Below are 72089 nucleotides of genomic sequence, written 5' to 3' on the forward strand. Positions count from 1 at the left end.
ACTTTGTTTGAGTTAACAAATGCCATGCTTATTGAATCTAGTGCACCTCTAAATTTTTGGGGTGAAGCTATTTTGACTGCTTGTTATGTGGTGAATCGTGTGCCTCATAAAATGACAAAATTAACACCATTTGAGTTGTTGAAAGCTCACAAGCTGGGATATCTAAGAGTTTGGGGTTGTCTAGCTTATGTAAGGCTAATGGATCCCAAAATTTCTAAGTTGGGTAAAAAAGTTACTACTTATGCTTTTCTTGGTTATGCTTCAAATAGTATAGCCTATAGATTTTTTAGTCTTGAAGATAATATAATAATAGAATCGGGTGATGCTACTTTTCATGAAAATAAATTTCCATTTGATTCTAAAAATAGTGGGGGTCATAGGACTGAAGAAAATATTTTATCACTACTTAGTTCTTCTACTTCTGTTTTGAAAAATAAAGAAAATGATGATTTTGAAATACGAAGAAGTAAAAGAGCTAGAGTAGAAAAAGATTTTGGTCCTGATTTTTATGTTTTTAATGTTGGAGACGACCCTCTCACTTTACAAGAAGCTTTATCTTCACATGATGCTTATTTTTGGAAAGAGGCTTAAATGATGAAATGGAATCACAAATAAAGCTTGGAAGTTAGTTGATTTACCACCGGGTTGTAAAACAATTGGGTGTAAATGGGTTCTTAGAAAAAAGTTAAAACCGGATGGTTCTGTTGATAAATATAAGGCTAGATAGTTGCTAAAGGTTTTAAACAACTAGAAGGCCTAGAATTTTTTGATACTTTCCATAAGGCTTTTAATTGCTATTGCTGCAATTTTTGATTTGCATATTCATCAAATGGATGTAAAAACTGCTTTTTTTAAATAGGGACCTAAATGAGGAAATATATATGGAACAACACGAAGGTTTTGTTGAAGCAGGCCAAGAAAGCAAAGTATGTTAACTTACTAAATCCCTATATGGCTTGAAACAAGCACCAAAGCAATGACATGAGAAATTTGATTCCTGCATGATTGAAAATGGTTTTAAAACAAACGAGTGTGATAAGTGCATCCATCATAAGTCTTGGAATAATTCACATGTTATTGTTTGCCTCTATGTTGATGATTTATTGATCTTTGGATCTAACATGAATGTTATTGGTGAAACTAAAAATATTCTTAGAAGCCATTTTGACATGAAAAATCTTGGTGAGGCAAATTTTATTCTTGGAATAAAAAATTACTAAAACATGTGATGGAATTTTCCTTGACTAGTCACATTATGTTGAGCAAATTCTGAAAAAATATAACTTTCTTGATTGCAAGCATGTTGTAACTCCTTTTGATTCAAGTGTTCACTTGTTTCCTGTTCAAAGTGAAAATGATGTGATAAATCAAATGGAATATTCTAGCTTAATTGGAAGTTTGAGATATGTGACTGACTGCACTAGGCATGATATTGCGTATGCAGTTGGAGTACTTAGCAGGTTCACAAGCAAGCCATGTACTGAACATTGGCATGCCATAACGAGAGTTATGAAATATTTAGTTGGTACAAAATCTTATGGCTTGTTTTATAAAAAAATATCCTGCTGTACTTGAAGGCTTTTCCGATGCAAACATTGGAATACTTTATCAGTGATTCATGTTCTACCACCGGGTTATACTTTTACGTTAGCAGGTGGTGCTATTTGTTGGAAATCAAAAGGCAAACTATTATTGCTAACTCTCTACGGGAGGTCAACTAATTGCTTTAGCTTGCCTAGTGAAGAAGCGAATTGGTTAAGAGATTTATTATTTCAAATTCCTTATTTTGAAAAACCAATTCCTCCTATTTTAATTCATTGTGATAGCACCGCTACAATTGGTAGAGTCCAAAACCGTTATTACAACGGTAAATCCATACCTATAAGGAGAAAACACAGTACTGTGAGATCATATTTGACTAGTGGTACCATTAACGTTGATTATGTCAAATCTTGTGATAATCTTGCAGATCCACTAACCAAAGCCTTGGCAAGAGAAAGGGGCTGGAGCACATTAAGGGGGATGGGGTTGAAGCCTATAAATTCATGAGTCGTGTATGAGAAAACCCAACCTGGGGACTAGAGATCCTATAACCAGGTTCAATGGGAAAAACGAATCGTATGATGGCTTATTGAGAAAATGCACTATTTTATTTATTCCCTCCCTATGGTGTGAGTGCATTATTCTATAACGATTTGTGCAGATTAAGTTTATAAACTCTTAATGAAATTCTGTAGCTCGTATGAGTGGGGTGTTAAGTTACAGAAGCACCCTTGACAGATTTCACCTATGTGAGTGTGGAAGTAGGCCGCTTCCTATAAGAATTGGGCTCGTTCTAAAAAGCACTCATGAAACCGGGATAGCACAAGGTCGTAATGTGCAGGCTGTGAAAGCTCATTTTAACACCTTGATTATGTGTAAGCAATAATTTTTTATTTCCCTTAAGCAGTCATAGTTCAAGTCTGAGACCACTACGACTCTGGATTAAAGATTATTGTTTTACTAAGTGGAGGTTCAATGCAGAGCACACCTTCATTATGCATAATAGTCTTCCTTCAACTGGTAAACTCCCTTGTATAATACTAAATTGAGTGGGGGGATTGATAGATCTTTTGAGCATTTTAATATTATTTTATTGATATATTAAAGTGTCTCATTCTCTTGTTTGACCATTCACGTTTGTGGCCATTAAAGCTGAAAATAGGCTCTTCAATTCTTACGTTTTGTTGGTGCCATAATATTACCATTTACACTTTCAGTTATAGTGGTAATAGTAGGCAGTAATGGTCCCTCCCTGTTGGTCTTTCATTTCCTCACACGTCTGACTATGCCATTATGCCTTGTAACTTATTTTCCCATTATCACTTTTAGTACTCCATATTCACACCACTTTATTATCCCTTTAATCCACTCTTTTCATCCAATTAATCAAGGATGAATTTTTCAACTATAAATAGTTTGTCATCCTTACTTTGTGGATATAGAGAAAAATATAGTGTGTAAAAAGTGAGTTAAAAAAGAGAGTTTATTAGTTGAAGGAAGGTGTTCTTCTTTTGGTGGAGCTTTGGACTCAACATCTTGTCCAGAGTTTGTTGAATTATATGACTGATCGGAACTGTCGTATCACGGATGGGGACAAATCAGAAAGGTTACTGGACCGGTGATTTGTAGTACTTGAATCTCCTTAAAGAGTGCGAGATATCCGCGCCTCAGCCGAAGATATTTTTATTTCTTCATTTTTATTTTTCAATTGCAATTGTAATTTCATTGTAATATCACCAACACAATACGAAAGAGTTCCTCAAGTTATAATGTGAAAGCATAATACAAGAACACTTCAACATGATATAATAACTCGCAATTGCACAAAAAAGTGTTAAGTTGATTTCTTAAAAGGTGTTTTTTCCATCATTGTAGCAGGTTGGAGCATTCTTACTTTTGTGAACGGCTTGTAACTGATTTCTGCTATTTCTGATAGAATGATAAAATGCGGAATAGCTTAGTAATTTCATGAATGTGCTTTAAATTGATTGAACAAGAGTTTTACAAATCAAGTGATAACAACTACAAGAAATTTTGAATCATTTTTAGCTTTTATTTCATGGATTCAACCCAAGAACTTCAAGTAGAGGATTTATAGGTGTCTTCGATAGAGGTAATTTCTCTACTACTTTTTCAATTATGATGGTTAAATGTGATTATGGATCATGTATTGGAGTAGAAATTATAATCTTTACATGGTACTTAAGAACCCTTGCAAATGGGTCTTGAAAATTGGACTTTTTAGTTAACGGAGACGATTAATGGTTACGGGTAGATGTGGATAGTATCGTCTAGAGTTTGAAATGAAGCGACTACATTATATATCACAAATGACGAACAAATTAAGGTTGAAAATAAATAATCAATTTTAATTGGACGAGATGTGGGCTTTTGACCGCTTTTAGCCTGGGTGCTACATAACTCAGTGAGCCCAATGGATAAAATGTGATTTGTTAATGACGTAAACATGTTTTAATATGTACTTTGACAATATTTGAACATATTGGATGTGTTGAGAACATTGGTACTTTTAAGAACTAAATGGTTTGAAAATAGCACTCGTTGAATGCTTTGTATTTAAAATTTTGTTTACCCTAAAAAAGAGAATAGTTGAATTTGTTTGTTGTTTAAAGGATCCGTGATTTGATTTGTTATAAACAGTGAACAAAAAGGCCAATAATGACTAGAGAAATCAAATGAGTAAAACAATAAGAAATTATAAAACAATAATGAAATAATTCAGCATGGGCTTTATTGATCTTGGAGAGAATCTTTTGATGTGTTTTCCTCCGGTGGAACAATTATAGGCTCTGGCCTTGCAGAATAAATGTTAGCCCGGTACAAAAGAATGACAAAGTAAGCTAATTGCAAGAGATTGAATAGTATGAATGTGTGTTAGTAATTGTTATTCGATGATCCTGTTTGGGAGGCCTTTAGGCTCCTTTTATAGTACCAATACATCAGCACTTAGGCGGTGATTAAATTCTAATAATGAGTAAAAATAAACAATAAATGTTGTTTAAATTCTAAATCGTAACGTTTGTTTTGAATCTGCACCGTCACACAACGTTAATCTTTCATTAACGACCCGAGGCAATTGCCTTGGTAAGTTTGCTCCAGGTTTATCCGGGGTCTCTCACTCCAACTAAGTGAAACGACTAAGCACCGTTTCGCCTTTAACTGCCACGTGTTCCATTCTCATTGTGCCACGTGTAGAGCTATATCTTGTCATGTATATAGATAGTCCCCCCACTTTCCGGTGGAGGAAAGTGACACTGAAGAGTGGATTTGAAACGTTACCGGATATATCCTCTCTTAATGGCGGGAAAACGAATCGTCCCGACGGTTCATTCAAAAAGGCAACCATCAAATCCGAATTCAATGCTTCTACTATGAAGCGCCGGCAACCTTGCAATCACGATGACTGCCATAAAGCTGTCGTTTATAGAAAATTGTGTCCCTTTGAATACCAAACGTTTCATCTTCCTTAGCTGAGTATAAATAAGGCAGTAGATCAAGCCAAATTCAATCAAATCTTTTTTTTCCTTAAATGAGAAAGAACTTCTCTTAATACCTTCCTTGTCTTCATCTTTTCCTTTTCTGCAAATAACCTACCATGTTTACTTCTTCATCCCCCGATCTTTCATCTCACAATGTTACTCCATCCCCTGAACGTCGTTCTGGGAAAGCCCCAATCTCACCAATAAGCTAAGAAGTTGATCGCACTTTCCTTGCCGCCGATATCCTCCCTGTTGGAATCAAGTATCATGAAGATTTTAGCACTGTCGAACACCATCAAACTGTTGAAGAAATTGATTCCTTCATAACCGCTTATACTATTCCTAAAGTTCAAGAGGACTGAAAATTCACTCCTAAAGTTGAAATTGCTGCTGTTAATTCTGAAACCAGGATGAACCATCACCTTGAGGGTTTCTCCATGGTATACACCTATCCTTTTACGATAGGTTTCTAGCTCCTAGTTCCCCAGATCATTGAAGCTTTTTGTCGCCGATACCGAGTTTGTATCGGTCAAGTTGCTCCTCAAATTTGGCGCCTGGTCTACTGCATTCAACTTCTGGCTGACCAGGCCGGAGTTGCATTCTCCTCGATCACTTGATACACTTGTACGTTCCCTGGGTGTGCCGAGAAGGGTTAGTTCACCTATATTCTCATGGAAAATGCTGCCTGGTCAACCCGGAGGACGACTTTGATTGGGATGGCTTTATAGGTTCGTGATTATCCGGACAAGCCACCTTCATCGTACCTTGCCTGAGCCGTTTCGGGAGGTATGGAACTCTACTTGTAAGCCTTTTCATGGAATTTCCCTTTTCCCTCTTTTTTTTTTTAATCATTATTTCATGCCTCATTTCACTTACCCCTTTTCAAGCATTTTATTTTTTCCTAGCGGTTCCTGTTGAGCCGGAACTTCTGGTTAAATTTTTTGAATGGGTTGTTGCACTGTTGCGTGCTACTCCCAACATGACTCTATCTTGGAGGAGTATGACCTCCGATTGGCGGAGGAGAAAAAATCGCGGTAAGTGAAACTAGATTTCATTAATTACATAAGGCTTCACATCTCTCATTTCCTTACAGGCCTTCCTGTGAGACAGACCACTTCCCCCGAAAAGTCCCCGCTCGAGAAATTGCCTTGTCAAACATTGTTAAAGCTGATTCCTCCATTCCAAAATGTAAACCAAACAACTCATCAACTTCCCCGGATGGAATTGGTTCTAGAGTGTGAACCCGACGCCGGTTTATGGAAGCATGGAGAAAAGCACAATAGGGTGCTCACCCAGGTGGTTTTTATTAATGATGACGATGAGCAGCCATAGGTTGGTAATCCCCAGGATCCCTTGCCTGATGGTTCCAGCAAAGCATCTTTGTGAATGTGTTTCGAGGTTTTATAAGATTGGACGTGTTCATCTTGCGTATACAAGGTTTTACGTTCATGCTTAGTATATGTTGGAAGGATTAGAGGTTAAACGAATCGACGAGAATGCATTTCGGTAAAGTTGGGTTTTACGATTGGACTTACGGACCATATATGTAGTTGCCCCCCACCATATTTTGATAACAATGAGGGTGAGCCACTCTTGGCATTTGACGGTCTAATTATACGGACCGTATAACTTTCACACTCCGTATAATGAGACTGTAAATTTAAGTCGGTGGTAGCACCTTTATAGTATATAATTCGTACTTCCCTCATTTTATCTCATTTTCTTCATTCTCCAGACCCCTAACACCTCTAGAAACCATCTCCAACATATGTAATCAACCCCCAAGTGAAGTTAAGGAATCAAAGTGAAAATCAAGTGCCAAAGGTTCCCAAAGTGTTGTTGAAGATTGTTTCTCCTCTTTGTAGTAGCTTTGGAGGATACTTCAAGGTGAAGTAATCTTGGAGTTGCTGTGTTCTTGAGTCCTTGAGGTAAGAATTCATCTTATTTCCTTGATTATGAGTTTATGTGATTGTTATACTAGGTTTGGAGGGAAAGAAGTTTCGAATATTAACTTGAGTTTATGTTGAGTTGTAATTTGTTTTGTTTATGTGTTTTGAGCTAAATTCTTGTTGTATGGATAGCAGTTGATGTTGAGATTGTGTTGAGGTTTTTATACTTGGTGTATTTGGAAGAAGGAGGTGTATAGGTGTCGTATGCGAAGCCTATATCGGGTTGTTTTATTGTATATCTCTAATTATTGTTGATATAAGTTTAATAAAAGGGGGATCATATGAGGTTGTTGTGTTGATTGTTGGCTATTGGATGTGTGTGATGATTGACAAATAGGGGAAATGATGCTCAGTTCATTTTAGAATCGATTTATCGTTTCATATACGTGATATACTAGTACCATCTAAGCTTGTAAATGCTTTCGTTTGTTATAGGATTAGTGTACCAGTTTGACAGATTCGTTGTGGGATTGTGTTGGCGACTTGAGGTATGTTAAGGCCAACTTCCCTTCTTTTGGCATGATCCATATAAACGAAACGTAAACGTAACGCTACTCCATAATGACTCTATTCTTAGCAGCTAGAGATGTTCTATGTTGATTCATGTCCTAGTAATATTGTTCTTAGCAAGCTCCTCTCCTGATTTAGTGTGCTTCATAGAGTCACTTGTTGATGAAAATGCTATCTCATAACGATTTTCGGACGTGTAACGACCTTACATCATCCAATAGATTCAGGATGTGTTCGTGTGTGTGAGAGAGAGAGTGTGTGTGTGTGTGTGTGTGTATATATATATATATATATATATATATATATATATATATATATATATATATATATATATATATACCACGTAGGCATTATATACGTGCGTACTTATATGATATCTATATGGGTTATGGGAAAGGTTACGGTGTTATAAATGCACTACCACCTGATATGCTGGTTATATGATGATGATTATGCCCACAGAGGTCGATGGGATGCCCACAGAGGCTTGACAGGCGTTATATACGCATATATACAGTACTTATGCATATCATTGGCCCTCAGAGGCAGTTCAAATATACAGGTTGCATTCCTTTTATCCTATGTACTTTTATGTCTCATTTATGTTACTTTCAACCCTTACGTACTCAGAAATTTGTTCATACTGACGCCTCTTTCGCCTGGGAACGTCACGTTTCACTCCCGCAGGTTCAGGTAGACAGAGTGGCGATCCGCCTCAATAGGTTATCGTTCAGCTGATATTGGAGCACTCCACTTTTCTCAAAGTTGCGATCGTGTCTTGTTACGGTATATTTTTGTTGTACATATGGGTATGGCGGGGCCCTGTCCCGAACTTATTATGTCATATACTGCAGTAGATTCTTGTTGACAGTTATGATAGTTAGACGTTGTATGGCCCTCTCGGGCCTTTTTTTTTCATAGATGTATGTGGCTGCCTTTTCGGCTCGTACAGTTATGTCCAGCATGGTTACATACGTATGTCCTTTTGGGCTCGTCTCTTTTCAGTATATTTCTCTTATGAATTAGCAAGTTGTCTTCTGATGACCCTCATGTTCCAACTTTGTTTATAGTTATGTTATGAAAGGATGTCTAGCGATGATCGGCACGTAAGGCCCGGTGCCGGTCATGGCCCACTGGTTTGGGTCGTGACAAACTTGGTATCAGAGCAGCTCTGCCCTAGGATTGTCTTCAAGTCGTATCCAGTAGATTCTTATTTGTGGGTGTGTTTTGCACTACACTTATAAACATGAGGCTACAGGGCATTTAGGATGGTTGTCTTTTCTTCTTATGTTAGATCGTGCGCTAGAGCTATTTCATAAGAGTTCATCTTTCTAATAACGTATTCTGATTTCAGCAATGCCGGTTGTTGACACCTAATTTTTGCTCTCCAAAAATTCAAATTAACTAATCAAGCTTCTTGAATCGCAAACAGAATAAAATAATTATTCAGAAAATCAAAAATACTTTCCAAAAACAACTTTTGGTGATATTTTGTCATTTCATTGGCAAAAACACCCTAACATATATTATGTATATCTTTATGTATAAGTCTAAGTATAATTATGTCGATTTTATCAATTCGAAAATCAACTTGCGCAAAGTCAAGTGTTTTAATTAAGTACGTATATTTAATTGTCAATTTAGTGTAATATTTTACTTTGTTAGAGTTAAGAAGCTTGATTAATTTATTGAACAATTTATCCATCTCAATTTTATTTCAAATGGATTACATTTGAAATAACAAGAGTGCCATAATTTAAATACGATTTTATCCATATTTTAAATCCCTTTCCAGCCCCTATCCCTTTTTGTGTTTCAGCCCAAACACACAAATGCCCAGCCCAAAGTACCAAGTGATTCGGCCCAACTCCCAATTAAACCCCTCAAATCTTTTTCTTTCTGATTTCCCAAAGACCAAACGAACCTTAAGCAAAAACCAGCAAGCTCATAGCTGGCAAGTACCATTTTTGGTTATATTCCAATTAGTTTAAGCTTTCTCAGTTGTTGATTCACCATTTCTGGTAAAGAATTTATGGCTCTTATTGTCTTCTTCTCCAAAGAAACGGTAACATCTGTTTTTGGTTTTTCTTTTAGTTTTCTTTTGGTGCCCTTCTGCTTGCCAGTATGAATTTGAGAGATTTATCAACGAAATTCGGATTTCAAACGATTATAGATGATTTTCAAATTAAAAAAGCCGTCCCACATCAAATTTGAATATCTAAAACCCTAGACCTGGTTCTCTATAAATAGAACTCATTCTCTTCTTCACCAGAGAGAGGTTTTTCACAACCACACACGGTTTTTACACCACCAAAAAAAGTTTGAACACCCCCAAGTTCAGAACTTTTCAATTACTTGGCTCTAAACAAGAAATTTCTCTTATAAGTCTAGTTCTTGAATTATCGGAACAAGTTAAAATATTTTTGAGTTCGAGTTAGTTGTCGCATTGGTTCGAAGGTGATTCGCAACTCTCGTCGTCCTCGTCGCTGCATAGAAAAAAGGTAACTTTCCTTCTCGTCCTAGTATTTTCTTTAGTTCTGTTCATTTTCTTATTTCGATATAGATTAGCTTAGTTTTGAAGTGCTGTTAGAATTAGATAAGTAATCTTCCCTCCTCTTGTCATTTTTGTTTTATCCTGTATTTATTTCGGTATTAGATTAGTTTTCAGTTCTATTTTCGTTGATTGTTGAGGATCTTGTATAAATTCAGCATGATTAAGTTTGCTAGTTTAGTTGTTTAAGCGTACGTCGAATACTAGTGAAATGCATGAGTTTTTTTCCTTTTCTATTACATTTTTTTTGTGTGTGTTCAACTCTCTGAAAATGCCTTCCTGATTAAACCTCAACATTATAGTTGACAGTAAAATACTCAAATGATTGTCGATAAGTTTGCGTTCTAGGAAATAACTTATAACCTTGGAAGTAGAATACATAATCATGATCCTTGAATATGTGAATGGTTTCCATTTTTTCACTTCTGTCTTTCTCTTAAGTTATCTTTAATATTGTTTCCCTTTGCTTAAATCTTGGTTTGAATAAGTGTTATGCTTGAAAGTTGTTTTCCCAAATAATTAACTTTTCATGTTAATAGAGTTTTAGTTTTCTTTTAGGGGTTTTACTAAGCCATAAGTATGACCTGTGAGTTAGCTGAAAGCACATCCCATTGGTTTAGCATTTTTGTATGTAATAGTGATTATGCATAATATTGAGTTTGTTGGTCTTAGCTTAAGTGGGAAATCTGCTCTTCATGTATAATACACTAAGTCAATATCTTTTTCTTTCATTTTCATTTTTTGGTTTTCTCACCTTTTTAAGGTTCACTAGGTATAGAATGGTGAATGGTTTGTTAAGGTATAGTCAGGTCCATATTGTCTTTGAATATGTAATAAAGGGTTCTCCTTTAGTCATGATTTGTAGCTGATTTTTATATAAGATCCCAAATAAGGAGTCAGTACTATATTATGCAACCGGATTCTTTCATGTTATGTTTGTTCTTAAGAGAAACATTTGGTTCGAGGCATGATCAATATATTTCTTGAACACTTGTTTAACTTCAAAATTTGCACTGTTGTTTCTTTTCTTTCAAAATGATTCTTTATGCAAGTATGGTAACTGTTGGTTTTCATTTCAAGCCCCTTCCCCTTAAATCTGAATTGTAAATATTTTCAGATCTGGATTCAACTTAGTGTAGTGTCTTTAAGAGGTTATTGTTTTCCTTAAGTTGGTGTGTGGCTGATAGTGCTCCCATTTCACAAACAAATGAGGTTAACTAGATATCACAGTAATGAAGCATAAGTATGTTCAAATCCTTGTTTGATTTCTGGTGTCTGTTTTATCTTAAGAAAGACTCCTAAACTTTCAAACCTGCCAGGTGTTAAACAATTTCCAATATGCTTAACTCACTGAAAATGTTTGTTTTTGGTAAAATTTCAGTTTGTTTGATCCTTATTTAAGTCTAGCTTAAGGATTTAAAGGATTTCTCAACTAAATAAGTTTCTGTTGACAAGTTTGGAGTCATCAGAGGATGAATATTATTATTTAGCTTTCAACCCATCTCAAAGTACTATGTTACCAACCTTGTTAAAACCCTTTTCTTTCTTTAAAAACCTTTGGATTTGAGCCTCCTACTGAGAACCTGAAGATTCAATATCTTGTATTTTGACAACTCTAACTTGAATCTATTTATATATGCTGGTATGTGTTTAACCTTGTATGGTTCTGAAAATTAGACTCGGAGTTCTGAAATGATATTTTATAGTCTATCTAAAATCTGTTTGCTTGAGGTTGATTGCTAGAAAGGCTTTAAATTTCTAAAGGCAGTAGTTATATCTTTGAGTATTGTAAACACACGAGATTCACGATAGTAGGGTATATTCAGTATTACTTGAGCATTTGTTTAACTTAATCTCATCTTGATTTTCTTAAAAGCATTTCTACCCAAAGGTATGCACAGTAGCATAATAGAACTTTTATGTTTCTACGTGGCGAAGTTGGACATTCTCTTTTTAGCCTAAGCTTTATTGGGATTTGTATAAGAAGTACTCCAACTCATATTTTAGTTTGAAAAATCAAGCAGCTCTTAGATACCTCAACTTCTTTGAAAAGCATCTTCGAGTATAGCCTGTTTAATTTGTAATTTAATTTCTTTTCTTGAAGAAAAGACAATGCCTTAAAGTATCTTTGTCATTAACAGAAATATTGTTTAGTTCTCAATAATAGATGATACGTAAATATGCTTTCTGAAGATCAAATCCCTTCATAACCTATGAACGAAGCTAAGATGATCAAGTTTTAACACATGTGTTTAGTTGAGGTTTCAACGACTTTGAATTCAGTTGAGTTTTATGCTTAGTTATTTAATGAGTTACTCATTCTTTTTCCCCCCCTTTTTATGCATGAAATTCCTCGAGATGGTCCAATTGGACTTGTTGCAGGTTGTGCGTCCACCAAACAATATGTGAGGGACTCAGTTGTGTACTAGTTCCTCAGTGCAATGCGATAGTAAAGAAGGCACCGTTTTTACAAAGGAAAACTCTTTGCTCGAGGGATTAAAAACCACGACCTACCCCACTAGGATTCAACTCCACTACACGAGCGACTTCAGATTACAACCTATTGTAAGCTAGAAACTAACTCTCATAATCCCTCAACTCTTACAATAGTAGCAACCTAGGAACTAACTCCATAGTCTCTCAACCTTTGCAATACACCGATTGCAAACACCTCCACTTGACTAACTCTAGCCAAGGAAACTAAGGTTGACTACCTCTAGCCAAACTTAACTAATACACCTTAGACTACACACTAGCCAAAGGTACTACTTAATAGATTGAAAGGTAAACTGCTTAACAACTACTAAGAATTTGAAAGAGCTACAATAGCTTCTTATAAGAGAAGATTAGGTTTACAAGTTAAAGCACATAAAATAAAGCTTAAAACAAACTAAGAGAATAAAGCATCTTCAGTGCTGGAACAGATCCTTCAGTTTGTGATTAGCTTTGTTGAACACTTGGAGTGTCTTGTGACGGATGAACCTTTTCAGTGATTTTTAGGTTTTCCAAGTGATGCACAATATGTTGCAACATGTTGTATATATAGTGGGAATCATGTGGGATGGATACAGACCACTCATTCAATATTTGACCTAAAGCATGGGCCAGGTCAACTGTTATACTTGTGTGCAATGAGTAGCTAGGCCTTACGGTTCCTCGCTACCATGCAAGTTGCGCGACACGCTCTTGCACCGAGTCTCTTTTCTGGTTCTAAATCAGTTTGGCAATCATCAAAACAAAAAGCACTTGGATGTATCAATTTCCCCCTTTTTGATGATGACAAAATCATAGACAATGTTTCTCCTGAGAACCAGACCCCACTTGTTCCCCCTGCTAAAGCAGACCATCATTGTCAAGGCACCTGCAACATGTTAGTAACATAATACCAATTTCAACTGGAAGACAAAAAATGCCACCATATCATCACATATAAGTCTTCTAGTTCTTCCCCCTTGCCCAGCACATCTTCCCATAGTTGTGAATTTTTAGCACAATTATTCGACATGTCTTCCCCCTTAATCACCGCATGTTCAGCATAATTCTTTGACATGTCTTCCCCCTTAATCACCGCACACTTCTCATCACTTACGAGCACATACACATTCATTACTTTCTTATTTCAAAGATACTCTCATCACTAACACATCAACCAATCTTCCCTCTTTTGGCATCATCTAAAATAACTAAGGCACAGTGAGTAAGAAGGTTAGATGAATCAACACATAGCCACAGGGTAATTTGACGGTGATCAGAGCAATCGAGAGCAAGCTAGCAAGAACAAAGAGTGATCACATGACAGAAAGTAGTTCAAACAGTACAGACATATGTTAAATCAACTACTATTGTACCAACAGGAGGAGATAGGGAAGCACATCATCACATAACAGCACAAAACTAGACAACAAAGGAAAGAAAGGAAGGAGACTGGGAAGAGGTTGCTTAGGAACACGTTACTAGAAATGATTTAGATCATGAAGAATCCTGTATTCTATCAATAATTTCACCAAGATCCTGAAGCATTTAGTTCCAGAGTTCTTCCACTCTTGCTTTCAGCTGATTTTTCAAGAGAGCATTCTCAGCCTTTAGCTGTTCAATTTCGTAATTTACTACCTTTAGGGCTTCGGTCAGGACAGAGATGGTGGAACCCGTTCCTTCAGTGACAAATTCGCAATCTTCTAGATTAGCCATAGAGAGTCTGTTCTTTATTGTTCCTAAGGTTGCTTTTCCAGTTCTTACGTTGAAGTGCCCCAGTACTTTTGTCAGGAAGAAGCCATAGGGAAGACCAGGTTCATCTTCCCTAATGCAAGCTGCTTTGATCATTTGTCTGATCATCATGGTTGGTAGATTGATCGGTTCAAAGGCTGATAGATCTTCTATGAGAACCAAATATGCCGGAGTGATGATAGCACTTCCCTAGTTCTTAGTATGAGTACTTTGTCCATAAATTCAAAGACCAGTTCATAGACAGGCTGGATCTCTTTTTTGAAGAGTTTTTCGGTGCAAGTTGACTATCCATTTTTAACAATCACATTTTTGAAGGAGGTAGAAGCACTTCCAGTCACATCCCTTACCTTTTATAGTTGGTACTCCTAGAATTTTTGCCAGCATTGATTCATTCAAAACAAAATCTGTCACATTAACTGTTAGAGCCAATGTGCTATTATCAAGGTGACATAGGTTTGCATACAGTTCATCCACTTCAGTTTCTTATACGCAAGGCGCTGATAGAGTAAAAAGATAAGTCCAATTTTGAAATTCCGGCATGTCCAACAATTTTTTAATGTCAGTCTCCTTCCTCGGGCTTGTATCGATCATCATTCCAAAAAGAACTTTCTGTTTCCAAAGGGATGAGTTTGATGTTGATAGGTATGAAGTTTCAAAGACTATCAATGAATTAGTGTTGTTGACTTGAGTAGAACAACTCGGATAGAGATGTGGATTTCCCCCCAGGTTTTGCGATTACGGCCTCCAGGAGAAACAGTCACTGTATTTTGGTACAGGAGGTTTCTCATATAAGGATGATGACACAGGAACCATTTAACTTTGTTTAGAGATCAGTATGTCACACTAGGCAGTATTTAGCAGTGGGAAAGAGATGTGAAGACTTGTTCATGCGCTGTACTGTACTTCTCATGTGTGCATACCCCTTTTTCTGTCACATCCACCTTTTGACCCAGCATTTTCACACTCTGCTTTTTCATCTTGCTTATCTTGCTTCTTGGTTTCCTTGGAGTGATTGAATTTTGAACTGCAGCTTCTGATATTGAGATGTGTTCTTTCCATTAAATGACAAAGACACACATCCCGTCGTGAAGGCTTTAAGGAGAGACTTCTCAAGTTAACTCAGAAGATTAATTAACTATTTCCTTTCTTCTCTCTCTCTCTCTCTCCTCAGCCTACACAAGATGTCAGTGTTAAGATTCGGGAACCCAAACCAGCTTGGGTCCCTTATAATTATAGAAGGGATGGATCAAGTTCCTTTTTGTCCAAACAGGCAGCACATTCCCTTTCTCCTTCGGAGGTCATTTCTTTTGAGAACTAGTTTCTTTTGTACCCAAACTTACTATCCTTGCGACAAACTCTTTATTCCTCTTAACCGATTTAATTTTAACTTTGCAAGGCTCCTTGTAGTGACCTGCTCATCCACAATAGGTGCACAAGCAATTTTTAGTGGTGGAGACATTCTTGCTGTGGGGATTGTAGGGGGTCTCCTCTTTCATAAAACCACTTCCTTCTTTATCACTTCCACAAAACCACTTCCTTTTTTATCACTTCCCTTACTTTTGTACATGGAAGTGACCACATCAGAAGACTATGTCCATTTGATAACTCTATCAAGATCAAACTTGATTCTATTCAAGTCATCCTTTTACTGCTTGCTTCTCTCAATCTCAGTAATGAGACTCATTCTTGCCGTTTCGAGTTCATCTTCGAGTTCCAAGTGAGCTCTACTGGCTTCGCCCTTTCCTTTAAGATGGACCTTTGTATCCCTTTTCAATTCCCTTTACAGCATAATATTCAGCTGATTAGTCTCATCAACTTGTTCCCTCATCTCTCTAATTGACACCAACATATTGTCTCTTTCGAGTTCAGAATTACTAATTTTATGAACGAATGCACCTTTCTCAGCGATAAGGGCATGATATGCATCAATTAGCATGCCTGACAGCGACCTAAGTTTATTCTGAGAGTAGGCTTTCGGGTTCTTCTTTACCTCAAGAAGATTTACGTCTATATCTTTATTACTCTCATCACTATCATCTGAGTCTGATTTTGCCATGAGTGCAAAAATTGACTCATACTTAGAGGCTTCGTTTTCTATAAACACCATTGATGTGTTCCTTTTTTCATCTTCTTCTTCAGACTCACTTAAAGAGTCCCTCAATGCAGCAATTGCTTGTTTTATCATAGCATCGACAGCTTCCTTTCTTCTGAACTTTCTATCAGGAAACTGGTTCCTTTTTAGAGTTCTATCATAGCTGTCCTGCTTGTTTAGAGGGCACTCTTTAGAAAAGTGACCAGGTCTTCCACACCCATGGCAAGAATATTCATTTCCTTTGAGATTTTTGCTGAAGCTTCCCATCCTCTAGATTCCACCATTTTTCCGAATCAATTTATGGAATCTCCATGTGAGATATGCCAACTCTAATTCATCGTTAGTTGAGTCTTCCCTAGATGCTTTGAGAGCTAGGCTTCCCTTTTGATTTCATTCTATTCTTCCTTCTTCATAGACATCTTCATCTCATATGTCTTAAGGTTTCCGACGAGCTCATCGACAGTCAATCTGCTGAGATCTTTGGCTTCGGAGATGGTATTTACCTTGCTATCCTAGGAGTCAGGTAACACACCCAGCAACTTTCTTACCAGTTTGGTGGTTGTGATGACTTCTCCCAGAGAATGAAGCTTATTTATAATAGAGGTGAATCTAGTGCGCATATCATGAATAGATTCTCCCTCTTTCATTTTGAACATTTCATACTCTGTGGTGAGCATGTCAATCTTGGAGTTCTTCACCTGTGTTGTTCTTTCGTAGGCGCTTTGAAGAGCTTCCCGTATCTTTTAGCTTGATTGAGCATGCCGAGAGTCGATTGTATTCATCGGTCCTATTCCACACACAAGATCTTCTTGGCTTTATAACTTTTCTCCACCGCCTTCCTGTCGCATCATTGTATTCTTTCCTTGTTTTGGCGGTGATTTTTACGATCTTCACCTTATGTCCGGAATATAGGGGGTCATCATAGATGATATCCCACAGTTCTGAGTCTTCAGCCATGATGAAGTCGTGCATTCTAATCTTCCACTACCCATAGTATTTTCCATTAAATGCGGTGGCCTGGTGAAAGATTGACCTTCTTCTGTTGTCACGGCCCAATTTAGGGTCGCGCGGGCACCTACCTTTCCCTCGTCGATAGGCGAACCCTCAATCAATACACAACAATCAAGTAAAGACAATTTGAATATTCCAAAAGCTAAGTACAATTAATAGCGGAAATCAATTGCTTAATAAACTCCAAGATGGAAAATATTTACAACCATTAAATAGATAAGGACTTCTTCCAAGTTCCCACGACCTGGTCTAAACTAGTATAGGAGTGACTAATGACTTTAGATTAACACTAGATTCTAAGACTCAACCTCCGTCCTGGAATGAAATGGGAGGAGGCCTTCCAGATAGGCACCGCATATTTCCACATATGTGTTTCACCCCGTATCTTCGAAGAGCACTTATCAAATTTGAAACATAAGTACGTTGAGTTAGGGTTAAGTAAAACCACTTTGGAATATAAGGAGCAAACATTATTAAGTATATTTAATGAGTAAAGGATGTATATAAGGTATACCGAAAGGTTTTATAAGGAAATGAGTGAAAGAAATGAAGTAGTACGACTTTGGAAAAAGGATGGGCAATGTTTTGTGTGAAAATTCTGGTCCAACTTGGGGGACGAATATCTCTTAGCATATGAAGTGTTTTGAAGTGAAATAAAAGCCTAAAATGAAGTTCGTCGAGTCTAGTTTTCAACGCAATAGACCGATCATCTATAGGACATCAGAGTAGAGAATTATGGATGTTACAAGTTCAGCTGACAGAGCAGAAACGTGTGCTCTTCTGATGCTTGCTACGATAGCAACCGACTTGCCCAGAATTTGACCCTATATAAAGGGTAAAAAACCCCTTTTTTTCACCAAATTTGCCCAGAAAATTCTAGAAAATTGAATAGAGAGAGAGAGAGAGAAGATCACAAAGTAAGCAATTTTCAAGCGATGGAGTATTAATCAAAGCTCGGACAAACGCATAGATGTGATTCTAGTATGGTTTTGCGGTGAATTCAGGGTGGATATTGAAGATATCGCTGTCTTAACAAGAAAGAAGGTATGAATCTTTCTCTTTTGGTATTATTTAAGGCTTATTTACGGAGATAAAGTCGCTAAACAATTGTGTAGTAAGTTGGCTAGTTATGGAAGTTGGAGAACAGCGTGTGGGCTGTTTTATGGTACATATTAGTGTTGGAAATGATGTTATTGTCGTTGTTGTTTATGTTGTTGTTGCTGAATTATAATTTCGGGCTAGGCATATAAACAGGGAAGATGCTGCCGAAATTTCAGCAGATTATAGAAAGAGTTAGTTTGAGGGCTTAAGACAGGCCTATGAAGATGAGTCTAACAATAGTATAAATTTTCTTGAATATATATTTACGAGCCTGAGAGGCCAAGCGTTGAATAGTTAAAGTTAAGGCGACCAAAAAGGTATGTTAAGGCTTGTCCCTTTCTTTCAAAGGCATGACTCCTATATTGTGATACCATAAATGTTTCCATAATATCCTTAGTGTCAAAGTTGGAAGTCCTTGACTCAAAGGCATAGCTCCTTTTTCTAATAGTCCATACATGTTTTCTAAATGCTCGTATTTTCCAAACCAAAGGTCTATGATTATGAGAACTCTTATGATAACAACGATGAGCATGTTTTTATCATGATGGCAATGATGCCAAAGATGAGAATATTTTTCTGTGGTGACTATGGTGAGAATGATTTCATGTTTAAAGGTTTCAAGTTTACGATTTCAATGATGATGTGAGAATGTTGAGCTATTTCTTGATGTCTCAATTTTATTCATGGATGATGACTATTTTTAAAGATTCCAAAGTATATGAATTGATGCCTTATGAGATTTATGATCCTATTCTATGTTTTCTCTTGATGTTATTCTTCATTGATAGTCTCACCTTATAATAATTGTTCCTTCAAAAGCGAGACAAAGCGACCATCATTATTCCATAATATAATCGGAGGTTACCGACCTTACGTCATTCCGATAGAGTTATAACTTTCCTTGGGCTCTCATGCATGTTTTTTATATGATATATGTATATATATATATATATATATATATATATATATATATATATATATATATATATATATATATATATATCGCGTGTGTGTGTGTGTGTGTGTGTGTGTGTGTGTGTGTGGGAAAAAGGGCGAGAGCGTTATATACGCGTAACCGCTGATCGTGACTAGTGCGGTTGGTATAATATGATATGATATCATCCGAACGCGGGACATATGTGGTTAAATGGATCGGAGCTGATGCCTCGGCAATATGATACGTTCTATTTTCTGTATATATGAACAAAAAATATTGTTCAAAGAAAGCTAAGCATGCGTGGCATCCGCCCTGCGGGGTACTCACGTAAAAATAAAGAAGTCACTCTCTTTTATCTCACGATATGCTCAATATTTCCATTCTACGTTATTATTCATACTTTACATCCCTTACTATGTTACTATTCATGCCTATACATACTCGGTACAATATCCACTCATGCGGAACGTCCCTATATACGTGGACGCCAAGAACCCAACTAAGAATATCTCATGCCCCGCCAAGATCGAGTCATCACATAGGACGATCACAACCGCCCGACAGCAGAAGTAATCCCCTCGGTAACCAAATACAAGCGGTCTTAATAGGTTAATCAAACTAACCATCATTTATGCGGAGTTTCGGGAACATTTTTTCGGAATCTCTATTCGATTACATACATATTTGGGTATATAATCATACTCGAAAGGGTCATATGTCTTTCAAAGCCATCATTTCCTCGGACTTTGTACCCATGCAGGTATCATATGTTATCGAATCATTATTACAAACTCAAAAGATAAGTAGTCGTGATGTTATCTGTCACCTTTTAAAATCGTCGGCATTTATTTTGTTGTACAATGAAAAACATAGTCATATATGTGAGCATATCGGCCAAAGCTACTTACAATAAGCTTAGGAACTTCTTTTAAAACCAATGGTTATGTTTAAACCAATCATACAAAGTATAAACCATAGCTTGTCCACATAAGGATTCAAAAGCAAATACGGTCTTTTTTTCTTATGTTGATTGTCATAGGGAGACGAAGACAACTCGATTCAACGCAAAGCTTGTGTATGGGTTCCCCAAGGATAGTCGGTGAGTAGTAAATGCAAGCGTAGGCGAGATAGGCATTTAATTCCAAATCCAAGATTAATCGGGCGGCACTTGATGACGGCCAAATTCATCAACAACAACACCAACAACCAAACTTTGGGTCGTGACAACATATGCTTCGATAATTCAACCACATTCATAATATTCAATATACTACACCCCAAAGAGGGGTGTGTAGTCAAAAACCATGCAAGAATATTCGAGCACAACCACGCGTCTCGAAGTAAGTATATCATAGGCATGATCAATTCTTTCTTCCAAATAAATTACATAATAATCCAAGGCAAAAGAATACAAAAATTACATAAAATTCACATTAACTTCCAAATCACAACCAACAAACAAGTTTTAAACTTGCATTTTTCATCTAAAATCTACCACACCAATGTATATCGACGATTTGTTCATTTTTAAGCATTAACACCATACACATATCAAAGATGATTTTCTTAATAATTCACTAACATTAATCTATTACAAGGATCTCGGCCAACTACACAACTTCATTAAATCATCCATTTCATACTACAACACAAAAGTAGTCAACTCATCATTAAGACACCCGTTATCGCTACATCACATAGAGACCAAACATATAACTAATTTTTGGTTTTCGGTAGAGTGTTGTCGTTGTTCTTCAACTTCTTGATTTTTTTTTACATATAACACGAGATACCATCTTTTGCTTTCTCCAACAATGTTCAATCGACTCACAGAATTAAAATCGACATTCAAGTGCTACAAGGCCAAAAATTGCATGATTTTCAACTTCCAATAAAGTATCTAATCCATACCAACAAATTCATGAACAACTTAAAAACGTCCAAGGTCAAAATCACTTTGTATCCTTTCCATAGAATCCAATCATCACAAGTAAACACCAAATCATCTCATACAAGCCATAATGCAATGCAATGCAAGATGTATCAATGCAATGCAAGATGTATAATGTATGAATGCAATGCCATGCCATGCAAATGGCATTTATATTTGTTGTACAAGATATACGTACCACCTGTTCTCCGGACGGAAATATCGACGTCTCTTATGTTGATTGCACAACCCGGTCATGGGCCCAGGATCAACAGCGAAGTCTAAGTGCCACCCGTCCGGCGGATCTTTGCCCAACAAACCCCAAAGACAAGATGAGCACAACCACGCCAGACGAAAAAGATTGTCCCCAGCTAATTACTAAACATCATAACAACCCAAACAAGTTATACGTCTCTACCACACAATGTATATCAATACCTTTAAGCACACTGGAGACCACCATTAAATCGGAGTCCACTAGTAGTCAACTCATCATTAAGATATCGATTTTGAAATATCATCGGAATCGGATACCATGCAACAACTATGCCAAAATAGATCATCGAACATCGAATCATCAATCCAATCGTCAACTAAATCATCTCATACAAAAGTCAAGTCAAATATCAATTTCACACAATCAACGATTTGGAAATATGAACCTCGGACATCGGCCTTTTACAATCACTCAAGTAAAGGAGTTTATCAAATTTCGGCAACAACTATGCCAAATTCATAAATCAACGATTTTTTGGAATGGATCTTCGGACATCGTCCTTTTCACATTCACTCAAGTAAAGAGTTTATCAAAATATCAATTTCGCTCAATCAACGACATTCACTCAAGTAAAGATCATCAAAATATCAATTTTCAATCAACGGTATCGGCCATGCATCATGAATGTGAGTGAATATGGGCAATGCATATGTATGCGGGCAATGCATATGTAAATCCATCAAGTTCACTATCAAAAGTACCACAATGGGGTATGCCAACAACGTATCATATCACAATACTAACAGTGGGTATGCCAACAATATATAAATATCAAAATACCAACGGTGGGTATGCCAACAATGTATCTATATCACAATACCAACAGTGGGTATGCCAACAATGTATCTAAATCACAATACCAACAGGTATGCCAAATAATATATACAACCACAAATACCACAAAGTATGCCACAATAAATCCAAACCAAGACGGATAACGAGATCTAATCTCTATCAACAACTCGTGGCATCGAGCCAACACAATAGAATCACAAACGCAACACAATGGGGTGGCTAGTCCCCGACACACAATAGGTCAATCAATCGATATACATTATTACCACTTCCCTTAAATCAACCTATTAGCTTAGAACAAGTAATCTCACCTTACACACTCACAATCATTCGTCACAACTCGTTTAGAACTCAATCACAATCGTCAGTATTTTATCCTCCCATTTATCAACTAGGTTCACTATTAATGGCATAATACAATAATCACCTATTACGGGAATTTCTCATCATTAGACACAACAATAGGTTTCATACTTCCAAGTCGCACATATCCACCGATATTAAAGAAAAACCACATCAAACAACCTAAGGAATCTACAGGCCATAAGTCCAAAAACGCAAATCACACAACAATACCATCCTAAGATTCCATCCCAAATCCCCAATTCCTATACATGCATTCTCCGTTCCTTCTAATTCACGAATATATGAAACTAATCGGAGTCTACCGAAAGGGAAGCCATAACCGAGCACGGCAAACAACCGTTGCCACGAACCCACACGTTGCCTTGTCTTTCGAAGCCTCCAAATAATCAAACTCTATCACATATGAATTCTATGTAAGAAACCATGAATAATGATACCCATACTGGCTTCTTTCTATTAGGGTCAAATTTCAATCCTTAATTTAGGAAAAACGGGCCCCAAGGGCAAAACGGGAATTTTATGAGCAAAATACCAAATTCAATACTAAAAGGTCAAAACTCATTACTTTAATCATAGGAATACTCAATTAATTCTCAAAATCAACATTTATATGAAAACCCCAAATTGGTCTAAGAACCCTAACTTTGATTCAAGAATTTCAACTCTAGAATGGAAGATTATTGGTTAACAAGCCTAGATATATCATTATCTAGCATAAATAGCAACATTAACATAATTTATTCACAATCTAGAAGCCAATCATTTTGAGAACACTTTTCAAGAAAACCACATAAATCCTCTTTGATTCTATGAGTTCTATGGTTATATTACTGATTAGAAGGTGAAACTAAGTAAGTATGAGGTTAAAAACTTTACCTTAGGAAGAAAATAGCTCTCTGGACCTTCAAGTCGCCTCCAAGAGTGCTTACACGAGTTTTAGAAGTTATGAGAAATGTCTAAGGGTTTATGAAATAAAAAAGGTATTCTGGTACAGTTATGCCGCTACAACGGCCATCGTGCCGCCCCAGCGGTACCGCACTAGCGGTGCTCAGACCGCTATGGCGGTCTAGCTAGAATTCAACTTGCCGCTGCAGCGGTGCCGCTACATACGGCACCTCGTACACCGAAATTTTCTCAAGTTTCACTATTTGATCCGATTTTTCGACTAGTTCCCGAGACCATCTGCTAACATACCATACACATAGACACACACAAAAACATGCTACGAACGCGGTCGTGGACTCAGAATTCCCAACGGAGCTTTCATTGATCGAGTCAACTTTAGGTCAACTCGTTTACACTTTAAGCCTATATTTTATAAAAGTTGCCCGAATCTCGATCTAGACACCTCGAAAAGCGTGCCAACGGTTCCCTCGAGTAAAAAATGAGCTAATCACTGCTCAAAAAAGGGCAAAAATACCGAAAAGTCTATAACGATCAAACGGGTTGGTACATCCGTATTGGGTGGAGCAACCATTTTACCGATTCTTTCTAGATGTTAACTTTTTAGAAAGCACCCGTTCGATACCACTTATTGCGGTTGGCTCCATCGACGAAAGATATTGAGGATCTGTTTGTATACCAGCCCGCAATGTGCAATGCGATAAGTGAAGAAATACCGTTTTTACCATGGAAAACTCCTTGCTCAAGGAATTACAAACCACGACCTACCTCATTAGGATTTCAATCCACTACACGAGCAACTTCATATTACAACCTATTGTAAGCTAGGAACTAACTCCTATAATCCCTCAACCCTTACAATAGTAGCAACCTAGGAACTAACTCTTGTAGTCCCTCAACCTTTGCAATACACCGATTGCAAACACCTCCACTTGACTAACTCTAGCGAAGGAAACTAAGGTTGACTACCTCTAGCCAAACCCAACTAATGCACCTTAGACTACACCCTAGCCAAGGGTACCACTTAATAAAATGAAAGGTAAATCGCCTAACAGCTACTAAGAATTTGAAAGACCTACAACAGCTTCTGATAAGAGAAGAGTTGGTTTACAAGCTAAAACACATAAAACAAAGCTTAAAACAAACTAAGAGAATAAAGCATCTTCAGTGTTGGAACAGATCCTTCAGTTTGTGATTAGCTTTGTTGAACACTTGAAATATCTTGTAAGACTAATTTTGCACCTTTGAGTGATTTTTAGGTTTTTCAAGTGATGCACAATATGTTGCAACATGTTGTATATATAGTGGGAAGCATGTGTGATGGATAGAGACCAGTCATTCAATATTTGACCTAAAGCATGGGCCAACTCGACTACTATACTTGTGTGCAGTGAGTAGCTTGGCTTTACAGCTGTCTCTGCTTACCATGCAAGGTGTACAGAGAGCTGATCACAGACCAAGTCTCTTTCTGGTTCTGAATCAGTTTGACAATCATCAAAACAAAAAATACTTGGACGTATCAGGACTTATGCATTTTCCCCACATCATGTGTTGGGCTTAAGGTCCAACATAACATTACCATCAAGTCAGCCCTACAATACCCATATTAGCAATTTGCAACAACAATGGGAGATGGGCACAAGACTAAAAATAGCAACAAGAATAGCAGAAGCAGTAGCGGTGAACTGGGCCCAAAGCCCATATGAAGGTAGCGATGGCAGCCGTGGATAAGACGCTATAAAGGTCCAAGAAGGCTAGCAGATAGGCTTAGCACAATTAACCTATCTCCACCTTCCCCTCTCTCTCTCTCTCTCCCTCTCTTTATTTATTTCTTATGACATGTGTTGTAGTACTTGTTGTAAATATTGAAATCCCGTTGGTTAGAACTTAGTTGAAAATAGGCAAACGATGTGTATATCGTTTAGAATGGATAGGAACCCGGTTACTATTTCAAGTTTGGACCCAACAAAAGATAAGTGATAACTTTACATCAAAAAATGTGACAAAGAAATAATTTTGTTTTCTCCTTATGAAAATAGAAATATGGAAACAGCGGAGTATTATTTTTGAGAAAAAAAATCAAAACTCTTCTTTTCTTTTAAACTTAATAATTCACAAAAAAATGGATTTTTTTAAGAATGAAGGACTTCAAAAAAGAAGTTTTTTCTTTATTTTGGATAGGACCTCAAATTGTTCCAAGTAACTTGATTTTCAATAATGAAATCTTGTTTTGAACCCAAGTTAGAGGAAAATGATTTTACTCAAATAAAAGTTTAGAGGAAAGGATTCAAAAAGGGTATGGTTGACCTTCTATACAAGTAAAAATGGACAAATGACTTGTAAATTAAAAAGAATATTGTTTATAGATTGGTATGAATTTCATGGCATTTTTATAATGCACATACACTTGGAACCCTTTTCATGAAATTATAAAAACAAGAGGAAATACATTTGGACCATGGTTTTGAAATAAGATGGCCTTGGAGTAGAATATTAGTTGACCTAAAATGGGCTAAAATGAAACAAAATAGGTAAATTCTTTTTTTCTCTTTATTTATATTTATAAAAATCAATTCTATAATTTTTCAAAAGGGAGATATACTCCATATATATATATATAAAAAAAGGAGATATATCCATATATATATATATATATATATATATATATATATATATAGACACACACACACACACATACATACATACAAACTTATAAGGAACAAAATCATGACATTAGACCAAATTAGTAGAAACTCTACTTAAGAGAAATCTTAAGTGTGTTTTGGTTCGAAAATGAAATGATTTTAACCCCCTTATAACATTTTTTCAAAAAAGAAACCAACTTTTTTCCCTAAAAACATTTTGTCAAAAAAGATGGAGTTATGATATTGGCATGACAATTTTCGCAAAAAGAAAACATTTTTGCAAATAATCACAATTAATCACACATTGAAGCTCGAAGGTCAACCGTATTCGACGGATCCTTAATACTAGGGTGCTTAAAACCTTCCCTAGGGGATCACCAGAACCCTTACCTCGAACTCTAGTTTAAACGGATTTATCTTTGTTTGAATAAACCCTTTAACTCGATTTTTCTAGTTTACCAATAAATTAGGTGGCAACTCTAAAAACATAAAATCCAATTAGAGCACCAACAACCTCTTAGTAGCTTTTATGCACCGAGTAAAATTGAACCGTAACACCGGTGACGAGTAAAGCTTCAGCTAGCCAGAGAGGCAAGGCTGTGATAGATGAAGGTACCCGGCCCAAGATGCCACCTGTAGATGTAGGCCAGGGTGAGTCCTAAAGTGAAGCTCCATCTCAGTCTTCTCAAACTTCGCTCTCTTCAGAGGGGCTTAGAGAGGCTACATTTACTGCACCCCCAGTTCCTCCACATGATACACCCGGCCAGGAAATGCGAGATGTCATGCGGTTATTGACTCGATTAGTGGTAAGTGAGGCCCGACGTACGATGCAGGGTGCTGGTTATGGTGACGCCACATTAGTTCCGGAGTTCGAGACTTTATAGAGTCGAGACCTCCATGGGGCCGTCTCAATTAAAGAAAAGATCGTCATATATATTTTTATTTAAAGTTTACTTTTCTAGCTTTTTTAAACGCGAAGTCATTAATTACTGTTTTATAATCGATTAGTTCATAAATTCCTTTTCAATTAATAATATAGCTAATCCATTGAATCTATCTTGAGACATTGTTGATCTTAGATAAGATTTTATCAATTTTAATTTTGAAAAACATCTTTCGGTTGAGGCAACAGTTATATATATAAAATAAATCTTTCGGCTGAGGCAACAGTTATATATATATATATAATATATCTTTAAGGAAGAATGGGGCCCCAAGCAATTGCTTTGTTGGCCTTAAAGTCGAGCCACCCCTGCCCTCCATTATTAACAAGATCAAACCCAGATGAAGACCCGCAGAATTTTGTTGATCGGATGCAGAGGACATAAAGGGTAATGCATGGTGGGGAGTTGCTTCCTACCGGCGGGATGTTTTCATCCCAGCGAGACTTGGGACTTATCCAGAGGGGCTAATGCACCTTCAACGATATAGCAAGAGTTCACAGAGGCCTTCCTCCGACACTATCTTCCAACGGAGGCCTGACAGGCTCGAGCTGATAGATTTTTTAATCTATTATAGCTAAGTGTTCAGGAGTAAAGTCTTCGCTTTAACTCACTAGCCAGGTATGCTCCCACGATTGTAGTTGAGATGGAGGATCGGGTATACCGGTTTGTGATTGGACTTGCGCCGCATTTGATTAATGATTTCATGATGGCCTCACTTCAGAAAGGTATGGATATCATTCGTATTCAGGCATATGCTCAGAGCCTAGAGTAGAGAGATCAGCAGCAGTAAGCTGATCGAGCTTGTGATAAAGGCAAGGGTAAGACAGCTAGATCTTCTGGTTCCTTTGGCGAGTTTCGGGATGGTCATAGACAGCATTTTCCTAGGCGTCCAGCCTATCCGAAAGGCTAGTGTCTTGGCCGGTTTCCCGGAGACGCGTAGTTTGATTGTCCCAACACAATGGAGGTCGGAGCGAGTTCTAGGGCTTCCGATTCTCAGTTCAGGTGTGATTGCAACTAGATGAGGCCATCTCTACCATGATGCACGTATTATGGTAAGTTACACGCCGGACAGTGTCGTTTGGGTTCAGATGTATGTTATACTTGTGGTTATCTAGGACATATTATGCGAAATTATCCGTCGAGAGGTGGTAGAGGTATGTTTCAGCCGATGGGATCTGCTGCTGGTTCTTCGTCATTGGTAACCCCTCCCCTTCCGGGTAAGGTTCTCAGACATCAGTCGGCCGTGGTAGAGGCAGAGGTGTAGCGTCTAGCTCGAGCGGTCCTCAGAACCATATCTATGCATTGGTTGGTTGGCAAGATCTCGAATCATCACTTGATGTTGTTACAGGTATATTATCAGTCTCCTCCCATGACATGTATGTATTGATAGATCCAGGTTCTGCTTTATCATATGTCACTCCTTTTATTTCTAGTAAGTTTGGCATAGTATCTGAGATGATTAGGATTTTTGAGGTGTCCACACCTGTTGGAGACCAGGTGATAGCTAGATGAGTATACACGAATTGTGTAGTTATAATCTGTAATCGTCATACCATAGCAGAATTTATCGAGTTGGATATGGTAGACTTTGATGATATTATGGGTATGGACTGGTTGGCTTCTTGTTATGGTAACGTGGATTGCAGAACAAAGATGGTTCGGTTTTAGTTTCCAGGAGAGTCAGTTCTGGAATGGAAAGATAATACAGCTTCGCCGAGAGGTAGGTTTATTTTCTGCCTCAAGGCAAGGAAGATGATCGCAAAGGGTTGTATTTATCACATTATTTGAGTCCAGAATGCAGAAGCAGAACCACCGACCCTTCAATTTGTTCCAGTGGTTAATGAATTCTTAGGTGTATTTCCAGACGAACTCCCAGACATTTCGCCTGAATTGGCGATTGACTTTGCTATCGATATGCTATTAGATACCCAGCTGATATATATTCCTCCTTATAGGATGGCCCCTGCTGAGTTGAAGGAATTGAAAGAGAATTTGAAAGATTTGCTCGAAAAGGGCTTTATTAGGCCTAGTACGTCATCGTGGGGAGCACCAGTGTTATTTGTAAGGAAGAAAGATGGCTCATTGAGGATTTGTATAGATTACAGACAGTTGAATAAGGTGACGATAAAGAAAAAATATTCGCTCCCAAGGATTGATGACTTATTTGATCAGTTGAAGGGTGCCAGATACTTTTCGAAGATAGACTTAACGTCAGGATATCATCAGGTAAGGATTAGAGAGAAAGATATTTTGAAGACTGCATTCAGGACCAGATATGGTCATTTTGAGTTTCGTTTTATGTCCTTCGAGTTGACTAATGCGCCAGCAGTATTTATAGATTTGATGAACAGCGTATTAAGACCCTTCGTAGATCTGTTGGTGATTGTGTTTATCTATGCTATTAAAGTTTACTCTCGATCAGAGACTAAGCATGCGGATCACTTGCGTGTTGTACTCAAGAGTTCTTCAAGATCAGAAGTTGAATGCGAAGTTTTCTAAATGTGAATTCTGGCTGAACTCCGTGGCTTTCCTCGGACATATTGTATCAGATGAAGGCATCAGGGTTGATACACAGAAGATAGATGCCGTGAAGAATTGGCCTAGACCCACGACACCGACGGAGGTTCATAGTTTTTAGGGTCGGCAGGATATTACAGGAGATTTGTAGAGGGCTTCTCATCTCTTTCAGCACCACTGACGAAGCTGACTTAAAAGGCAGCTAAGTTCCAGTGGATAGAAGCTTGTGAGCGGAGTTTTCAGGAGTTGAAGAACAGACTGACTTCAGCGCCAGTTCTGGCACTTGCAGAGGAATCAGATATGTTATTTATTGGGACACCTTAGGCGTCGAATTGGGTTGTGTGTTGATGCATCATGGTAATATTATTGCTTATGCTTCGAGGAAGCTAAGGAAGCACGAGAAGAACTATTTGGCCCATAACATATAGTTAGCTATAGTGATTCATGCACTTAAGATATGGAGACATTATTTATATGGTGTCCACGTTGATGTTTACACATATCATAAAAGCCTCCAGTAAATCTTTAAGTAGAAAGAGATGAATTTACGTTAGAGGCGATGGTTGGAGCTATTGAAGGTTTATGATGTTGATATTTTATACCATCCAGGGAAGGTGAATGTAGTAGCCGATGCCCTTAACCTCAGATCTATGGTAGTTTGTCTTACTTGCGAGCACAGAAAAGGGAGTTAGCTCACAAGCTTCATCAGTTAACCAACCTAGAAGTTCGATTATTGGACTCAGGAGATGTAAGAGTTACAGTTCAGGATACAATGACATCATTCTTAGTAGCTGAGATTAAGGAAAACCAGTATGAAGATACTACTTTGATTCAGTACAGGGAGACAGCCCCACAAAAAAAGAAGTCATCTTTTGAGATTTTCGAAGAAAGAGTTTTGAGGTATCGAGGCAGATTGTGCATTCCGGATATTGCAGGGTTACGTCAGCAGATTATAGCAAAAGCTCATTATTCTCTCTACTCTATTCATCTAGGGTCGATGAAGATGTACCATCATATCAGAGAGATTTACTGGTGGAATGGCATGAAGAAGGATATGGCAGAGTTCGTGGGCCAATGCCCTAATTGACAGAAGGTAAAGATTAAGCATGAGAAGCCTGGTGGACTGTTGCAGGATATAGAGATTCCAACTTCAAAATGGGAGTCGATTAATATAGATTTCATTACAGGCGTACCTCGTTCCCAATGCAGGTTTGATTCAATATGGGTGTTGATAGACTTACAAAGTCAGCATATTTTCTACCTGTCAGGATTACTTATTCTCCTGAAGATTACGCGAAGTTGTATATTAAGGAGATAGTACGATTTCATGGTGTTCCAGTATCTATTATTTCAGACAGAGGTGCACAGTTTGCAGCTAACTTTCGAAGATCCTTCCAGAAGGGATTGAGGACACAAGTGAACCTTAGTACACCATTCCATCCCCAGACAGATGGGCAGGCTGAGCGTGCCATTCAGACACTCGAGGATATGCTACGAGTATGTGCTATAGACTTCGGAGGTAGCTGGGATGATCATTTTTCGCTTATTGAGTTCGTGTATAATAATAGCTCCCGTTCCAGTATCCAAATGGCCCCGTATGAGGCCCTATATTGGCAGAAGTGCAGATCTCCTATCGGATAGTTTGAAGTATGAGAATTAAGGTTGATAGGACCTTATTTGATCCAACAGGCGGTAAAAAAGGTTAAGCTCATTTAAGAGAGGTCATTAGTAGCTCAGAGTCGCCAGAAGTCTTATGCAGATAATACACGATGAGACTTGCAGTTCCGGGTAGATGAATAAGTGTTTCTGAAGGTGTCGCCTATGAAAGGTGTCATGAGATTCTGTAAGAAAATCAAGCTTAGCCCTAGATACATTGGCCCTTAGAGGATTATGCATAGAGTAGGCCAAGTAGCCTATGAGCGAGACCAACCTTCAAACTTAGAGTCTGTATTTTTGGTCTTACATGTATCCATACACCCATGAAGTGCATTGGAGAACCTTCCAGAATTCTACCCATGGATGATTTTCAGGTTACAGAGCAGTTATCATATAAGGAAGTCCCTGTTGCTATTCTAGATCGCCAGGTTTGTAGGTTGTGAACCAAAAATGTAGCTTCCATAAAAATACTATGGAGAAATAAGAATGTAGAGGAGATGACTTGGGATGCCGAGGAAGATATGAAGTCTACATATCCGTATTTGTTTCTGATCTCAGAACAGGTGCAGAACACAATACCATTATCTTCAAGCATGTATTATATTGTCAGTTACTTTTGTTTGTCATGTAGGTCCGTTGTTGTTATTGATTGTTATTACACTGTGTGGCATTGCACTATGTTGTTGGGCTGTGAGGTAGGTTCGTAGTAGTATGATTACAGAGGATACTCTGCCGAAATTTTTGTAGACTTCTGAAGGTTCAACATTCGAGGATGAATATTTCTGAAGGGAAAGGATGTTACACCTCGTACTTTTGCACGTTAAGTTTTTTCGTGAGTTAGTTGTTATAGATTTGGAGAGCGAAATTATCTTTGAGGTTTTATAAGATTAGACGTGTTTATCTTGAGTGTACAAGGGTTTAAGTTTATGCTTAGTATGTGTTGGAAGGATTAGAGGTTAAACGAATGGACGAGAATGCATATCGATAAAAGTTGGGTTTTACGATTGGATTAACGGACCGTATATCTGGTTAAACAACCCCCCCCCCTCCCAATCGTATTTTGATAACATTGGGGGTGAGCTACTGTTGGCATTTTACGGTCCAATTATACGGACCGAATAATTTTTACGATCCGTATAATGAGACCGTAAATTTAAGTCGGTGGCAGCACCTTTTTAGTATATAATTTGTACTTCCCTCATTTTATCTCATTTTCTTCATTCCCCATACCCCTAACACCTCTAGAAACCCACTCCAACATATGTAATCAACCCCCAAGTGAAGTTAAGGAATCAAACTGAGAATCAAGTGCCAAAGGTTCCCAAAATGTTGTTGAAGCTTGTTTCTCCTCTTTGTAGTAGCTTTGGAGGATACTTCAAGGTGAAATTATCTTGGAGTTGCTACGTTCTTGATTCCCTGAGGTAAGAATTCATCTTATTTCCATGTTTATGCGTTTATGTGATGGCTATATTAGGTTTGGAGGGAAAGAAGTTGGAAAGAAGGTTCAAATATGAACTTGAGTTTATGTTGAGTTGTAATCTATTTTGAGCCAGGTTGTTAATGTGTTTTGAGCTAAATTCTTGTTGTATGGATAGTTATTGATGTTGAGATTGTGCTGAGGTTGTTATAGTTGGTGTATTTGGAAGAAAAAGGTGTGTAGGTGTAGTATGTGAAGCGTATATCGGGTTGTTTTATTGTATATCTCTAAATAATGTTGAAATAAGTTTAAAAAAGAGGATCATATGATGTTTTTGTGTTGATTATTGGTCGTTGGATATGTGTGATGATTAATACATAAGGGAAATGCTGCTCGTTTCATTTTAGAATCGCTTTATCATTTGACATACGTGATACTAGTACCATCTAAGCTTGTAAATGCCTTCCTTTGCTATAGGATTGGAGTAATAGTTCAACAGATTCGTTGTGCGATTGTTTTGACGACTTGAGATATGTTAAGGCTAACTTCCCTTCTTTTGGCATAATCCATATGAACGAAACGTTAACGTAATGCTACTCCATAATGACTCTATTCTTAGAAGCTAGAGATATTCTATGTTGATTCATGTCCTAGTATTATTGCTCTTAGCAAGCTCCTCTCCAGATTTAGTGTGCTTCATAGAGTCACTTGTTGATGAAAATTCTATCTTATAACGATGTTCAGAGGTGTAACAACCTTACGTCACTCCGATAAATTCAGGAGGTATATACACACCCACACACACACCCCATGACCACGCAGGCATTATATACGCGTATATTTATATGATATGTATATGGGTTATGGGAAGGGTTACAACGTTATATATGTACTACCACCTAATCAGCTGGCTATATGATGATGATTATGCCCACAGAGGCCGATGTGATAGGATGCCCACAGAGGCATGGCAGGTGTTATATACGTGTGTGTCTATATATATATATATATATATAAACAGGAGTTATATACGCATATATACAGTACTTATGCATATCATTGGCCCTCAGAGGCAGTTCAGATATACAGGTTGTGTTCCTTTTATCCTATGTACTTTTATGTCTCTTTTATATTACTTTCATCCCTTACATACTCGGTACTTTATTCGTACTGATGCCCCTTTCGCCTGGGGGGACGTTGCGTTTCATGCCCACAGGTTCAGGTAGACAGGGTGATGATCCACCTCAATAGGCTTCCGTTCAGATGATATTGGAGCATTCCACTTGTCTCGACGTTGCTGTCGTGTCTTGGTATGGTATATTTTTATTGTACATATGGGTAAGTCGGGGCCTTGTCCCGACCTTATTAGGTCATATACTCCAGTAGAGGCTTGTAGACAGTTATGGTAACTAGACGTTGTATGGCCCTCTCGACCCGTATTTTGTTGCATAGATGTTTGTGCTGCCTTGTCGGCTCGTACAGTTATGTCCAGCATGGTTATATACGTAAGTCCTTTTGGGCTCGTCTCTTTTCAATATATTTCTCTTATGAATTAGCAGGTCGTCATTTGATGAACCTACTGGTCCAACCTTGTTTATAGTTATGTTATGAAAGGATGTCTAGCGAAGCTCGGCACATAAGGTCGGGTGCCCGTCATGGCCCTCCGGTTGGGTCGTGACTGAGACCAAGGTTTCTCCAGCTGGATTATGTCCGGAAAGTCCTATTGTCCCAGTCTGTGAACCATCGCGAAGGAGTTCTATTCCGCTGGTTGAAACAGGAACTTCGGGCTCATCTCTACATCCAAAACCTCCGGTTGTCAGCTTGGAATCTTCATTGGCTCACCTGGCCAATCTATTCCTTCAGGTACCTATTCTGTCTTCCTCTTAACTTATGTCACAAGTCCTCAGTGTTCTCGGTTGAACTTTTTATTTTTTCCTCCATCAGGGTCACGTGGCTGCCACCTCCACTACTGAATTTGCATGATCCATTGCTCCCTCTCGTGGCGAGGTCAAGCTACAGGAAGAAAACGACCAGCTAAGGGCTAAAGTTAAGCGGCTGCAGGCTGAGATTCAAGATTCTGATTCTCTCCAAGCCGCCCTGAGAATGTAATTGGAAGATGCGGCTAATTCACTAAGGGACCGGGAGAATTCTCTTCAGATTCTAACTTCCTCATATATATGTCTTCAGAATAAAGTTGCCCGGCTTGAGGATGATTTGAACAACATTCAGAGCTAGCTTTCCAGTGTTGAGGTTTACCGGGACCGCCTTCGAGCTCGATGCCAAAAATTATGACTTCGTCGTGATTTAGCCATTATAGAAACTCAGAGGAATATGCTCGAAGAGGCAAGCGCTTCTGATTTTGATCTTCCTACGTCACTGCTTAAAGCGAAAATCAACTTGGATGCTGCAGAGATGGCTCTTGAGGACATCCAGGATCCTGAAATGGACGGACCAGAGAGTGAAGACTCTAGGTCACCACCTGCTGCTGGAGCTGCTCCGGACACTTAGCCCTCGTACTTGCTCTAAACTTTTTTATAATAGAATTATTATCTCCATTCTTCTTTTTGTTTCTAACAATTGTTGACTTCTAATGGAACTTTTCAAGTTTTGTTTGTAAGCCCAAGCGAATCATGAGACCGGCCTTTTCTGTCAGTCTGTAACATGGATAGGTCAATTTTCACGACCTACGGGCACATTTATACCTTTTAACAATAACTTGGTTCTGGCTACATTCCCATCAATCATATGTTCACTTTACCTTTAGACCTTGTATAATCATCTCCTTGCTCTTCCTTTTATTCACCGTAGAAACTTTTATTCCTCATGCTTTTACCTCAATGGAATATGAAGGATAGGTTGCTGGATAGCAGTCAGAGAAGAGAACGTTTAAGAAGTTTCGTTTCTTAATGCTCTTCTTGACATGTCTACTAATGGACTTGCCAAGTTGTTCCTTGCTCATCCTCGCAGAAGATTCCAAAGGGGTTGGAAAAAGAAGAAACTCATAGGTTAATTTTGTCGTAACTATAAAGGAAGAGTTTTACTGCAATTTTAATGAGATCAATGGATGCCTTGAATGGTGATTAGTTTGAGACAAGAAACTAGCTGATACATTGTAACCTTTTCAGCTTTTGCACTTATCTTGGACCTTTTGTCATACCTTTTAATCTTTCAACATGTATTCCAACTTATAATTTAATATTCAACTTCGGTTACTATTTCTTATTAAGCAAAGATATGAAAACAATCAGGGCTTACCCAGACGCACTGCTTCTGAAGACTAGTTCACCCGGATTCCTTTTTCTCCCAAGGCAAATGAACTCTTCATTTTTACTCCATAAATTCCATGTATATTTTTACTGCATTTGGGTGGATAATCTCCGCGCTTTTGCTTTACTCAGATTATTTTACTACTAACCGGACTAAATGCTTTCAAATGGATAATAATTTTCTTAGGTTTAAATACCTCTAACCTTAATTTTCTTGGGTTCAAATACCTCTTAATTTGATTTTCTTGGGTTAAATACCTCTAAATTTGATTTTCTTCGGTTTAAATACCTCTGAATTTAATTTTCTCGGGTTTTAAATACCTCCGAATTTGATATATTGGTCGGGAGTGATACTTCTGACTTAATTTTATTTTCGTGAATAAGGCCTTATAATTATGCAGATGAATGAGACGTCTCTAATTCATTTGGGCATTATTTTCTTAAGTTCAACTTATAATTTGTGTATAATTCGAGTATGTATAACTCTCAATCAAAGTTCTGATTTAAGAGAAAAAAAGTCTATTTGACTGATACCATTCTCTTTCTGCTATAAATCAAACTTTGTGAAATAAATCCATAGGAATATTACAACCTTCGACTAACCAGCTTAGTTTCTGGCCCTCAGTCCCCAATTCTTACAGTATCTAACTTTAATATAGTTGCTCACCTTTTGAATTTCAAAATTCTTACGGCCAATCTTCTCGAAAGCTTTTTTAGGACATTTCTTGTTACCTATGATGACCAATAGATCTGACTTTCCATCCAAAGTAACACGTTTGTTGCTGCCTCATTAAAAAACTTGCCGAAAAAACCCTTTGTTTTCAGGGTAAAAACCGAACGAAGCGAAAAAGAATGCAACACGTGTTTTCTAAGTCCTCCGGCTAACTTTGCAATCTTCCCTTGCTTCCGAACTTATTTCATGTTGGGATCTGCTATCCTTTTGCTCCTGCAATAAACGTTGAAATTTTCTTAGAAAAAACATTCACAGAATTAAAACTTACCTCGAATGATTTTGACTTGCGACCATTTGGTACGAATTTCTTCCCTGTAATCTTTATTTGGTTAAACACTCCTTTGCTCTTTCCTTCTTCCCACTTCATCTATCAATTATTCCTCCATCTTCACTATAAGGGGTTTTTTTTTTAAGCCATAAATCCGCCTTGCCTATGCCACTACCGGACATTCCATTCATCGATGCTTTTCGTCTGGATGAACTCTACTCCCTCTGGCGTTTGAAGTTCTAACCGTCTGAGTGAAGCTGCGATCACGGCATTTGTATCTTAAATCCAAGGTCTCCCCAATACAACCTTAAAATTTATGCCTCCATTTACTACTCGAAACTTTGTATTCCTTTCTCTGCCTCCGGTGACAACTAACAATTCTACAACTCCCTTCTCAATTTCTCCGAGTCCAATCATATTCCCGGTTTCTTTCTTGGGTGGTTCTATTTCACCCATCATTGCCAACTGTTCTATGACTCCCACTGAATAATGTTCACCGCAGTTCTCAGAATAACTGCAACTCTAAAAGCTACACAATTATTAATCAAAGAAGAAATCACCAAATCATTAGGTCGGGGTGAGATTTCTTTGACACTTCTACTGCCAATCGACAATACGTTCTTTCGTTCAAGCTTACGGACTCCTGTCACCTCATCATCTCTACCCGGAGGAATTTCCTTGGTTTTCTCGGGCTCATCAATTATCATGTTGATAACATGGTGTGGTTCGGTCTGAAGCTCTTGCTTCACCAAATCCCTATTCTTTTCGTAGTTATCTTTGGTCCTGGAACCTCATCCCTGAGGTGCCTGCAATCAGCGATCCGATGACCATGGGTTCCATGGTGATCGCAAAATAAGCTCATATCCCTCTGACTGGGATCTAATCTTATTGGTCTGGGCCGCTTCGCACCATCAATCTTACATATTGTTGCGACTAATTCTACTAAATCAACATTGAAATTATATTCTGATAAACTCGAATTTTCAATATTGTTTGTAACGGAATCAACTGCTGCAGATTTGGACTGCAGCCCCTGTATATACGACAGGTCGAACTAAAACAAAAAACCTTTTCCTACTAGGTGTAATTCGTTGGACATAGATCCAATTTTTCACTTTTTTGGATTCCTTGGAATTTCTTTTTGGAGTTAGAATTAATTCCTGTGTATCTACTTCTAGCCATGTGGGGAGGAAAGAAACGCCCGTACTCAGCTACAAAATTTATTTTGTACAACTGTGTAGTCCTTGAACGTTCTTTCAAAACAAGGATTGATTGAATTGTCTTATTAGGACAATTCGAATATGCTTAGTCGAAGGAATAATCTAATGGAGTTCATGGATTTACCTTGACTTGAAATGATCTTACTGCAATCCCCTTCTATTTTGACTTGAATCAATATTTCTGTCAGAACTTGGCCTCTCATATTGATTATTTTGGTTCCGTACTGGTCTTGAATGAGACCTTTCCTGTTGACCATACGGTTGATATCATTCTTTTTCAAATCTGAAATTGTTATCAACATTCCTTCTAGGCCTATCATGGTTTCGACACCGGCCAGTCGATCCAGCTGGTAACCCAAACTGGTCATCTTCTACTCGAATTTTTGATTCATACTTATTATGAACATCCGCCATGTTGTAGGGGGAAATTCCAATAAGTTTTCTTTCAATTTCAATAAGGCGGTCAAACTTCTAGGGTTTAATCCCTTGGCAAATGCCTCTGCTGCCCATTCATCCGGGATGGCCGAGAATAGCATTCGTTCCTTTTGGAACCTTATAACAAACTCACGAAACAACTCAGCATCGCCCTGGTCAATCTTGGAGATATCTGCCTTCCTTGCTAACACCTTCTTTGCTCCAGCATGTGCTTTGATAAAAGCATCCACAAGCAATTTAAAAGAACGAATCGAATACTCCAGAAGCAATGAATACCAAGCCATTGCCCCTTTGGACAATGTTTCACCAAACTTCTTGAGTAGAACGGATTCAATCTTATCTGGATGCATATCATTCCCTTTAATGGCACATGTATATGAGATCACATGCTCTTGAGGATCTGTGGTCTCATCATATTTAGGTAGATCCGGCATTTTGAACCTCTTCGGGATTAATTTAGGCATTGCGCTTGGTGGGTACGGCAATTGCGCATATCTCTTCGAATCCGGTCCCTTTAGTATATGTGGGGCTCCTGGAATCTGGTCTATCCGAAAATTGAATGCCTTAAATTCTTTTTTGTTCCGATCCAATCGACTATTTAATTCTTTCTCATTCTTTTCTATCCGATTAGAAAGGGCCTCTAGGTATTGCATAATGTCCGGCGTCATTTTGTCACCTTGGGTTCCACTGCTGCTTTCTCCGTGCTCAGCATTTGTATTGGGTAATTTCGTTCCAACATTATTTCTTCACCTTGCAAATCAGCAATAGCCTTTTGTCGCTTTTCTAGTAGGTCCAAGATCTTCGCTAACCCTGGATTTGCAGCTGCCACTTCCTCTTCGCGTTCATAATTAGGATTTAAATCATTTCCCGTATGCTTGGATCCACGAGGGGAAATCTGGACTTGATGATTCCTCGCCCTGACTTCTCCTATTGCCAGATCTCTTTCTTGTGCATTAACATTGTTCAATACTCCATCAGCTTGATTTCCAGTATTTGTCATTATCAAAAACTACCTGGTAACAGAGATTAAAAAGCGATAAGTAAAGTAATTAGAGCAAAAAAATAATATCACTATTATCCTTAGCCCCACGGTGGGCGCCAAACTGTGTACCCTAAAAAGGAGAACAGTTGAATCTGTCTGAGATTTAAACAATCCGTGATTTGATTTGTTATAAACAGTGAACAAAAAGGCCAATAACGACTAGAGAAATCAAATGAGTAAATCAATAAGAAATTATAAAGCAATAATAAAATAATTAAGCTTGGGCTTTGAACCTTGGAGAGAACCTTTGATGGGTTTTCCTCCGGTGGAACAATTATATGCTCTGGCCTTGCAGAATAAATGTTAGCCCGGTACAGAAGAATGACAAAGTAAGCTAATTGCAAGAGATTGAATAGTAAGAATGTGTGTTAGTAATTGTTATTCGATGATCCTTTTTGGGAGGCCTTTAGGCTCTTTTTATAATACAAATACATCATCACTCAAGCCGTGATTAAATTCTAACAATGAGTAATAATAGACAATAAATGTCATTTTAATTCTAAATCGTAATGTTTGCTTTGAATCTGCTCCGGTCACACAACATTAATCTTTCATTAATGACCCGAGACAATTGCCTTGGTAGGTTTGCTCTGGGTTTATCCGGGGTCTCTCACTCCAACTAAGTGAAATGACTACGCATCGTTTTGCCTTCAACTATCAGGTGTTCCATTCCCATTGTGCCACGTGTAGAGCTATATCTTGTCATGTATACAAAATTCTCATTTGATTATGTCCAAAATGTATTGGATTGGATATGAAAGCCACGATTTGATTAAAAATAAAAAGGATCATTTGAGGATAATATGTTGTGAATCTATTTTTGAATATCAAATGCTTTGGGAGTTACTTGTGTTCACCGAGATTGGCTTCGGATATATTCCGGATGTCACTATGAAACTACACGTGCCGGTGTAGGCGTAGTCTCTACAAGGGTTACGGCAGAGTGCCCCCATGAGAGGGTACTACTGTGCTATAATAGCATCGCTGAGTCAATTCATATGACACTACAATGAGACGACTTGAGTAAGTAGGGTATATGATACTTGACACTAGGTTGACCGCCTAGTTGACCTTGGATCTTGTGTCAGTGTTGGTATAGTACTCCCAGTGAAAGGTAATAAAGAATTTGTTTACATTTAAGCCTAAGGAGCCGAAAGATTTCAAATGACTCATTGATTTTATTTAAATCAGGTTCAAGAAGAACCTTGTGTATTCGTTATTTGATGATTCTTAAGGTTGATTAGAAATGGAGATTACACTTGACTTTTAAGTTAAAAAAATTGAAATTGTGATTTGATATAAATATTTTTTGTTACCGATACTTGCATTGATTTTCTAATAAAGTCTTGTCCCAATGTTGAGATAGAGAGAGTCAATCATACTTACGAATACTGTGACGGTGTACTCAGCCCTCTTTTGGGCGCCTCTATTTTCTTGTATTTTAGGATGAAGTGTGGTACGTGATAAGCGAACAGGGATAGGATGACTCTCTTCCCAGTATATGTTGAGGCACCACTTCTATTCCGTTGTAGCTAACATGTTGTTTCTATTTTTATTTAAGTCGGGAAGATTCTCAAGTGTTTAGAATTATTCTTTGGTTTAGAGGCTCTATAAAAAGGTTATGTCGGGTTGTAATAATGGGAGTGTACACAACATACATGATTTTATTTTATTTTACTTTATTTCAGTTTTTTTATTTATTTGAAATGTTTCATGTATGATTTTATATTTAAAATGGTTTCATAATTTTATTTAAAAATGTATTTGATTCTCGAATGGCTTCCGCACTTGATATGATTTTCATTCATATGATCGGGGTGCATCATACGGGTTTGGTTAGCTTAGGTCGGGTAGTGTGTCGGATGCTTGTCACATGGAATTGGGCATGATAGAGAGATGATAAAGGGAATATTTCGGTGCGCTACAACTTGAAAAAAGAATGGGCCTAAGATTTATTTCGGGTCCAATAATTCAAAAATGGGTCATTTCTTTGATTGGCAGCCACATCATGTCTTTTTTCCTTTAAAATAAGGAAATTTTACATGGTGTAGATGATATCTAAGACGTATTAACCTACATTAATTATACTTTGAATAAATTATCTACAGTAACTATACTATGTATTTAATTACCTACCGTAGCTAATTACAAAACGACGCTGGTACAGATACTCAGCAACTAAACTAGGGTTCTAGAACTATCAGAGCATCTTTACTAGTGTCAATTGTCAAATCAATGGACGTTCCGGTGGATGACATAGAACGCCGCCATGATGACGCAAGGATAATGTAAACAAGTCGCCGAAGTCTTCTCCATCATGACATCCACCGCCGCATAGACGTGGACAGAGAGATGATAGGGAATCCGATCTCTGAGGTTTCTTTGTTGCTATCTAGCCAAAATCCATGGGCAACCGACCAGAATCCATGGTGATCGACTCTCCCATCCTCCTCGTCATCTTTGCTGCTATCTGGCTGGAATCCATGGCCAACCGATTGGATTTTCTCAAATCTGAGTGTATTTTTTCAGATCTGAGTTATTTTACTTCTTGTATTTTTCAGATCTGGCCGGTAAATACAGTGTATTTTGTTGTATTTTCCCTTGTATTTCTGTATTTTGAAGAATTTTTTTTTTTTTTTTGTATTTTCATCTGTACTTTTTGACTTTTTGTTGTTTGAATACAAGCGAATTGAATATAGTGAATTGAATACAGTGTAAAAGTAGGTATGAATGAATACTGTGAATTGAATAAAGCCGAATATCCCTGCATTATTTGAATTTTTGTTGTTTGAATATTGTCGAATTGAATACAGTATAAAAGCAGCTAAGAATGAATACAGTGAATTGAATACAACCGAATTAAATGTTGTGTATTGAATACATCATAATTGAATACAACGAAATACACCCGATGACAAACACTTTATCGCTACGAACGTTAATTAAAATTGCTATAGCTACCCCTTGCAAACATCGTCCAAACTATAGTCACTCGTGAAAATTTCTCTTAAAATAATTAGGCTGTTTTGTGCTTATGAGTGGACAATGTTGATATGTCATGCCAAATTTCTTTGCTAGCAATTACTGATGGGCAAAAAACATATATGTACATACTCAGAGGTTATATTTACGGAATATGACGATACTTTTTAGTTTACAAAATATATCAATAGATTTGTTACAAAATTTATACAAATTAGGTAAATTAAAAAGAATTAAATAAAACACATTAAATAAGGTAAGAAGATTGCTTTCATTATTTTATCCAATTTTCTCTCTCCAATCAAAATTAAAATATATTGTTACCTGATTTTCTCCATGCTCCCTTATTTCATCCACTTTTATCTCCCCATTCAAAATTAAGAGATATTGTTCTCTAATTTTCTTCAACTTTTATTCAAAAAGTCAATACTAATCGGTAGTTTTTACATACATCAGAAAACATATATGTATAATTTTATATGCAATACGTATAACTATATAAATTTGTTATAATTTTTGTATATGAAATATGTATTAAAATTATGTGTATTTTGATTATGATAAAGTGCATATAAATTGTATAAAATTTAATCAAAGTATATATCAATTTTGAGAAAATATATATAATAAATTTGTAATTGATACAAACCAGATTCCATACAAAGTTCATACTCCAGAAAATAAATTTGTGTAAATTTTTGTATGCAATATGTATAAATGTATAAATTCATTATAATTTTTAGGTATGAAATATGTATAAAAGTTGTATGTATATTTTGATTATGATAAAGTACACATAAATTGAATAAAATCTAATCAAAGTATGTATAGATTATGAGAAAGTATATATGTATATTAAGTTTTTTTATTGATACAAACCACATTCCATACCCGTATAATTTTCAACATTTTTTAGATTAATTTATATCGAATTTATTCGCATTCCATACACACTATGCCACATATATCTAAAAAATTATAGTATGTAGTAGATTCCATACACATTTCATACATATACTAGTTTTCAACATTTATACAGATTTTAAACACACAATGATCGCACATATCTCAAAACGATACAAATCAATTTTTATATACAATTAATATACATGTCAGTAATAAAAAAAATATTTTGTAATATTGGTTTGAAAATTTATATTATGAGAGAAGATGAATTTTAGATCTAGAAATGGTGTCTATCATAGAGGGGGAGAGAGAGAAGAATCTTTCAAAAAAAAGAGAAGAAGTTAATTGGTAACTATCCTAACATTTAAAATCAGATTCTTTTCCTTAAAAAATGCCCAAAATCGTGGGTAGCTCATTAAGTCCAAATCTGGTATTCTATTTGGTATACTTTGTAATTTTGTTGGTATGTTTTGTAAATAAGAAAAAGTATCTTTATATTTTGCAATATAGAGTCTTAAGTAGTATTATTAAGTCATTTTCCCATTACTGAACAGTTGAAATTTCAGGAAATTGAAGTACTAGGTTGGGTAGCTCATACAGCCGGTCCATAACAGTTGGGCCCAACACCACCCACCATTAAGCATGGGTCATTCGCACAAATACTCTATTTTGGTGTGGTCTTTAATTTTTGGCCCTCAAGTTGCTGGTCTTTAATTTTTGACCTTCAGCACTTTAATTGGTCGAAAATATTAGGAGATTTTGGGTTCGAACCCCAACAGAGTATAAAAAAGAAATCGTAAGGCAGAATTTCGTAACAAATTATGCCTATTCTGGCAAAAGTTATGCCTTAAGGCCTAACTTCTGTAGAATTCCAGCAGAGTAAAAAAAAATATAAGGTAAGGTTTTATAGCAAAATATGTCTATTCGGGGTCAAATTATGCCTTAAGGCATAGTTCTGTAGAATTAAGTTATCCTATAGAACTATGCCTTAATGCATAGTTTTTATATAAAAGTTATGCCTTAAGGCATAGATTCTATATAGAAGTTATGCCTTAAGGCATAACTTTACCCCTTTTCCTGCATAGTTCTGCAGGATACTATAGAAGTTAGGCCTTAAGGCATAACTTTTGCCCGAATAGGCATAATTTGCTACGAAATCCTGCCATGCGAGATTTCTTTCTTTTCTTTTTTTTTTTCTTTTTTTTATCTCTATTAGGGTTCGAACCCAAATGTTTGATTTCATAGACCAGTGAATAGGGATATTTAGCTCACAAATTTTCATTAAATGAGAAGTAGGGAGAAAAATTAAAGACCACCAATTCGAGGGACCAAGATTAAAGACGAGTGCATATGAAGGGAAATCCCAACTAAAAGTTTAAGCATAACTCAACCTTAGCCCATTAGTTTTAGGTGGGCTGGGTATGAGAGGGCAATCAATAGACTAGCCTTGGGCCACTAATGAGTTGGACTGTGACGGTCATCGGCAAGGCCAGTTGACATAAGCGCAGGGTGAGAGTGAGTGGATTGGTTTACACAAATGTTCCCTTTTTAAGCCATTTCGGTGATTTAGTTTACTCTTTCAGGCTATGTTAGATTCCGGTCTAATATTTGCTCATATATTTTCTCAATCTTATAGAAAATATTATATTACCGTGTAACATTTAAATAACTTATAAAATTTTAGATCGTGATCTAACATGTTTTCAACTTTCAATTTGCACAAATGAGTCGACTAGTAAAAGATCCACAAGTTTGCTCAGAATCTTTAGACGACGGTCTAAAAGGTCCATAAATTGAAAAAGAAATGGTAAAAATTTCTAGTCTGAATATATTTCGTACACAACCTAGGATTAGTGGGAACGTTTCAAGTATACAAGTCTTTCTTTCACCTTTTTGTAAAGAGATTATTTTCACGACACCTACATATTACCAAAAGAGCAGCCTACTATTGAGCCAATATCTGCCTTCAAGTTTCTTTTAGAAATAGAACCTTAATATCCATATAACCTTAACTCATCCAATATTTCCCAAAAAAAAAAAAACAATAGTTTATTTCAAATCTTATGAAGGGGTTTAAGTAAAATTCTTCTCTAGGAGAAGATAATAAAATATAACTTGTATTTTTCAACGAAAAGTTTTGAGTTTTTGTCTATATTCTTTATGAACTAATACAACACTTAGCAAGAAGAACAATTTAACCAAAGATGTATATAATGATAATTAAGTATTTTAAATTTTAATTAATTAGAAGGTCAGCTTTACGTAAAGAAATTATTTGATAACTTGTCCAATTAAGTTATTGATACGGATTCAAGTGTGTAACAAATCGTTGTATGTGATCAAATTGAACATTTCCTTTACTGATAAAATGCCACGAGCAGAAGTTTGAAGTTGACACATGCTAGTTTAACTTTAAAGCCTCTTAAATAAGTAAGGTGGCTTGAAAAGGACGACTCTGGGTACATATATAGCTGCAGGCATGGCCATCCTCCTCCTACTTATCATAATAAGACCATTGCAACTAAAGAAATTTGTCCTATAAGTTCAGTAACTGCAGTCAAAGTTTTGAGGTCAGATTTTTTATTTTATTTAGAGAAAGACCTAACTATGCCAAAATAAATTAGGGTTGGAATATGGTAAATGCTTATTTGCGAGGTGTTTATGCCAAATTAAACAATTTAACTATAGCAGATAAAAATTAAAGTGAGAATATGTATCAACCATAGCTGAGTGATAAATAAATATGCCTACGCAAGATATATATCTTGCATTCATTGATTTCTTATAAACACCAAATCCACATGGAGTAAATTTTGAGCCTAAAATAATACCTATCATTTGTATTTGGTATCAGTATAAACAATTGATTTAGTGAGATACATTACTAATGTAATTCCGATGATGAAATATTAACACTATCGAAATAGAATTTTAGTTCATATTAAATCCACGATAAGACACTTGACTAATTCCAGTATGAAGTATAAGATAAAATAATAGTATACCTCCATTTCAATTTAGGAAAACCTATTTATTTTTTAATCCGTTTGAAAAAAGAAAGATCCTCTTCTAAATTTGAAAATAATTAAAATTAAAATTTTCTTTTTTATTTTATCCTTAATGAAATTTCAGACATATTATAGCTACGGTATTGTCATGGCATATTTAAGACCAGTACAAAAATGTTCTTTTTTTTCTTATACCCCGTATCAAGTCAAGTAGGTTCATGAAATGAGGAGAGTAGAAACTTTAGATGGATGAGATTACGAAAAATAAACCCCGCATAACCTATTAGTATTTGGCTGATCGTGTAAGTAAAAATAATCTCGACATTAACTAATAGTACAATTTTTATTTGGATAGCACTATTAAATAATTTCTGTATTAATACAAGAACTTCTAAAGTATTTCATATAGGATAGAATGTAGATTAAGAACAGGTGTACTCGTAATACGGAGAGAAAAAAATTTGAATAAGGAAGTGTCCTTACAATAATTAATCCCTATATTATTATCCGTGGCATAACAATCCATACATTATTATTCACCGCATACTAATTTTTCATATTACTCGCCGAATAATAACCCTTTAATTGTTCATCGTGTATACAATCACTGTATGCATTTTAATCCCTACCGAACTAGCCAAATGAACCCTTTAATGCATTGTAATCCCTACCGAACTCAATTTGGTAGTACTTAGTCTGCTCAATTTTGCTCGTTTGTCCCGTATATAGCAAATTCACTAAACCAGGAATTAATGACAAAGGTTAATGGGATAATGCAGAATGAGTTTTATGTCAGTACAATTTTTTAAATCTCAGCATTACTATAACGTTTCTATTAAATAGATAAAAGAGAGTATACGACTATTGAACGCTTTTGTACTAAAATATAAGTCCTTATTGGGGCTATTACCAAACAATATAAGACATGCATTTGAAATTCCCCCGTCTTTTTAATTTGAATTGTTGTTGCCTTTCACAACTCTCCCGTGTGAACATCAAGAGATCGATGTGTCCAAGATATATCTTCCTCCAGAAGAATAAATGTTTGAGATAAGATAGTTGAGAGGGAAAATCATTACACATCCTAAACTAACACACCCTTTCACCAAAATAGAAAATCTTCTTTTGGTTTAAGCCAACTCCAACTGGTATTGGGATGACACATCAAAATCAAACCCAATCTTTTATGGCATGCAGTTATAGGAGTAGTAGTAATTATTTGTGAGTAGTGACTAGTGAAATCTGAAAGGGATCGTATCATACTAACTTCAAACTTGTGAAGCTTAAATTGACTACTCTCTCAAGGCAACTCAAGTAGCTAGCTACCAAAGTCCATGGTACTGCAAAAATGAATTCAAGATTTTTAATTACTTTTAATAAATTAGAATACTATGTAATACTATTATGATATTATCATTTATTTTAATTGTATATCTTTGCATATGTATACATAATTCCAATGGAAGCAACTAAGTTTAAGAGTTTAAGTTTTATGCAGTATCATCGGTGTGTAAATAATTTTTTACTCTATCAAGTCATCTACATGTAAGCGTCCTTAAATATAAGATTTCAAATCTTGAAAATAAGATATGTTATCTGTTGCAACATATAAAAATGACCTGATGGTATAAAAATTATTTATACTAATGATATATATCAGTACTTAAACTCTTAAACATTTGTTTGGTAGGTAGTCTAAATTATCTCGGGACTAATTTATCTCATCTATTGGGATTATTTTATACCATCTTTTAGATGGTATAAAATAATCCCAGTATAAGTGGGATAAGAAGGGATATCCCATCTCTTGGGATGAGATGCATTTTATACCTTGTTTGGTACAAGGTATAAATTTATTCTGGAATAAATTTATACCTTCTACCAAACATGGGACAAAAAATTAGTGCTGGGATATCCCAACTTATACCATGCACCAAACGACCCCTAATAAGTTTAATTAGTTGAACACGCAGATATACCGTCCTTGGTCCGTCTCTAGTACTTGTACTGATCGATTCGGGCAATTAGAGACTAGTGAAATCCTAAAGTGATTAATTATTCTACTTAATACTCCCTCCGTTTCAATTTATATGAACTCATTTGATTGGGCACGACATTTAAGAAAGAGTGAAGACTTTTGAAACTTATGGTTCAAAATAAGTCTTGAATATTTATGTGGTTGTAAATCACTTTATAAAGTGAATTTGTTTCCAAATTAGGAAAGGGGTCATTCATTTTAACACGGACTAAAAAGAAAATAGGTTCACATAAATTGAAACAGAGGGAGTATCTTTTAGCAACTTAAGGTAGTGAGATCTAGAGTCAGGGGCGGAGCTAGCCCTTAGGGCGTGAGTTCGGCCGAACCTAATAGCTTTGGTCCGAACCATATATTTATATTAAATTTTTTATCAAATATGTACAAATTATTAATTCGAAACCCAAAAAAATTAGAATTCCGAACTCACAACCTTCAAATCCTGGCTCCGCCTCTACTAGAGTACTCATTCGTTTATGGGAAATGAGGTGGCATTAATTAGTGAGTAGTGAAATTTGAAGGTGACCATACTTAATAACTTTAAGGTAGTATAGTGATCCTAGATTATCCATTCTTTCAAGGCAAATTAAATCAGGCCGCCAGAAATCTGCATGATAGTGATTATTGTGATTAGTGACTAGTGAAGATAAGTTTACATACCTTTTAGCAACTTTAAGGTAGTGAAGCCAACATCAAACTATTTCTTTCTATTTTGAGTACACGGAGTACTAATTAACTAGAGATTTTGTAAAGGTGGCTAGCTGAGGTGAAGCAGTAGTAGTTATTAATAATATTGCACTTTACAAGGGTGCTCTGTGTCTGCCCTGGATAGGGAAGTTGCCCATTCATCGGGCACTGGATCGGAGGATAGAACTGAAAAGTATATGACATTTTTCTGAAGGTAGTTATGAGAGTTAAAAGGGTGGAAGGAGAGAAAATGTATGTTAAGTCGCTTTTGGAGGGCCATTTTGAATTTAAGATCAAATAGATCGAGATAAGTTCGTAATATGAAAATGATAGTAATACGTATTCCTAATTTAGAAACTATACGTGTGTTTGGTGTGAAGGAAAATGTTTTTTCGAAAACTGTTTTCATGTAAAATAAGTATAATTTTACTTATTTTTCTGTGTTCGTATGTGCCAGAAAATGCTGTCCCAAAAGCATTTGTATGTGATAGAGGTAAACACCATGGGGGTGGAGTGTAAGGTGTGGGGGGGGTGGAAATGGGGGCTATGTGGGGTGGAGGAGATCATTGCTACTTGTGGACTTGTTTTCCTCATTTCTACTAGTATTATTTTTCTATTATAGGAAGTTTTCTTCATTTTTAAGGAATTATTTTCTTATTGAAAATGTTTTCCAAAAACGAAATATGAGAATATTGAAAAATATTTTCTTCCGCATCTATTTGTAAAATGTACTACTCCATTTGTTTCAAATTTTTTTGTCTGATTTTGACTTGACACAAAGTTTAAGAAAGTAAAGAAAACTTTCTAATCTTGTGGTATTAAAACCAAAGATATGTAGAATGTACCAAAACGTCCTTTAATCTTGTGATCTTAAATAAATCATGTGAAATTAGAATTAAAGAGTTACCAAAAAAGAAAAAATTACATACTTTTTTAAACGGATTAAAAAAAAGTAACACAATCAAATCGAAACAGATGAAGTACAAGTATAAGAATCACTACTAAATAACTGCCAAAATTCGACGGACAAAAAATCGACGGACTGCGTCGCTTTGAAAAACCGACGCAGTGCGTCAGTTTTATGTATTTCTAATTTTTATTTATTTTTTTAATTAGAAAACCGACGGACGACGTCGGTTTTTTTGGCAGAACTTTGAAATTATATTTCTGCCCCTTTTTTTTTTACAGAAACCGACGTCCCACGTCGATTTTATTAAAAAAAAAAAATTAATAAAAAACCAATGGACAACGTCAATTTTAGTTTTAAAAATATATTAAATAATTTGTAATTCATTTTGTTTTTTAAAATATTAATAAACGAATTTTTTTTAAGGAAACCGACACATCGGTTTTTAATTTATTTTTTTTTGTCAAAGGCTGGTCAACAATTTTAAAAAACCGACGGACCGGGTCGGTTTTGCTCGTCGATTTTTTTTTAACAAAATGGCCAAACGGGTTTGGGAAATCATTTCCCATCTTCCCCAAAAAAAATACCCTTTCTCTCTTAACCCTAACCTGCCGCCCACCCCCGCCACCCACTCCCCTCCGCCCACCCGCCGCCACCTGCACAGCCCACCCCCTACTATCCCAGCCCCATTTTTAATTTAGTAAATTGAGGTTAGTTTCTTTTAAATTAGGGCTTTTAAACTTCTTTCAATTTTAGTTTTATTTGTAGTTTTTAGGCCTAGTGTTAGTCTGTTTAGCTTTGTTAAACATCATTTGTAATGTTATTAATGATGAATTTGTGAAAAAATATAAACTTTATTTGACTAGTTTACTTTTCTTTTCTTTTTTTCTTTTTTTTTTTGCTTGAAATTGTGTTATATTTTATGTTCATTGTCAATGTATTTGTGTTAGCTTAGTTATCATTGTTTGTAATATTATTGATGTTGAATATGTGCAAAAATGTATACTTTATTTGACTAGTTTTTTTTTTTTTTTTTTTTTTTATTGTGCTTTTTGTTAGAATCCATAAGTTATTAGAATTGTTATTGAGCATTCAAAATTAGAATTGGTTGAGATTGTGCTTTTCAAAGTTAGAATTGTTAAGTTATAGTATTTCTATAACCTCAAAACTAAAATGTAGACTTTATTTGACTAGATTTATTTTTCAATTTTTAGAATTGATTGGGATTGTGCTTTTCAAAGTTATATTAAAGTTAGAATCCATAAGTTATTAAAGTTAGAATTGTTATTGAGAATTCAAAGTTAGAATTGGTTGAGATTGTGCTTTTCAAAGTTAGAATTGTTAAGTTATAATATTTCTATAACCTCAAAACTAAAATGTAGACTTTATTTGATTAGATTTACTTTTCAATTTTTAGAATTAAAGTTAGAATCCATAAGTTATTAAAGTTAGAATTGTTATTGAGAATTCAAAATTAGAATTGGTTGGGATTGTACTTTCAAAGTTATTTTAAAGTTAGAATCCATAAGTTATTAAAGTTATTTTTTTTTTAAGAGAATACAAAGTTACAATTGGTTGGTATTGTGCTTTCTTAAATTATTGATGTTGAATTTGTGAAAAAATGTAAACTTTACTTGACTAGTGATGCAGATGATGATGATAGTGATTACGTAGCCCGAACACCTGATGATCAGTTATAGTAGTTTGGATTTCATAATGGACTTATGTTTTATGATTTATGGACTTATGTTAAAACTATGTAGAACTAGTTAATGGTACTTTTGGTTGGACATTTAAATATTTTTGAACTTTGAAGGTCTATTTAGATTGTATTTGATGAGTTTAGATAGTGTTTGATGTGTTTGATTGTTACTTAGGATGATTTTAAGTGTTGTAGCTCTTTTAGAATTAATTTGGAGCATTTTAGTGCTGGTTTTGGTGTTGATTTTGTGCAGGTGTTGCTGCAGAAAATGCAAAAAGAATTCCGTCGGTTTTCTGGAAATTAATGCGTCGGTTTTTTATTTTAAAGAAAAAACAGACACAAAAAAAAATTATATTATTTCTATTTAAATTTAAAAAATTAGAAATTAAGACGCAGTCCGTCGGTTTTTTTAATTTTTTACTATTGGATAAAAAACCGGCGGACCGCTTAAGTGACGCTATGAAAATTGACGGACCGTAATGAGTCGGCTTCCTGTCGATTTTAATGAAAAAACCGACGCAGGCAGGCGATTTCTGGCAGTTTTTTAATAGTGAGTATTTTAAATCTCGAACAAACACATAATCATGAATCTTAAAAAATTACTCATGATCAATTGGGATGGCAAAAAGGGGCTTGTCAAGGCCTACACGCAAAGTTTTGACTCGGTGGCCTTGCCCGCATAGGTTTATTTTCTTTATATTTTACCCCATTGCTCTGTCTGGTTAAGATTTTTATGGCTAATTTTCGAGAAATGAGTCTGAAACAGTAAAATTTGTTTCGTTTAATCTCTACTTGCTTTCTTGTCTCGCTTTTGATTTTCAAACAAGTTCGTTGTCAATCTCTGTCTCTCCGTTGACATCTCTATTTCAGAGCCCAGAATTTCGATGGTATTAAAAGACAATTAAGTCATTTGGTTGAAAAAAATGAGTTGCCCAAGAATTAGTAATATATAAAATTATTTTGCAAAAATAATTTCTTGTTGAATATGTGGTTTGTTGTGACTATATCATGTACAATTTAATGTGTTTACTATTTTAAAAAAATAAGTTTTTTTCTGGACGAAAAATAATTATTCTTCTGCCCAATTTATGTGATGATTTTTGACTGAATACATAATTTAAGAAAAAAAAAAAGACTTTTGAGTGACGTATAAAATAAATAATAGATATTGTATTCTTTATTTCATCTCATCATGCCCTACAAAAAAAAAATTAGCTACGAAATTAGTCGCTAATCCTTCATTAATGTATTTCTAATTGGTCGCTAAATAGAATTAGAGATAAATTTTGCTGTTTAGCTACAAAATTTACTATCGCTAATTCCTGTTTTTTAAATAGTGTTAAGGGTATAAAATGGAAAAATTTCAGAAATATACAAGTTGGTCACTTAATGCAAAAAAATAGCCCAAAATATACAAACATATACAGATACTTATACCAACATATACAAACATATACAAAGGCAGAGAGAGAGAGCGAGAGAGAGTGAGAGAGAGAAAAGTTTGGCTAATTTTTGTATGAATTAAAAAAAGGGATCAATTTTGATCGTATTGTTGCCCTAATTAACATATACTGTAATTTTCTCATATAAAATAGACATTTTAATTAAAGTTAAATTGTTACTACAAATAAAAATTATCCTTCTTTTTTTTTACAACTTACTGACAAGGAAATTGCATCATAGAAATTGGGAAAGAGAAAATATATCAATTAGAAGGTTAGATATCGTTGTCATTCCAATTATTTAATCAATATTACTAACATCCAGATTTTTATCTACAATTTACAGAGCTTTGTAAAAGAAGATTCAAATTTTGTTTAAAAAAGAAGTGAAGCTTATCTTGAATTTATTTTTAAAACGGAAAAGGTCCATAAATGCCCGCGGACTATACGAAATTGCACGCATTTGCCCGTCGTTTAAAGGTCAGTCCGCTCATGCCCTCAGTGTTACGTTTTGCGTCACCCATGCTCTTGAGTTAACGGAAACCTAACAAAAATATTGGAGGGCAAATTTGTGCAATTCCGCATAGTATAGGATCATATTTGATCCACTGAAATTCCTAAATATTATGGCACAAAAGCAACAATATGACACAAAATATCAATGCATTCCAAAACATAAAAAACATTTGCAATTACAATTTATGTATCCATCATTACATTACATCTAAATTATACAACTAAAAGATCAAATGCAATTACAGCCATCTTTTAAAGATTATTTTTACAAACAAGAGCACCATTTTACCTTTTCAAAAGATTTGTTTTACTACGGATAATATCTTTTTTTTGTCAATTTGTTGATGACCTGGATAATTCTTTCTAGATATTTTTCGTCTTTTCAGTCCCAATATCTACACGATAATGCATGCAACAACTTTTTATTGTACCAATAGTTCGTAGATTTTTTTTGTAGTGCACTTTATGCTAGCCAATAATTTTTTGGTACTGCATTTTGAAACTCCACACTTATCGTGCAACCCACACTTTACTCTCTTATTCTTTCACTTATTTATGAAATATCGGAAGCTTCGAGTTCTTCAAATAGTTGTGGAAGGGTTCGTCACTCCATCTCACATCATGGACTCCAAATAATTCTACTAAATTTATGTTATGCGTGGAATTCGCGAAAGGGCCAGACCACATTAAATTTTATGTAAGACCATATAAATCCCTAAAATGTAATATTCTCTCTATTAGTGCTATCAAAATTTCAAAGATCAGAGGAGACGTTTTTCAGGTGTCATAAGTCTAATGTAAGTTATCTCTTTTTCCTTGTGATTTTTTTGTGGCAAATCTGTAATGATTTTTTTTTTATGTTTATGTTTTGTGCGGCAGTTGTTGCATGCATTATCGTATAGATATTGGGACTGAGAAGACGAAAAATATCTAGAAAGAATTATTTAGGTTATTAACTAATTGAAAAAAGAAGAAGATATTATCATTATTAGTATCTTTTGAAAAGGTAAAATGATGCTCTTGTTTGTGAAAACAATCTTTAAAATATGGTTGTAATTGCATTTGATCTTTTAGTTGTATAATTTAGATGTAATGTAATGATGGATGCATGGATTGTAATTATAAATATTTTTTATGTTTTGGAATGCAGTGATATTTTGTGTCATATTGTTACTTTTGTGTCATAATATTTAGGAATTTCAGTAAATTAAATATGACCCTATACTATGCAGAACTGGACAAATTTGCCCTTTAAACGATAGATAAGTGACGCAAAATATAATGTTAGGGGCATGAGCGGACTTTGTAATAATTTGTATAGTCCGCGGGCATATATGCACCTTTTCCGTTTTTTAAAATTGTGAATCGTACAAGAGATTTGATAACCAAATTACGCAAAGTGTCATCCATCCAAAATCACGTCTCTGGCGTGAATATAATCTTCCCATGCATGTTTTCATGTACAGCCTGGAGAGAGTAGCTTAGTAGCTAGGTCTCACTGGCTCCTCTCTAGTCTTTTTTTAATTTAATCACATCTCTATTAGTTTGCAGGACCATAGATAGATATTAGAGCCAGTTCAATTGAGTATCCAAGGGTTTGTACTCTGAGGCTAAAAAGAATTAAATATATTATATATGCAATAAGTCAGTGAGTCAGGACTGAGCTGGACTTACCAGGGTGAATCAGGCAGGGGAGACCAGATATATAGATTTAATGAGACAGAGAGAGAAATAATAAAAAGATAGTGGGTTGCTTTAATTTCATGTTGTGATATTTTAACCAAAGACTGAAAGAGATTAAATTAATTAAATGTAAAGTTGTACTGAAAAGACGTTAGCATGGTGCATGGCACTGCAAGCGTTACAGCAGAGAACTACTAAAGAGAATAGGAATTAGGACTTGATCGTAGGAGTATAATTGTAGATGTGGTCCATAAACTGTTTTAATTTCTTAGTAGGCGTTTGGGCAGGAAAACCAAATATTTTTCATTTTATTTGGTATTTTAGAATTGGAGTTGAAATTGAAGTTGAAGATGGAGTTGTGTTTAGTTATATTTTTTATAAAAAAAAAGTAATTTGTTTCAATTTAGATCGAACCTATTAAAAAAGAAATGATATAAATTGAAACGAGAGGAATATTTAGTTGTTTGATATTTAAGAAAAAAACTAGTTTTGGCTGTTTTTTAAATTTTAAATACACTTTTGAAACTTATAAAGAAAAAAGGAGAAAAAATATTGGAAAAAGAAAATGAATAATTCTCAAAGTAGTCAAAAGTTTCTATTTGAATATATTATCTACGTCACCTTCTGTAAATCATTTTATAAAGTGAATTTGTTTTCAAATTGTTTGAAAAGAGATCATTCATTTTAAGAACTATCTAATTAAAAAAAGAATAGGTTTCATATAAATAATACAAATTGAAGCAGGTGAGTATTTAGTTGTTTGAATGTATTGAAACTTGAAAGTGAAAAAATGGAGAAAAAAAATGAAAAAAACTAGTTTTGGCTGTTTTTTAAATTTTAAATACAACTTCAAATTGTATTTAGAATTTTTATAACCAAACATTATAAAAGAAAAAAGGAAAAAAATATTCTGAAAAAGAGTGAATAATTCTCAACAAATGGGCCCTTAGTCAAACAGTACGGCTTCTATTTGTGTTGTTTAAAATAATATTATCTACGTCACCTTCTGTAACAGTCAATGTCATACAGAAGCTAAGAAAAGAGAAAAAGCTAGGGGCTGGAGCTCCGTGCCGGCACTCGGGTTGGGAGGGAGGGGATTGTGAAGAAGATGGTGATGGTTTTTATTTTTATTTTATTTTTTAGTTGTATAATGTTTATTTTATTTTAATTTATAATAATATATATATATATATATATATATATATATATATATATATATATATATATATTTTCCTTCTACCTTGTTAGTAGTAATTTTTTGAAAGATGAAAAAAAGGATTTATAAATTTTATATTTTAGAAAAAGGTAAAAAATGCCATTAGTTTATAAGAAATGGTTTAGATCCGATCTCCTTCCACTTATTGAACTTCATCCATAATGTTAATTTTTTGGTTAAATAAGTTCATCCCTTTAAATATGTGGAGCTTTAATTAAATAGGTGATATTGAATTTTTTTGTCCACGTGGATATTACACCCAACTAATAATAAATCCGATCCTGATTTACTTGTTCGGAATTATTGGGGCGGAATTTCTATGAGTCCCTATTGTTAAAGGATGAAGAAGTCAAGTTGAACTTAAATCTGGAATCGACTGGAGCTTGTTTGCACCAATTTTGAGCAAAAGATCACAACTTCAAACGAAAATTACACTGTTGTCTTTTGAATCAATTAAGTTGCAAAACATGAATTGTAGAAGAAATTGGATATACGAATAAATGGTTTCTAGATGTTTTGGGTTAATCCGGAAGGGCTGAGTTATTTATAATTGGGTCACGTGGTCACCTATTCAATTAAAGCTCCACGTGTACATTTTCATAATTCTGTTAAAAGCAGGGACAATTTTAGCCCGAAAATTAATGTTAAAGAAAATTGGGTTCCAATAAGTGAAAGTGGTGGCTTATTAACTCAAAACTTAACGTTAAGGAAAATTTGAAATTGAGGTCCAATAGATGGAAGGATCGGAAGATTAATTTTAGCCATTTTCAATTGGGTACCGGAATTTGTCTCCTGAATTGAATCGGACGTGTAGTAATTGCACAAGTAGGATCATTTAATATAGCTACACAACTGCAGTTCTCGTTTAATGAATTTGTGCAAAATTAAAGTAATTTCGGCGCTACACATACAAAAGAATGAATAATTACATTTGCACAAGTACTGTCATGGGCTGACTCCTCCTAAGCGGCAGCGGCACACGAATAGCCCACGCGGCGCCCGTAGTCCCACCTGACTACAAGTAAGCCTTCCTTTATCCAAGGTTTCTTGGCATGACCCGGTGCCTATGATGAAGCCTGCCCAGAGGCTTTGCTTCCCTTGTGCCGCTCGTTTGATGTCAAGGCTTTAGCCTTGTCTTGCTATCATGCACTTATGGCGCATTTCATATGCTGGGTCTCGTCTGTGCGCACCCCTTGGGTTGGCTACGGACATGCATGTCCCTCGCCTAATACTGAGCGTCGCTCCTGCGCGCACAGTCCAATCCTCAAGCTTGACACTTGCCTTGTGTCTTGCTCGAGTAGGGAAACTTCCAATCCTTGGCCTTTGTCATGTGCGGTCCTCTTTTATATGCTCATGGTTGTCTCGTGGCATTGGCAAACATAGCTCTCGCAACATGCTTCCATCCCTCGTAGTGCAGCGTCACCCCACGACTGCACGTCTAGGCCAATGGACCTTTGCTTGCAAGGATAAACCCAAGCCAAGCTCACAAGTCAATACACGAGGCTCTTAAGAGTAGTGCCTTGAGTACTCATTCGACACGGAGGTCTTTAACATCCATAAGGATAGCAATGTCAAATCCTTGCTAAACTTCCTTGGCACTCTTAGAATATGCAATGCAACATATCTAGATGCTTGTTGCCTCACGCTTTCTGAAGACCATCGTCAGCGCACGTCGCCTGCTCGGCTGACACTCGCTTGGCCCGCTCGGAACGCGCAGGGTTATGTGCGCCAAGGCACAATGAAGGCAGCCCATAACAGTACTTATGCCGGCGGGATATGACTATAGTATGACTTTCATTCTATTCATCTTTAAATTGTTTGTGAGTCAGCTTGCAATATTGGCAAGATTTGCCTTGTTCACAAGCTATACCCACAAGATATAACCTTAGTATAAATTTTATTCTATCTATCTTTAAATTGTACACAAGTCTTGTTGGATTGCTAAGACTCGCATACATTGTTTAATTGTTCAAAAGTCTTTCCGAACTGGCAAAACTTGATTCTATTTTCATTATACCCTTTTGTTAAGTTGTTCACAAGTTTTGCGGATTGACAAAATTTGTTTGTATTACTAAAAACTGAAATTAGTTATGAACTTTGCATTAATCCATCAGTAATTTCTCGTAGCTAACAATTTTTTTTTATCATTTGTCGCGAATCCATCACTAAATGGGATTGGAGATGGATTTTGTTTTAGCTACATAATTTGTCCATCACTAATTCTTAATTTTTTTTTAATTTTATTAAACTAGCATGTGTTGTTCAATTATTGATAAATCTTGGGTGCCTAACAAACTTTTGTAGTATTTTTGCTCTACCTAGCTTATTTAATTAGTTACAAATCTTGCTAAATTGACAAAACTTGCATATATTGGCAAAACTTACATGTGATTTATCTCATGTCCTGACTAACTAACAACCTTAACTTTTAATTACTTGCAGCTGGTCGTAGCCCATGGTTAAAAAATCCGAACAAAAATACTACTCTAGCTAACGAGGCTATACTTTTTATAACAAAGATAATCTCAGTTAGCAGCTTCATCCCCACTCTCATTAAAAAGAAAAAAGAATAGTAGCAATTCATCGCAATGGAGAGTAGCAGAAAAAAGAACGGTTGACCACACACTATCAACAATTCACATGCAACTAAGTAAGCTGGATACACAACAGTACTAACACAATACCCACTTTCACTAGATCACGCCACATCTTCAGGGATAGCAGTTTTTGCATGGATAGTGGATTCAACCGGTTAACTTAATTACGACTACAAAATATTAGAGGCCTAAAGTCAAACTTTATTAAGATCCCTAAATATTAAAAATTATATATTTATTCACATGATTCATGCTTTATATCTTGACAGATTTGAATTTTAAAAATAAAAAGAAATACTTCTATGAAGTAACAGTATGAAAAATTGGCTTAACATATAGATACACCCTTGAACTTGTCGACTGAGACTCTACCATCTGAATCCTCCAAATTCACTTTTACTGTGCTACTTGGATACAAAATTAATATGCATCCAAACACAAAAAGTGTGTGCAATTCACACGCCAAAATAGCAAATAAGACAGAGACACATGGATTTACTTAAACAAATAAAAAATTTACAAAAAGAAAAAACAGCCCTTTCCTCTTCTTGAGTCCTAACCAAAATGACCCAAAAAAAAACTTTTTGACCCAAAATACCCCAACAAAAAAAAAAGTGACATAAATATCTTTATACTGCGCTAAAGCACTTAACCGTGACGGAAAGTCAAGTGTTTTAGCGCGAGAAAATAATCGCGCTAAACCAAATCGTCTCTCTCTCCTATAGCGCAAGATTTTCCTATTTTCCCATAACAGCCACTTATTACATTTTCACACTTTTTTACGTAGTTTAGCCGTATATTAATCATGCTTTGAGACTCCGAAACTTCAATATTTTATATAGAACCCTATTTATATGTGTACGATTAATAAGGTAGGCTCAATACTTCAAGATACGCAAAAGTTTGGATTGTCGTTTTAGTGGTTGAAAAGTGCTCGAAGTCCTTTATTGTTTGAAGACTTGTAGTCATTAGCTTTACGTTATTTATCTTTTAGGGTTTCGTGTTATTTTTAAATTAATGCTTAACTTTATTTCGAATGTGTCACGTTTTTTTTATTTTTTTTTTATTATCAATTTAGGATGTGAAACTATAAATAATAATAAAGACTAAGATAATAGTTATAAATATAAATAGATATACAAAAAATATATAATACTTACGATAAACTGTACAACACTAATGTTTATACACTATCGTGGATGGGTCCCACATGTGGTATGCTTGAGACAATCCCTAGGCCTAAGGCTCATACCATCCCCACCGCCCTCGCCATCGTCTCCATCGCCCTTTTTCCTCTTAATAACCGAACACTCCAAGTCATGATCATCTCCTCTTCCCCTGGGCCGTGCGCCCTTGACTAGAATGTGCTTCTTCTTGGGATCTGGTCCCGCTAGCACGGGCAAAACCTCATGCTGACCTGGGTCTGGAAACTCGACCTCTTCCTCGTCGGGAGTCGCCACCGCAGGCGCCGAAGGATGAACCTGAAAAGTACATAATAATTAGTACCATTTCTTATTTATATTGAATACATTAACGTTTTTGAATAATCAAACTTGTGTATCAACGGGCGCTTGAGTAGGCTCCTGAGATAGGTCTGTAGGCTCCTGAGATGGGTCTGGTGCAGAATATGAGGTGGTCTCCTGGACGAGATGCTATTCGAAGTCCAAATAAAGGTTATAAAAATTAAATAAATATTTATCTTATATTGAATCAAATTGATTTTAAGTAAAAATCTTACCTACGCCTCGGTAGTCTCATGAGAAGACACCTCTGCCTCGGCAGGCTGATGAGAAGGCTCCTGAATGCGCTTATCCTGTGGACCCACTGGCGTCGAATCCTAAAATATGAAAAAAACGAAATAATAAGTAACATACATATTTAAAATAAGTACTTTAAATAATCAAATATGTATTTTAAATATTGACCTTATATTGAATAAAACTAATTTTAATAAAAAGCTTACATGTGGCTCGACAGTCACATGGGAAGACACCGTTGGCTCGGCAGGCCCATGAGAAAAAACCTGAGTGGGTGGCTCTGCTGGACCCGCTGGCGCCGAATCCTAAAATATAAAATATTACTAAATAATGAGTAACATATATATTTGAAATAAGTAATTTAAATGAACAAATAAGTATTTTAAATACTAACCGGGATCAAAAACTCATCGAAGTCAAGAATTCTGGCTCCCTCTAAATTCCTCACAGGCCGCTCATCAGCTAATGAAGCGCGTAACGCCACCCAATCGACGTTATCATACTCCTCCATGTATGCATTCTGCCTCGGCTGTGATGAAGACCCAGGTATCTCAGCAAGTAGGAGCGCCGGCGTAAACGTAAGTGAGTCCCAAGTCCCCGACACGGTGATGGACTAGAACCGGAACGTCCTTTGGAATGGAATCGGCTCGTACGCCTCATACTCTATGATATCCTCCACCACCGGGTTCTCTAGCAGCAAGACCTCGTCCTGCCGGCCCTCTCATGACATGGCGTCCTCTCGCGCACGGCCTCTCCTCCTCTAGGAGCACCCGGTCCTCTCTTCTCTGGCGCGGGTCGATACTCGGCCTCTAGGGAATGTGCTCCCGCATGCGCCTAATATCTCCCCGGGGCGCCGGATACCATCGTCAGATATCCGTACCATCTCCGACGCAAGCCCGGGATAAGGCATATGCTCTAACCCCAACATGCGTAATCGTTATACAGCCACCAGCTGCATTTGTGTTCAACAGTAAAAAAAAAAAATATTTTTTAAAACGTAATAGTTAATGCAATTAAATAAATCTAAACACGGTAAACTTACCAATGCCTCGCATCGCCCCGCGAGTCTTTGAGTATCTGCGTATCCCGCCGGGACACAAAGCTGGGTTGCCGATTAATCGGCGTGTGATCTGATGATACCAGCGCATGTAATCCTCAATGGGAGTCGAATGGCCGACCACCAGCTAAAGTGCCCAACCTCGTTCTCCCAACGGTGGGAGCCGGACAACCATGAAAGCCATAAAATCATCATCAGCGACGCCAATCGTCCCGGTAGTGTCGAAGCTCATGACGTACGTCGGGGTATACTCGTGTATGCCCAAACCGTCGTAAGACACGCTCGGTCATGTGGTCCTCTACATGTCCGTGTTATCAATGGACACCGCGACCTCCAAAACCCCCGACACGCTTCGCAAAAAAGGCCGCAAATCGTCTAATATAGCGACGTACGACGTCCATATAAATAGGCGCATAACATATAAATACAAATCAGTGATCACCAAGTAGAAAAGACGTTTAATTAAATTAATAAGCTAAAGTTCAATAGTTTTACCGCATCGTCCGCCATGTAATCAAATTGGTCCCGGAATGGAAGAATGTTGTGGTGCGTATCCACATCCAGGTCAAAACCCGCTGTCCACCTCCTCGCATAAGGCATGTCAATCTCGAGGTGATGCCTAGGTACGGGCTGAAAAGGCAGCATCCTCTCCCACGCCCATAACTGTAAGCGATATTAGAAAATACGATTTTTTTAGTCGTCGTTTCAAGAGGTTTGTTTACATTAAAGGAACGCACACTTAAAATATTACCTGGAGAAGAGCAAAAAATCCACACACATCGCTGACAAAGACCAATAGATGGTCGGCATAGGCATTTGTAAAGATACGCCAAAACAAAGACCGCCCCAGCTGTAGTCTTCCAAGCGGTCCAAATGCTCCAAGAAAATCAAATATCGTAAACTGACAAAGGCACCCGATGAGTTCAGGAATAAAATGCCCCCGAATATAATAAGCAGGTACAAACGAGTATAATGATCAACAACGTCCTGCTGGGTGCCATCCTCAACAGGAGGCTCATCCTCCAAATAAGTGCAGAGTGCACTAATCTGAACCCGACTCTGTCCCGACATCTGACCCTCGCCACCAGGCACCAAGTGGGTGAGCTTAGTCAACTCTGTCACCCATGTACTACCATGAGAAGGCTCGTACCGAATGTATAATGGCTCTCCATCTACCCACAATCCAAAGAGGACCTCCACATCCTGAAGTATAATCGTGGCCTCACCGGTGCGAAGATGGAAGGTATGTGTCTCCGGCTTCCACCGCTCAACCATGGCCGTAATGAGTGCCCAATCATGCTGCACCCGACCAACAGACACGCAGCGATAGATGCCGCCCCAAAACAATATGTCTAAGACGCGAGGGTGTGGGGGGCGCTCGCGTAAAAGAGTCCACGCTCTCTGCAGCCTACGGGGACGGAGCCTAGTTGATATCCCTATAGTACCAGCTCATAATAACTCTGACCTATGATTGCCTTGCAAAGACAATACAGATCTATCAGCGGGCCCCGGGTGAACAGCGGGCCCCGGGTGATCATCGTGCCCCGAGTGATCATCAGGCCACGGGTGATCATCGGGCCCAGGGGGAATATTCGGATCCATGAAAGAGTCCGGTCTGTACAAACTAAATTAGTCATTATTCTTGAAATGAAAGATAAATTATACTCCCTCCGTTTCAATTTATATGAACCCATTTGACTAGGCACGACATTTAAGAAAGAGGGAAGACTTTTGAAACTTGTGATTCAAAATAAGCCTTGAAAATTTGTGTGGCTGTAAATCATTCATAAAGTGAATTTGTTTCCAAATTAGGAAAGAGGTCATTCATTTTGGAACGGACTAAAAAGGAAATAGGTTCAAACAAATTGAAACAGAGGGTGTATTAACTAATTAATAATTTGTAGGGAATATGTGAATTATGTTGTATTATATCTTGTGAATAATTAACATGGGATAAACAATTTCATAAATAAATAAAATAACAATGGCATAATTAACATAATAGGAGATTACTATATTTCGGGGGTATGTAGTCTCTATGTACGTGCGTTGCACGAATATTTCTTGTCAATTTTTATAATATTATTTATATTCTATTGATAAGCAACTTGGAAAAAAAAATATCTACTTATTATCTTGAATACAATATTTATTTTGAATGTATAAATCTTTATTAGATAGTCTTTTCCAAAAATTATTTTCACTCTCCAACCAAATATTGGAATAAAAATAATTATTTTCAACATAACTTTCGTCATATTAAATGTGCGGTAAATTTAATATGTGATAGTAAGGACACATATGTGATGGCAAAGACTTTTAAGTTAATTAGTTTTGAATTATGTGATGGCAAAGACTTTTAAATTAATTAGTTTGGAATCGAAATTCAAAAAATATTTGTTTAGAACTCTATTTTGAATATGTGATATATTTTTAGTTGACCAAATAGCCAACACAACTATGATAAAATTAGACTAAAAGAGTATATTCGTCGACCACATATTTTTCTACAAACTTTACATTTTTATCGTTAACTTATGTATTTATGAAAAGAAGAACTTTAACTATTCTTTTTTAGATAATCTTTTTTTTTATTTAACATATATATTCATGCTTTTAAAATAATATAGCTTTAACAATTTACAACTTGTTTGGATGGTTTTTACCTATTGTATTATATTCATTTACAGCTTGTTTGGATGGTTGTTACCTATTGTATTATATTGTGTTGTTAGTTTAAATATAATGTTTGCTTTGATTGTTACTTTAATTTTATTGTATCGTATCGTTAAATCCATCGTTATGTAACGACGAAAGGTCCTATTTTATATAACGACTGATTTGGTCCTATACAGTACAACACAATACGATACATTATGAAACAATACATAACAATCATCCAAACAAAGTGTTAACAAAATAATAATTCATTAACAATCAACTTCTTTCAATTCATAACCAATATTTAACAACTAATTAATTCATAATCAATATTTAACAAATAATAAATTAACAAAATATTAATTCATTAACAATTAACAATTAACAATTCAACAACAATTAACGATTCATAAATAATTAACAATTCATAAACAATTAACAAATTAACAACTCATAAACATATAACAACTTAATAATTCATAAACATTTAACAAATTAACAATTCATACACATTTAACAATTAATGAATTTGCCAAAAAAAAAAAAAAAACGGAACGTGGCAAAAGCCATCGCCTGTACCGATCAAACCAAAAAAAAAAAAAAAAAAAATTGACTTTTTTGTTTGGAAATTAAGGACGATTAAATGTTAAACATGCGTACAATATAATGTATATAACAAATTATGACAAAAGTCCATAGTAGAAAACCTTAATCGAAGATTTTTTGTAGAGTTGTGTTAATCGAGTTGTACGCCGCTTTTTCCCACAATTCGAGCTTAGAATCTTGCTCCTTGACTTGAATATACCAAGAATCTAAACTTTCCCGACGAAAATTAATAGAAAACGACGTTTTTTTTAAGTGGGGACCACCTTAAATCGCCTCCAATGGCGTTTTTTAAATTTTTTAACGCCACTGGAGGGACCAGTGGTGGAGCCGATCGGGTTTTATGGTGGACTCCTATAGCGCAGTAAAATATCTTTGCGCTATAGAGAGAAAACGATTTGGTTTAGCGCGATATTTTCGCGCTAAAGCACTTAACGGCTCTGTCACTGTTAAGTGCTTTAGCGCAGTATTTCTTTAGCGCAGTAAAATACTGCGCTAAAGGTATTTATGTAACCATTTTTTGTTGTTGGGGTATTTTGGTTCAAAAGGTTTTTTTTTTGGGTCATTTTGGTTCCGGACTCTCCCCTTCTTCTCCTCTTCATGTACATCACTGGAAGCAAGACGCAGGAATCGGAGCTCCCGCGAAACGTGAAAAATGCAGCAACGTTACAAAATAGTTCAAAAAACGGAGGTATCAGCCAAATCTGTGTTTAGTGTGAAAAAAAAGGCTGGTCATCGGCGGTTAGATCTGGGTTAGCTTATATTATGCATTCCAAGCATATTATTTTACCATGAAAATTCGTGGTAAACAATAATATTGTTAATGCCAAAAGAAATTTCTCTTCCTGAATAAAAGAAATGGAAAAGGATATTTGATGTGTTCGGTATGGAAGAAAGTATTTTTCAGAAATATTTTCAAAAAAAATTTCCACGTTCGGTAGGTCAAAAATTTTGAAAAATATTTTCTCTAGAAAAACAAATTTCTTAAAAATGACTTTCCTAGTGTAGTAGGGAAAATAAGTTTTACAAGTGACATTCAATACTGATTGTGTCCTCCTTACCTTACAACACACCTCATCTTCACCCCATCCCACCCCTATCTCCCATAATATTTATCTAGATTATATCCAAATGCTTTTAGATTAAAAAAAAATTACTTACCTACTTAATTAATAAAACTAATAATTAAAAACTTACTTATCTTCCTAAAAAATATTTTTGATGAAAAACATTCTCTGTCATACAGAACACACCTATTATCTCACTTCATTTTAAAGAATACTCAAAGTGGAAATCATTAAATGGAAACATAATCTGCACTGAGGGTTTTAATAGTTAAACTTGAAAAGTCTTGTTACTTTACTTTAAAAGTGTTGAAGAATGATAAAAGTATCACATCGGTGCTTAATGAGATGAGTGATCTCCTTATATGAACTTGGTCAATTCTTTCCTCATAATCTAGCTTTTGGGGTTGAGTAAGACCCAGGATCCATTCTTTACATGGTATCAGAGCAGGACCCATCTCACCCGATGTGGGGCCTCCAAATTAAATTTCCCACGTACAAGATGTCCAGCACAGGGCGTAAGGTGGGGTGTTGAAGAATGAAAAAATACCACATCGGTGGTTAATGAGATGAGTGGTCTTCTTATATGAATTTGGATAATCCTCCCCTCATAAGCTAGTTTTTGGGGTTGAGTTAGGCCCATAATCCATTTCTTTACAATAAGATCATTGTTGGGAGATTCACTGAAATAGTCACTCAATGTAACCGTTTAACTTTTGACCTCGTTAAGAGATATTTTATGAAAATAAATATGCAATCAGCATTAGGTAGCGAAATCTTGACGAATCGTTAGGATTCCATATTGATTGAAAAAAAGGCCTCGTCACAGAAATAGTCGGGATTCCTTGTTAAATCACCATAATTTTAATGCAAATCTTGACGAGTTTTAGATTGATGAGCAACTTGTCTTATCACAACTTTTGATGGATTATTAGAATTTGTGATCAAATCCTGGCAGATTGCCAGTATTTTAACCATTTTTGACATATCCCTAGTGTTGATCATGTTAAGAATTTCTTAACAATTGATATAAAATATCCTTCTTCTTTGTAAAACATATATTTTCATGTAAATACTTTTATCACTAATTTAGGCATTGTTACTATTGTGAAGAGGCTGAAAATTAATATTAGTGTTTTAGTTAATACATCAATCACTAACGTATTTTAACGTGTTATAGAATATACTGCAATAATATATATAGATAATGGAACAAAATTTTCTTAAACTATCACATTTTTATTACGTTCTTACTTAAATTATCCATATTTTACATTACCCCCTGAACTATAACTTTTAGGTTTCACGTTTTTATTAGTTTCATACTTAAACTATACCTAGTTTACGTTATCCCTTGAACTATAACTTTCAGGTGTTACCCCCCCCAAACACAACCCCTTAACTCATAATATATTATGTAAGTGTGTTCACGCTCCCAGAAAGTTTGAAAAATAAGCAAGTGGCACTACGCGTGTTGTTTATACTTTTTTTCAAATTTCGTTTAAATTATTAATGGTTTTGATTATAATATAAATTCTAACTAAATAAGTAAGACTAAAGAAAAACAAAAGTCAAAAATAAAAAGGTAGTAACCTTAAAAGGAAGATAAGCAAAGGTAAAGAGAAAAACATAAGGGATGTCACTTTAGTCCCATTTTGTCGAGAGCCTCTCTGGCTATGGAGAAATTGAAGTGTACCAGTTCTCATTTGGTTCGATTGTACAGTAGTCTAGAATCTTTGATTTAATCGTGCCTTGGGTTTAAATGTGTGAATCAAGTACCGTGATCAAAAAATCCCTAGACTTTGAGAGATTGAAGAACATATCTACACATTCGCAAGTTCTTTTACTGTTTTCTTCCTTTTTTTTTTTTTTTTTTTTTGCTTAGTCCATGGAGACTAAATGACTATATGAAATTATGCTGATACTTCCACACATTATGGGTAACGTAGGAGACATCTAGGACTAATTTAGTCACATTTTCATGTTCCAGTTGAACCCTGTCCCCTTGATTGCCCGTTGTTCCAGCCCCTTGATTAGCCGTTGTAAAGCCCCGCATAGAGCTATTTAATTTCGCCCATCACACGCCTCTAAGGAGGTGATTACACATACTTTGCCATCTGTCAAGCCAGGAGGATTTTAGCACCTGAAAGCTATAGAACTAATGTGAATTAGACATAATTTAATTATGAAACTAATAAAAACGTGATAGTTTAAGGGGGTTTATCACTTGATATTATATGTGAAAGTTCTAGTTCAGGAATAATATAGACTAGACATAGTTTAAGTATGAAACTAATTAAAACTCATAGTTTAGGAGGGTTTTGATCCGTTATCTCTTTTTCTTTCAAGTATAAACACCACAATCTTTCTTTGTGAAATAAAAAACTAGGAGGTACTTATTGGAATAAACATTTATTTTACTTTACCTTAAAATTTTAAATTTATTTACTTGAAATGTGATGTAAACTTTATTTCTTTTAATAAAGAGAAAAGTATTTACTTACGGCAGTAGAAAGGAGCACGCTTCATAATTCTTGTAATTGGAAGAAGGGTAAGAGTTTCTTGTTATGAATTAATGGTTACATGAACACCATAAGCAAACAATAAACTTGAAGAAAAAAATAGCCGAAAGGAGAAAGAAATTGGATTTTCCATCACTACACAATAACACAAGAAAAAAAAAAAGTACTCCCAACTCCAACTCCCCCTCACCCACTACCCAAATATCTTGAAAGTACGAAAAAAAAAATATACTTAAGTGAAAAGAAAGTACACAGAATCGATTGATCAAAGAAGTAAAAATTCTTTTAGGAGGAAGAAGGAACAGTGAGTGGACATATCGATTTATGAAGCACCAAAGAAACCATAAGTTTCTTCTCTTCTTCTTGCTTCCGTTATAATTTTCACAGTGGTCCAAAGCATGTTCTTGCCCGCCGTCTTAGCAGGACAAAGCCAAGTGGTGACAAATCAAGAAAACGTACAAATTTTTTTATGTCTTTTTGTATATACACAAAACACACACACACACACACAATATTCGTTTTTCAGTCACTGGCATTATTATTAAACTTCAAGAACCCTATCTCTCTTTGTACTTCATCTTTTTCAGTATATAAATAGCAGTTAGAAGGGTCTTTGTGTTCTCAACACACACACACACAAACATTCTTGTGTGTACCCCTTTGTCTCTAGTTACAAAGTCAAAAAAAATTCTCATACTTTAGTCAGTCCCATAAAAAAAAAAATATGTCTTCGTCATCATCACCACCATCTTCTTTAGGAGAAGGACCTTCTTCTTCTAGGAGCCGTAGACGTGCCGGAAATGATGTTTGGCCAGAGCCATTTGTGGAGGATTTGGCTTTGGAAGTTGCCACTGATGCTTCACGTTCCGTTGGCCGCTTGGCTGCTGCCCAAGCCCTATCCGTTATTTTTCAGGTAGTCGACTCCAACTTGTTTGAAATTGACACTAAAATTGGATGATATTATCATTAATTATGGTCCTTGTTAGGTTGTGATGAAATTCTTGGTCACCTTTAGCTTAGTAATCTTTTTCCATAATCATATGTTTAAAGGTAATAGGGGTTTGTAGGATATAGTACAAATCTTTGACCAATCACCCTTTGAATTATATATAGGCTGTAGTTACGTTACGTAACAAGACGCAGATTTGCATTAAAGATTTTCTGAAAAAGTAGAGAAATCATGGATGCATAAAGGAAAATTTGCAAGTACTGGATGATGTATATATGTCAAAATAGCTTAGGCAATAGCTGTATGAGGCTGCAGGATGAAGAATTTGGACATCAAGACTATAAGTCGAAGAAGTTTGTACTTGTGGATCAGACTTATAACTTTATATGTTGAATGTTTTTCTTCTTCAATTTAATTCTCTTTTTGTGCTTGTTGACGGGAATATAGAGTAAGGCCTCATTTGTTTGCGCTTATTAGAGGTCTGAATCTGAATGGTTCATACCTTAAGTCATTAAGTGCATTTGTTTGCATTAAGATATAGGCATTTATTGGGTCTGAATATGTCTTAATCATTAAGATCTTGAATCAAGTCTTAATATCATTAAGAGGTGTTTTTGTTTGGAACTTTTTTATCACCAGCTCCAACCCTAACCTTCCACCTCAACACCACCCCCACCCATCCACCTCAACCCCACTCCACCACCCCCACCCATCCACCTCAACCCCACCTCACCACCCACCCACCCTCCACTCCAACCCCCACTCCCCACCACTACCATCAACCCCAATCCCACCCCACACCACCCACCCCCACTCCCCACCAACTCCACTATCAACTCCTACCCCATACCACCCCACTCCTCACTACCCCCACCCCCACTACCTCCCACCCCTCACCCCAAGCACCCCACCCCCACTACTATTTAATTTGAATTGTATATTTATTATGTTTAAAAAATACATTATGCACATTCAGATATTGAAAACAAACAGTTTTAATCATTCAAAATGTTCGACACAACATCTTAATCATTTAGATGTGCATTCAGATTCAGACGTCTCAATCTTAATGAAAACAAATGAGGCCAAGGCAGCCATCATTATCACCCTTTAGATTATCCATTTTTGGATGGCCCTCTTTTTAGCATATGGTCATAAGGAAAAAAGGGTTTTTTTTGGTTTCTTCAAGTTTCTTTCCCTTTCATAGCCCGATCCTTTTCAAGCTCTAGAAGCACTGCCAACAGAATGTGTATATTTAGTTAAGGATGTGGGCAACTGAAACCCCTTTTCATTATTTAGTTTGCTCAAATCGTTTTCATAATGAGGTACCCTCTTTCCTGTCTTTTTTTAGAGTTTTGCTTTTGTTCTTTTATTTTCCAACATGCCTGGTTAATATGATTCAGGTAACCATATGTGGAGACAGAAAGAAATAAAAATTCCCAAAGGGTCTTTTCTTTTATGGCTTATTTTCATTCATAAGGACAGAAATTTTCATGATCGCCCTTTCCTCACAATCCGTTGGGTAATTATTTTATGTTTTCTGGTCCCCCACATTCTTTTCTCAGATAAAAGTTGCAGCTAAAGGGCAATAAATATCACACTATCTGAATATGTACTAATCTAGATTTAAGCTTCATATGTTCCAAGTCTTTTTGTTGTATGGAAGAATCTTCTTGTCTTCCTGAATCATTCTCGAATTTTTTGGTGTCATAAGAACTGTTCAATCAAATAGTATTAGAAGTCGCTCATTTTTTTAATTATTCAAAATCAATTCTCCATACGTACATTTTAAAATGTAGACTAATAACATAGGTACCTAACTTAATACTAATACCATTAGGCCAAGCTTAAAATTAGTGAAGGCAATTACCTTGTTGGTTTAAGTGTAATAAAATTAAGGTAGGTCTGAGAAGTAAAATTTCATTTCATGGTCAAAGAAACAAGAAGCTGCAAGTGCAAAAAGA

At 36.0% G+C, this 72089-nt stretch overlaps 2 protein-coding genes and 1 long non-coding RNA gene across 5 annotated transcripts in view; 2 read left to right on the forward strand and 1 right to left on the reverse strand.

The window, feature by feature from the left end:
• Positions 1-9419: 9419 nt before the first annotated feature.
• On the forward strand, positions 9420-35061 carry LOC132068699 (uncharacterized). 3 transcript variants are annotated; one of them, XR_009417483.1, is made up of 4 exons: positions 9420-10002; positions 33889-33956; positions 34084-34730; positions 34812-35061. It is a non-coding gene; the product is annotated as an uncharacterized LOC132068699 (long non-coding RNA). The 3 variants fall into 3 exon arrangements; XR_009417484.1 differs by lacking the exon at positions 33889-33956 and having other exon boundaries at positions 34084-34372; positions 34482-34730; XR_009417482.1 differs by lacking the exon at positions 33889-33956.
• Positions 35062-60757: 25696 nt separating this feature from the next.
• Positions 60758-61857, reverse strand: LOC132067033 (uncharacterized). Its single transcript, XM_059460194.1, has 4 exons — positions 61664-61857; positions 61476-61574; positions 61251-61349; positions 60758-60993 (listed from the first exon to the last, which is right to left on the reverse strand). The coding sequence occupies exons 1-3, from the start codon at positions 61778-61780 to the stop codon at positions 61251-61253; spliced, it is 315 nt and encodes a 104-aa protein (XP_059316177.1). The 5' UTR covers positions 61781-61857; the 3' UTR covers positions 60758-60993.
• A 7138-nt stretch (positions 61858-68995) lies between these two features.
• LOC132067034 (transcriptional regulator STERILE APETALA-like) overlaps positions 68996-72089 on the forward strand; it is a 7028-nt gene continuing 3934 nt past the window's right edge. The window contains exon 1 of the mRNA XM_059460195.1: positions 68996-70089. Coding sequence (XP_059316178.1) covers positions 69901-70089 — 189 coding nt within the window. The 5' untranslated portion in view covers positions 68996-69900. The remainder of the gene's footprint in view (positions 70090-72089) is intronic.

Source organism: Lycium ferocissimum, chromosome 8, assembly GCF_029784015.1.
Source record: "Lycium ferocissimum isolate CSIRO_LF1 chromosome 8, AGI_CSIRO_Lferr_CH_V1, whole genome shotgun sequence".
NCBI classification, from domain to species: domain Eukaryota; kingdom Viridiplantae; phylum Streptophyta; class Magnoliopsida; order Solanales; family Solanaceae; genus Lycium; species Lycium ferocissimum.

Coding starts and splice junctions, on each gene's coding strand:
- LOC132067033 (XM_059460194.1), bottom strand. CDS start 61,780: ATGGAGGAGTATGATAACGTCGATTGGGTGGCGTTACGCGCTTCATTA. Junction 61,575..61,663: donor TCGATGAGTTTTTGATCCCG/GTTAGTATTTAA, acceptor TTTATATTTTAG/GATTCGGCGCCAGCGGGTCC. Junction 61,350..61,475: donor ATGTGACTGTCGAGCCACAT/GTAAGCTTTTTA, acceptor TTCATATTTTAG/GATTCGACGCCAGTGGGTCC.